This window comes from Emydura macquarii, unplaced genomic scaffold (assembly GCF_026122565.2).
Source record: "Emydura macquarii macquarii isolate MOO-44397 ecotype Brisbane River unplaced genomic scaffold, CSIRO-AGI_Emac_v2 contig_1363, whole genome shotgun sequence".
Taxonomy (NCBI): Eukaryota; Metazoa; Chordata; order Testudines; family Chelidae; genus Emydura; species Emydura macquarii.
The window spans coordinates 8,523,819-8,595,907 of NW_027131500.1; the positions used below are offsets into that span (position 1 = coordinate 8,523,819).

General features: G+C 39.5%; 1 protein-coding gene and 1 long non-coding RNA gene across 3 annotated transcripts; both read left to right on the top strand.

Moving 5' to 3' along the window:
• Nucleotides 1–18,008: 18,008 nt before the first annotated feature.
• LOC137155587 (uncharacterized) lies at nt 18,009–53,870 on the top strand. 2 transcript variants are annotated; one of them, XR_010920556.1, is made up of 4 exons: nt 18,009–18,215; nt 41,615–41,719; nt 52,916–52,970; nt 53,695–53,870. It is a non-coding gene; the product is annotated as an uncharacterized lncRNA (long non-coding RNA). The 2 variants fall into 2 exon arrangements; XR_010920557.1 differs by lacking the exon at nt 52,916–52,970.
• A 15,037-nt stretch (nt 53,871–68,907) lies between these two features.
• On the top strand, nt 68,908–71,994 carry HAND2 (heart and neural crest derivatives expressed 2). Its single transcript, XM_067551974.1, has 2 exons — nt 68,908–69,459; nt 71,198–71,994. Exons 1-2 carry the CDS (start codon nt 68,908–68,910, stop codon nt 71,294–71,296), a joined length of 651 nt encoding a protein of 216 aa, XP_067408075.1. The 3' UTR covers nt 71,297–71,994.
• The last annotated feature ends 95 nt before the right edge of the window (nt 71,995–72,089 follow it).

A 72,089-nucleotide genomic window follows, 5' to 3' on the forward strand; every position in this document is an offset into this window, starting at 1 on the left:
GAGATGTGATTTAGAGAGACAAACCAGAGGTTCAAGCAATATTGTTGTTGCTACAACATGTCTTTCAGATACAGCATCAGGCAAAAAGTTTGCATTCTGATTTTCTGTCTGGGAAAGCAGCCTCCGCTAGCCAAGGCCATGCTTCAGCCTTGTGGGGGAGAATATGTAATGGGGTCTACACACCCCATACTAAACATAGATAGGGTGGGGGAGGAGAGTCTCTGCTGTTTATAAGCAAGCAGCTTGATCACAACCCCATGCAGCTGCCAGAGTTGCCAATCATAGAGGCAGGCACCCACAGCTGCAACCAATAGAGGAAATGAGGCCAGCTACAGAAAGGAGAGGGCAGAAGAGGAAAGGGAGGCAGAAAGGGCTGGGATAGCAAAGAGGAAACAGCCCCTCCCCAGGCTGATGCCAATAAAAGAGCCAGATGACTGAAGCAAGCCCAAAAGTAAAGGTCTGACAGCCTTAATTGGAGGTGAGGCTCCAGGAACTGACTGGACAGAAAGCAAGCTAAGGAAGGTCAGTCAAAAGAAGCTAAGACCTCCTCAAGAGACCACACTAAAAGATGGTGACAGGCAGGTAATAAATTAAACTTATTGGTGGAAAATAGAAAATAAATTGGGTGTGATAATGTTTTCTCAGAGGCCACTGCAAAGGTGGACAAAAAGCATCTTGGAAAGTAGGTGAGGTGATGGTTTCTGGTGGCATATTTGTTCTCATTACATATTCATGACTGGTAAATGAAGTTGGCACAGGAAGTTGCACTCTAAATGCAATTATAGTAAGTGGAAAGAGATCATTTAATTACAACTAAAGTCAAGATTAGGACCTGGAGGAGAGGTAGGCAGATGATCAATCCAGACAAGATATAGGAGATACTGGTGACCATATCTAGAAGAAATGGCAAGGACCAATCTCATCTCACGCACATGCCCCAGCATTAGCACAAACTCTGTTTTGTTTGGACTGATCATGAGCCATCTAGCTTTCTTCCAGACCCCATTCTTGACTAGACAGACATTAGTTATAAATTGATAATCTTATGAAGTGCACAATCTAAGGGTACTGCTGCATTTTAGATCATGCTGAGGGGAGCACAACTATCCATTCAGCTGTACTGCCTACATATTCATGACTGTAATCCTGTGTCCAGTTCTGGTGTCCACAAATTGAGTGACAGACTCAAGGAGCTCAAACTAGTCATTTTAACAAAAAGAAGGTTGAGGAGTGACTTGATCACAGTCTACAAGTATCTACGCAGGAAAAAAAATATTTGATAATGGGCTCTTCAACCTAGGAGATAAGGGTATGACAAAAACCAATGGCTTTAAGTTGAAGCTAGATTAATTCAGACTGGCAATGAGGCATAAGATTTAACAGTGAGAATTACTAACCATTGAAACAACATACCAAAGGTCATCGTGGATTCTCCATCACTGACTACTTTTAAATAGCAATTGGATTTAAAAAAAAAAAAAGGCTCTAGTTCAAACAGGAATCAGTTAGGGCTGTTATGTGGCCTGTGTTATACAGGAGGTCAAACTAGATGGTCACAATGGTCCCTTCTGGCTTTGGAATCTATGAATTTTCACCAATAATCTCTACACAACCTCCTTTTCCTTAACCGTGGAGTGTCTGACTACAGAAAAAACTTTATGCTGTGTATGGTCACAAAAGGATTTTCTTTTCTCTTCCCTGTTTTAGGCTTTGATCTTGCAGTGAACTCTGCATGGGATTAAATTTGCACCTATGTAGATCAATCAAAATCAGCGGAGGTCCACATAGGCACAAGGACCCACACATCTGGAGCTCATTACAGGATCAGAGCCTTAGATTGTAAACTCTTCAGAACAAGAATCAGGACCTAATCCTGCTCTAATGAGAGCAGAATTTGGTTTTGGGCCCAGTCTAAAGCCCACCAAAGTCTATGAATATGCTTTCATTGGCTCCACTGGGCTTTGAATCAGGCCTTAGGGTTCCTCTAGGAAAAACAGTATGCAATTGTATGATTAAAGACTGTATTGTTATACATGTGCCGCAAGGTGACCACGTTCAAGTACCAGAAGAATCTGGCATTTCCTAGCTTTTGAGTGCTTGACTTTGCAACCTTGCCATTTCACACAATTTGGGGGGGGTGCTATTGGCAGTGCCACATTTCAGGGCAAGACAAATCGGCAGATATCAGACTTTTAACCTTTGTCTAGTTTTAACTGGCAACAGCCAGTTTGATGCAATTTAGTGTCTGTATAGTTTCTCTATGGGCAATAAAAGTATTACAGACACATGGAGCAAAGCTCTTCAAAGTCAGATATAATTATACTTTTTCTATTTGGTAGTTCATGGAATATTTATTTCTTCTAATACTGGAGTCTAAGTGTTTTGTTTATTGACTTAATGAAAGCTATGTCAAATATAGTACTGTACAAGGGAATTTACTGGAATTCTGGACATGTTCAATCTAATTAAACATTTTTGCTGTACATGTATTAAGAACAATCCCATGAGTAAAAACTAATGTCTCTGATGTAATACCCTCTTCCAAAAGTTTGAAAGTCTGTCATCTTTCTCAATATACTCACCTCATTAAACAGTTTACAGCTTGCAAGGGGATCACAATGTTTGAGTAACAAAATGACTGTCCTGACAGATTCAGACAATAAAACAACCAGATTGTTGTGTGAATGTTTTCTCAGAGACTGTTGCTGCAACACATAATAAATACAAATATTGAAACACCTGCTTGATAAACATTATGCTTTTAACAGATGTTAATCTTCTCCTGCATGTAACCAGTGGATTTAGATCACATAAATGTAATTACCCCATTCTTGTCTTCCTGGAGACTACCAATCATCTGACTGCTTTCTGTCCAGAGAAACTGCTGCTCACTAAATGTACACTTTTACTTTTCATCTTTGATGCTATAACTACTTTAAAAACAATCCCTCAAATATAACAGTATGTGTGTATGTATGAAACTAAAGCTGTTACAGAATGTTATGTCCTTTGCCTGCTATCAGCTTGGGTGAATTATAAAGTTTTCATAGAAGAAAGAGCTTTGAAAAACAATATTTTTCCTAGAAGCCTGGCTCTCTTTGAGAATTGTAGGCTGAAGAGAGTGGCTCTCTAGTCAGTTTCTCATCAGAAGGACTTAGTTGTCCTGTTTTTTGTTGTTGTTGCCCATAGGTTTTAAGGGTTTAGTTTTTTTCAGAGATGCTCAGCTCCTATGGAAAACAAGGAGTGGAGATTTTTTTAACTCTTAACTGGATTAAAGAAAACCTCCTGAGGCATCCAGCAAATGGGGAGGATTTATTTAATAAATCTGACTCATTTCTGAAATGAATAATCAATGAAAGTTGACAGAAATAGCTAAGATGGACTTGGAGGGAAATATTTTAACTGTTATGCATCTTACAAGAGTCTAAATTAACCATATCAACTCAGAAAAGAGACTTGGATATCCCTGTAGACAGTTCAATGAAGACCTCTCTTCACTGCCACTATGGTTAAAAAACAACAACGGACGAGCTGTTAGCATTGATGGCAGCCTTCATCTGGAATGTTATGTTCAGGGTGCAGGTCACCCCATTTCATAAAGGATATTGCACAATTAGAGGGGGTTCATAGGAGGGTGATAAGAATGACCAAAGGCCCAGAAATACTCTCCTACAGCGACACTGAAAAGAACGAGATGGTGTGCCTTTGATAGGTGTCAAATAAGAGAAGACATGATAGATGTATATAAAATAATGTTGAGCAGGAGCTTCTGTTTTCCCATCTTGTAACGTAGGAACAAGAGGACATTCAATGAAATCAAAAAGTGGCAAATTCAAAACTGCGAAAAGGAAATACTTTTTCATTCAGTCTGTGATTAGACTGAAGTTTATTGCTACAAAATGTCAGTGAGTCCAAGAGTTTAGCAAGATTCAAAAAGTAACTGGATGCTTATACGTTATATGGATAGAAAGAAAATGCTAACAGAAGATTTTGAAAGGGATTTAAAACCTCCTGCTTTGAGTTTAAGACAACTTAATAGAGTTTATGATGAGAACCTTCAGGGGGTGGATTATCCCATATCTGCCCACTGTGGAGTTTCTTGCACCTTCTTCTGAAGCATCTGGTACTGGCCACTGTTGAAGATAAAATACTGGATTAAATGGGTGATGGGGATGATCCAGCTACTATGTTCCTCTGACTTTAAGAAGGCTTCTCAAAATGTAATGCACTCAAATTTTGTTCTGTGTTTGTACATAGTGTTGTACATAGGCAATGAGGTCTTGGCCTGCGACTGGTTCCTAGAAGTTACCATAACATAAATAATAATAAAGTCTGATATTGATAGCCATACATCCTAGTCTTACAAAGACAGTCTCAATTTTTCATATGATGTCCTGTTGTCCCAAGAACAACTCTGGGATGCCTTAAATATCGTATTTCATCAGATAAGGCATTCAAGTTTTATAACCATAAACAAAACATATTGCTGCACCGACGTTGAATATTCACCATACCTTTGTCTCACTCTCATCCCATTATGAGGCCATGTTTCACCCCGATCATTGTTCACAGCCAGAGTTTGTCATAATTTCCCAGGTAACAAAATTGTGATATGAGTTCAATGAGAGAATAACCCAATCTAGTCAGTGCATAACTTCTGCTTGGCAGGAGAGGCCTGGGAACAGAGGAGGGGGTATCTGGGACAAATCTGCAGTAGACAGAGGAAGATCTCAGATTTTGTGAAATGTTTGCTGCTCTGCTCCAGGTGGAGCAAATCAAAGAAAGGAGCCAGAATGCAGATCACTTCAGTATTTCACAACCCTAAAAAATGTTGCCACAAAAGTGTCCTGGTTTTTTATTTTGAAATTATGCTGTCCTTAACATACACACAACCTTTTTGCAGCTATAATTTCCTACATTCTGTCATTAGTAGGTTCTTGTTGTGAATTTATGAACTAATGTGTTCCTGTGCTTGATCAGTCACAAATGTATTCAGCTGTACATTCACATGTTTTCATCTCTCCTTTTTTCATAGAGGAATTAGATACCTGCTTGAGGGGAATTTAAAATATTGACATAAAAGCAAAACAAAAATCAAGTGCATGTTGCCATCAGCGGTGGAACATAGGCTTCCTCATGAAAGGAATCATTTAGGCTTCATCATAAAAATGTATGTGGGCAATATACGCTTACTTAGAATGTGCAATTACCATTACTGCACATGCCATTTTGGGTATTTGTATGCCTGCATCATCCACATGTTTAAATTTCAAATAAGAACCTTTGGACTGTCTCTCATGCCCTCGTGCTTGAGAGGAGCTCTCCATAAACATCCCCAAAGCCACGTCACAGTCCTCATTTAAATCCCCGTTTAAAACTCTTCTTTGCCAGATGCCTACAAAAAACAACTGGCAAGGGTTAGACTGCTGATGTGCTGAGACGACTGCCTGTCATGCTGACCAACATTGTCTCACTGTTTCCTTGTACTCCCTGTCTGTATCCATCTATTGTCTCTTGTCCTATACTTGCATTGTAAACTCTGTGGGATAGGGATCATGTTCTGTGTTTGTACAGCCTCTAGCACAATAGGGTCCTTGTCCATGATTAGGGCTCCTAGGCATGATAGCAATACAAATACATTTTTTTTTTTATGTGCAAATAGCCATTTGGATGGATAACTAGCCAATTTGGGTAACATTTTCAAAATCACCTAAATCCCATTTTCTAAAATGACTTAGACACTAAAGAGTAAATGGAATTTAGGCTCCTAAGTGACTTAGGTGCTTTAGAAAAGTATATTCTTTTATATGATTAAAGCTTGGTCTGAACACATACTCTTGGTAATTTGGTGCTCATAAGAGGATTTTGATTGAGGAGGTATTATTGTATGGTGGGTGTGTTTTTTTTTTTTTTTAAATCAAGCCCCAAGTGTATTATAACTTGTTGGATAAAATAAATAGAATTATGTCATCTAGTTGCACTGGGAATAAGAAGTTGAACTATTGGTCATATTTATACGGCCCTAAAATATGCTGATTAATTACATTTATTATTTAAAAATATGTCTTCACAAACTAGATGATAAGGCATTACAAAAAACTGCATTTCAGAGGAATCTTTTGGACAGCATACGTACAGCACTATAAATCTGGCTAAATATTTGTTTCAGAAATTGTCCAGAAGGATGAACAGATTTATTTTCCAGACCTAAATCATTTCAACACACAGCAGCCCCCTAGAGAAAACTGTTTCTCTCCTTGTAGTTTTCAAGCACTTTAATATCATGCATTAGCTTACAGCAAACTGAGCTGTGTGTGTCTCTTTTGCTATCTTGAAAAGACTTTGGTTGGAGAGACTACTTTCATATAACCTTCAAAAAACTAATGAGAAATTAAGGGATTAATTCTAATCTAGATGCTTTGGATAATTTTGTTGTTGTTTAAATAGTTCCTCTTTATCTATGTCTCTGTCATTATGGCTATTTTCCCCAAAACATTTGCCGAGTCATTCCAGATCCAATGTTTTAATTTATATTATATATAATATAAACCACTGTTCCAAAGGGGAATGAATATCATGTACTTTCCTTTCAGGACAGTACATTTCCTAGTTTAAGCACTCGACACAGTCCCTTTAAATTGTTGGTGAGCAGTCGATGCCAGATTTTTCATTTTTCATGTTGCAGACTCTCTCCCTAAGCAGCATGCTTGCCAAAAATGATATTCACAAATCTTGAAGATCAGAAAAAATAACTACATTACATCAGACCTTGTTAAAAAAATTGAAAATGAAGGAGTGGCTTTTCTCACTGCCGTCATTCATAACATGTATCAAACACAATCACATGTGGATGCTGATCAGCAACACTTTTCAATTGCTGCTACTGAATTTATAAGCCCCATAATGATATATGCAGTCCGGGCTATTTTTACCCTGGGCAATTGTTTTACTGTCATTTTAACAAATTAACTTGAAATATATTGAGGCATGAGTCTGCTCTCACAATGGGAAAAATAAGGCGTTAACTACAGTGATGTTAGTAGAGTTATTCTGTCGTACAGACCGTGTGAGATCAGAATTAGACCTATTATCATGTCTGCTGGATGAAACTGCGTCTCTGAAACTGAATGAATCAGCTGTTTATTAATTTAAGAGTCAGTACACATTTCCTAGAGATTTATAGCTCTCTAATACAGTAGAGTCAGCCATGTAATGGACATATTTGTTTCTAAATAATGCATTTAAAACATCCCTTTCTTTGTAAAGGGAAAAAAAATCTCTTCTTCAGGTTGCAACTCATTTCTCTATCTTCTGATTTTTCTGCTCCTGGCTGATTGCAGATTGAAACTAGTGCCTAGCACAATGTGTTCCTGGTCCATAATTAGGGCTCTTAGATGCTATGGAAGTACAAATAATAAATAATAAGTGCTGGATGGAAGGGTTTGAATTAGATTTCAAGATGAATGCATAGTGGTGAGTAAGAATTGTGAACGAAGGGAGGAAAGATTTTTTTTTTCCTTTTAAATCACGATCACAAACTATGTAATTTCCTTTCTAAACCCCTTTTGATAAAAAAAAATCCTTCTGCTCTAGCGCCCCCCCTCCCCAAGAAAGTTCTAACAGCCATGTGGAAAGGCAGGTTTTACACATCTAAACAAAATAAATAATCAAGTCTCAACACCTATTTGCCAAAACTCTCATTTCCTATGACATATATGAAACAGAGTTGTTGGTACAGTGATGGTGTAGTGGAATTTCTTCTTTTTTAAATGAACACAATCTCCTGGGTTCTGCAAAATCATTAAAGAGGTGATTTTACAGGGCAAGGAGCTTTAGGAACTGTATGAATCCATCAGATTTTATGAGTTTTCAGACTAGCTCAAGTCTCAGGGTGAGAGTGAATATCTCCCAGCTCCCAGAGAGTGTTTGCTTACAAATAAAAAGAGCAATGATGGACATGAAGAGTAAATGTTAAATGTAATTAAAATATACGTGTTCTTATTGTATTGTAATGGTCTTTTTACTTAGCAGTTGATCAGTCTATTAATCTTACTGTTGATCAATTGTTCTTGTTTATTCACAGTGGGCCTAATTCCAATATCCTACCACTCTTTTTAATTCTATGAATTTCTGTTGCTGTTCATAATTTATGCAGGTGTTAAAGCAGAATCAGAGCCATGAAGGACCCTTTTCTGAGGAAATTAAGAAAATCAAAGTGTGCTACGCGATGCAGATATCAGATGAAGAAAAATTGTAAGAAACTATATGACCTGAAAGTGAAAATTTAAAAAACAGGTAATTTTTATGTTACTTTACTAATCCTTGACCAATAAATTCCACTTATAGCCCAATTCATCTAAATGTTAACGATCATATTTTCTGATGTCTTATGAACTTTTCTCATAACAATTACAAAGGTACTAAAACCAAGTCTATTGTTTCGCTGTTCATTAAACTGCATTTCTTTTGTATGATTTTTTGCATTATATGCCTAAAATACATATGCCAGGGACAAAATAATAGGGCCTAAGACGACTAGAAAACGGGTATCTGTTTGAATGTTCAAATGAACATAGGCCAAACTTCTAACACAAGCTGTTTTCAAATGCACTTGTACCCTTCCCCCAACAAAGTACTCCACCTTGCCATGTCATTGCTTTCCATGGGAGACAGTATGCCAGCTGTTCTTCTGAAAGTTGTAATGCAGCAACTACTTGAGAAACCAACTTTTGATGCTGCCAGTCTTGTTGACTACTGACCTGTTACCTTTTCCCCCGAAAGGGGGATTGGAAACTGAGAAATGTGATGCAGTAGAGTTCTGGTATTTTATTGGATCCTTTTGTTTCATTTGATCCAGGTCCGTCAGGTTACAGGTCTATGTATAAGGCAGAAGTTGCTCTGCCAGCATTTGTCTATGATCACATTCCATCACGCACATCCACAGTGAAATTGTATTTATTCTCTTATACCTGACAGCAAATCTTTATTACCCTCGCAGCAAGGAGCAGCATTACTCTAGAAGAGTAACTGTGGGAAATTGCCCCCCTGTTCTATGGCCCTGATTTCCACCACTGTCCATAAGATCACGTACATTATTGCTCTAGAAAGGGACCTTCTAAATCAGGACTGAGGCATGTGAGGCAAGTGTGAAAGCAGCTTGCTCCCAGGAAAGGACTTCACTTCCCTGTACTGTTAACTGGGCATTTTGCAAAAGTACTAAATTCACCTTTTTTTAGAAGCAGTCCCAGCCCCCCTCCTGTCCCCACCCCCCCACTGGGGAGAAAGAGAAATTTAAGTCTGGGTTAATTTGTTTCACTGTGGAAAAGCATGGACAATCCTGTCTGTGAAAAAGTTGACATTAACAAAATAATAAAATCAAAGAATGAGCCGGAAGTATAGCTGGCTTTTTCACTATTCCAACATATTCATTTGAGACCAGCTACACTTTATAAATTCTTATTTTGCAAATACTGTGGATATGGCTCTTTTGAAGAGAGAGATTTTAGGATTAAGCATAATTTGATTTGAGTTGTAACAGCTCTACCACTGAACTATGGGTAGCAGAGTTGTCTTAAAGAAACACATCATTACATCCCTCCCTCTTCCTCAAATGCTTTTCACGGGCCAATAAACATTCTTCTTTAGTTCTGTTTGCATCATGTTTATACAAGTAGTAACATTATTGCAATCCTGGAGAGTGTACAGTTATTTTGGTTGTATTGTATTCAGTTCAAAAAGCTCTCTGGTACTTCTGTTTCCAACAACATTAAGGAGGTCTGCTTTTTAGAGAACTTCTAGAATTTAGAAGCATTTTAATATCAACAATATTCCTGGATTTTTTTATGTCTTCATCCATCATTATTTCAATTAGTGACACATGAGCAAGCTACATATTCATTTCTTCCCATTTTTTAAAATATATTTTAGGGAAAAACAATACTGACACAATAGCACCGTTCACTTGTGCTACATTTAAAAAAAAAAGATAAATTAGGCACAAGTGATCATGACTTGAGCACATTTATAATGTGCAAATAAAATAAAGTCCAGACCAGTGATATACATTCTTGCTGCTTTAAAAGGGCTGATTTCACAAAACTGAAAACAATTATGAGCTAAATCAACTAGGAGGAAGAATTAAATCAGAAAAATGTGAATAAATTTGGGTATTTCGTAAAGAACAGAATTATCAGACACACAGATGAATCCAATATATTGGGGAAGAGTCAACATGGTTTTTGTAAAAGGAAATCATGCCTCACCAATCTAGTATAATTCTTTCAGGGTGTCAACGAACATGTGGACAAGGGTGATCCAGTTGATATAGTGTACTTGGACTTTCAGAAAGCTTTTGGCAACGTCCTTCACAAAGGCTCTTAAGCAAAATAAGCAGTCAAGGGATATGATGGAGGAACCTCTCATGGATCAATAACTGGTTAAAAGATAGGAAACAAAGAATAGGAGTAAACTGACAATTTTCTAATTAGTGGAGTCCCCCAAGGATCTGTACTGGGACCAGTGCGGTACAACATATTCATAAATTATCTGGACAAAAGGGGTAAACAGTGAAGTGGCAACGTTTGCTAATGATAGAAAATGACTAAAGATAGTTAAGTCGAAAACTGACTGTGAAGAGTTACAACAGGTATCTCAAAAACTGAGCAACCCAATGACAAATTAAATTCAATGTTGATGAGAGCAAAGTAATAAACATTAGAAAACATATTCCCATCTACACACATAAAATGATGGGGATCTAAATTAGCTGTTACTACTCAAGAAAGAGATCTTGGAATCATAATGGATAGTTCTCTGAAAATATCTGCTCAATGTGCAACTGCAGTCATAAAAGCTAACAGAATATTAGGAATCATTAGGAAAAAGATAAGACAGAAAATATAATGCCCACACCTTGAATGCTACATACAGATCTGGTCACCCCATCTCAAAAAAGATATATTAGAATTGGAAAAAGTACAGAGAAGGGCAATAAAAATGATTAGCGGTATGGAACAGCTTCCATATGAGGAAAACTTAAAAAGACTGGGACTGGTCAGATTAAAAAAGGGACAACTAAGGGCAGATATACTAGAGGTCTATAAAATCATGAACAATGTGGAAAAAGTGAATAAGGAAGTGGTAGTTACCCTTTCACATTACACAAGAACCAGGGTTCACCCAATGAAGCTAATAAGCAGCAGATTTAAAACAAACATAAGGAAGTACTTCTTCACACAACGCACAGTAGACCTATGGAACTCAATGCCATGGGGATGTTGTGAAGTCCAAAAGTATAACTAGGTTCAAAAAAGTTTTTGATAAGTTCATGGAGGATAGGTCATCAATGGTCCAAGATGGTCAGGGATGCAACCCCATGCTTTGGCTGTCCCCAAGCCTCTGAGGGTCAAAAGCTGGGAGTGGATGATGGGATGGATCACATGATCATTGCTCTGTTCTATACATTCCTCTGAGGCTTCTGGCACCTGCTACTGTCAGAAGACAGGATACTAGGCTATATAAACAATTGGCCTCACCCAGTATGGCCATTCTTATGTTCTAATGGGCATAGTTTAGGAACACTTTACTAGAATCCCAAAAAGCCACAATCAAGGAACAGGGTGTATTTGCTTTAAAAACAAAAACAAAAAACAAAACAAAAAAAACCCTAGTTTAGAGGGAAAGTGAAGGCAGCTATATAATTTTTTATTAAATATATAATAAATAGAAGAAAGGGGAATGTGATAGTAATGAATATAAAGCAGAGGCTAGGAATTGTAGATAATTGATAAGGGAAGCAAAGGGACACAAGGAGAGCTCTGTGACCAGCAGCATTAAGGACAATGAGAAGGAGTTTTTTAAGTAGGATTCATTTTTTCCTAATATAACAATGATATTGGTCCATTACTAGATGGAATGGTAGAATTATCAATAATAATGAAGAAAAGACAAAGGTGTTCAATAAATATTTCTGTTTTGTACTTGGGAGAAAAACAGATGATGTAGTCCTATCATATGGTGACATTCTTTCCATTCCACTAGTATCTCAGGAGGATGTTAAACAGCGACTACTAAAATTAGACATTTTAAAATCAGGAGGTCTGGCTAATTTGCATCCAAGAGTTTTGAAAGAGGTGACTGAGAAACTTATTGGACAACTATTATTGATTTTTAGTAAGCTTTGGAGCACTGGGGAAGTTGTAGAAGACTAGAAGAAGCTAAAATTGTGCCAATATTTAGAAAATGTAAAGGGGATGACCCAGGTAATTATAGGTCTTCCAGTCTGACTTATCCCAAGCAAGATAATGGTGAGACTGATTCAGGACTCGATTACTAAATAATTAAAGTAGGGTTATATAATAATGCAAATCAAGCTGGATTTATGGAAAATAGATTCCCTCAAACTAACTTGTTTTTTTGTGAGATTACAAGTTTTATTGATAAAGGTAATAGCATTGATGTAATTAATATACTTAGACTTCTATAAGCCATTTGACTTGGTACCACATGCCATTTTAATTAAAAAATCAGAGTGATATAAACTTAGTATTGCACACATCAAACAGATTAAAAGAAGGCTAACTGATATATCTCAAATTATAAATAGGGAATCATAATTGAATGAGTGTGTTTCTAGTGGGGTCCCACAGGGATCAGTTTTGGCCTTATGCTATTTAACATTTTTATCATGGGCGGCACGTGACACCTGTCTATGGAGAGGCTGTGCGGGGGGGGTGGTACCAGCCCTCATCCCCCATAATCTCCTTTGTGCCCCCCCCCGAGGCACGGCCCACACTCCATCACCACCCTCCAATGCTGCTGCGGGAGGAGTCAGCCCAGTCCAGCCCACTTCCAGCGATCATTTCTGCACATGACAGACCCAGTCTGAGACAGGCCCAGCACCGTGGCTACCACCCTCCAGCTCCACAGGGAACGTAGCATGGGGCCTGGTGTCGGTAGGGTCCGGAGTGAAACCTGGGAAAGCAAAGGCCACCCACCCTCCCTGCCTGGTGGCACGGTGCCCAGCCAGAGTGGGACTCCAGGAGGTCCCCACTCCTGCTCAGCCCCCTCCCCAAGGCTCCCCCGCCCACCACTTGCAACTCTTCACCCTCTTCCCTAAGAGGCATGTGCAGCGGGCAGGGGAGGAGGCAAAGAGATGTGAGCAGGAGGCGGGGGAACAGGCCATGTCCTGTCTGGACCCCACCTCTCCTGGCTGGGCTCTGTACCACCAGGCAGGGAGGATGGGCACCCTTTGCTTTCCAGGGACGCAAGCTGTGCCCCGCCCACAATGGGCCCCACATTGCATTCCTTGTGGAGCTGGAGGGCAGTAGCTGCGATGCTGTGCTGGCCTTTCTTGGGCTGGGTCTGCCACATGCAGAAGCGGCTACTGGGGGTGGGCCGGTGAACTCCTCCCATGGCAGCATGTGGAGTCCAGAGGGATGGAGTGGGGGTGGAGTTTGGCCAGGGTGGAGAGGCAGAGGAGCTTCCAGTGGCAGCCTATTTTACCCACCACCTGTGATTTTTACTAATGGCCTGGAAGAAAATATAAAATAAAAAATGATAACGTTTGTAGATGACACACAAGTTGGGGGAGCAGTAAATAATAAAGAGCACAGGTCACTGGTACAGAGTGATCTGGATCTCTTCATAAGATGGGTACAAGCAAACAATATGCTTTTTAATATGACTAAATGTAAATTTATACATCTAGGTATAAAGAATGTAGGTTGTGGGCTATATTTGTGAAGTAGTGACTCTGAAAAAGATTTTGGAGTCCAGGGGAATAATCAGCTGAACATGAGCTTCCAGTGTGAAGCTAGGGACAAAAGAGCTAATGTAATCTTTAGATGCATAACCAAGGAATAGCAAAGTTATTTTACCTCTGTTTTTGCCAGTAGTGTGACTGTTGCTGGAATACTGTGTCCAGTTCTGGTACCCACAAATCAAGAAGGATGTTGATAAATTGGAGATGGTTCAGAGTAGAGCCACATGAATGATTAAAGGATTAGAAAATATGCCTTATAGTGATAGACTCAAGGAGCTCAATATATATGGCTTAACAAAGAGAAGATTAAGGAGTGACTCCGTTACAGTCTATAAGTACCTACATGAGAAAAAAATATTTGATAATGGGTTCTTTACTCTGGCAAAGAAAGATATAACACAATCCAATGGCTGGAAGTTCACAAACTCAGACTGGAAATAAGGCATACATTTTTAACAGGGAAAGTCATTAACTAGTGGAACAATTTACCAAAGGTTGTGGTGAATTCTCCACCACTGATAATTTTTAAATCAAGATTGGATGTTTTTTCTAAAAGATCTGCTCTAGGAATTGTTTTGGAGAAGGTCGATAGCCTATGTTACACAGGCAATCAAAGAAGATGATCACTATGGTCCCTTCTAGCCTTGGAATCTATGAATCTACACGGTGCACATTTATTTCCATGCAATTCAACAGTTCTCCCACATGAAGTTATGACCACTTCTCTAGCTGGTTGCCATGCACTTCAGCTGCTTCCCAACCACAATTCTACTTCAGATAGTTCTGTATTTCAGCATCTCTGCCATGGAGGGTAAAGCTTCTCAATTCACTGCCAGAAACTACCTCCTGTCTTTCCACACCCTTCTCCCTCACATTCCTGGGTGGTTCAATCACATTACAAACTCATCTTGGGGAAGAGAGTGGTGATGGGCAAAACTTAAAATCTTAGGAGGCTCAATTGGATAAGCATCCAATAGGTTTTTTTGCTTATCTGAACCTCCAAATGATAGTGGCCTAAGGTACTACTATGTACATATGAGGAAGCAGCCAAGTGAATTCTGGTCATATATCAGGCACTAAATATACTGCTACCAGAGAGTAAATTGGGGGATGGAAGGTAGAACAGCAGGTCAAGGCACTGATCGCTAGTTAGGACTACTATGAGAGTAAAATTTTTCATGAAGAATCCCAAGCAGAGCCCTTCTTCTAAAATGCTGCTTCTAGAATGAGTGTGCTCTATCTTTCGACAAGAAGAAAACCACTGGGAGAAATGGAACTGATACTGCCCAATCCTGAAGACTCCAACTATCAGCCAGACCAAGAGAGGCCCACAGAGGTAACTGGACTCAATAAACAGAATCTATTTTTTAAAAAGTTAAATATATATATAATTGGGCAAAACCCAAAAATAGAGCAAAACCAAGGAGTGGAGACAGTAGTGTATGTACTATCAAAGCACAGTAACACGATGGGGGGAAGAGGAAATTCATAATATGTTGTTGTTTGTAAAACCTAGGCATTTTTGTATTTTGGACACTGAGTTAAGATTAAAAAGCTGACCCATCCTCTGTCCAAAACAGGAAAGTGTGAGGTCAGAGGCTACACGGGTAAGAAAAATTGAAGACATCTGGTGTTGTGTAAAGGGATAGCAGAAACTTTCTTTTAATATGTCAGATTGTTTGTTTGGATGAATAATTCCAGGCTATTGGTTTTTCATATGTTTGTTACTCATGTTGTGTGGCTGGTGACTTAAATCACATGGAATATTTTCTGCTATCTGATTGGTTGAGTTAAACTTTTCAAACAGAGGAATAATGATTGGTGAATATCATATGCCTGCTAAGAATTTTTTGATGGATAAACATTTGTACTAAAATGTGTTAATGTTTGTGAATCTCACTAGTTTTTCACAAATACCTAGTAGCTGTCGGAATATTAATGATCAATAAATACTTCAACCCCCAAATCATAGCAAATTGAAGCTGGCACATACATTCATGGAATTATTTACCCATTAGCATTGTTACTATTCAACCAGCTCTAGTTTTAACCCATTCATTGTATGAGGCAAAGAGGGTGATCAGAGGGCTTCCAACCTGCAAAGATCCAATGAACATTACCAATGTACAATGTGTTCACTTTTAAAATTGCCCTGCAGCACTGGTGACACCAGGCTTCAAGAGATGTCCTGTCTCAGACCCAGAAAAAAGATGACTGGACAGAAGTCTGGGTAAATGGACATTTTCCCTGTATTAGGACTTCAGGATATGACCCATGCTGCTTTCCTATTCGCTGTTTAAAAGATGTAGGTACATTGCAAAGTTGATTGTTCTGGTTCAGTACTCTGCCTCCCTAGTTGTGGTGCAATTGTCCCTATCCTATCAAACCCAGCCATCTGAATGTGTTATTCTAGTCAAGTTTTCATTTTCCTTCCATCTGTGGGAGAAAGCATGGCTCCTGGTCTGTTTTCTGACCTGACGGTTCAAGCACCTCTTTAAAAATGACACTCTGGAATCATTGCTTTGATTGGAGAGGGACCACTGTATAGCACAATGGCAAAATGACCAAGATTTGGAATCCATAGTTTTGCGGAATCTCATCCCAAGGTTTTTTCAGGCTTTACAGGTGTTTGAGGTTTCAATAATATTTCAGTAGCTTTAGCAAATGAAAACACTTGATTAGAGAATACCCATAGCCATTGGTCAAGTTAAATAAATACATTGGTGTAGTTCCATTAATTTGAATGGAGGTGCACCAGGGATTAATATGGCCCATTCGAGTAGCACACAGAGCTCAGAGAAAATCTTTGAGTAATGCCAGGCTCCACCGCCCCTCCCCCCATTGTCATTTTCAGTTCATCGTTAGCCACACGTTCAAACATAAGTAGCTATGCTAACTCTGCAAAATGTACACGTGCGGGTGTACACCTGCATTTATGCTTGCAAGAGGTGTATTTGTGTTTTTTTATGCACCCGCAAATGAATGTTTTGTGTCCACAGCTGTGAAAAATTATGCCCAGCTACCTATTTGTATGTGTATGTGCATGATTTTAGGTAGCTGTATTTGAAAGTTGGCCGCTTGATATCAAAAACAAAAGTCATCTTTTATCTTCATCCGAAATTCCTTGGGTTGAAACAGGCTCATGACTTTTATTTATTTTTTTAAACTTGTATATAAATGATTGTATAGCTACAGCAAATGTTTCCAATCATTTTTAAAACACAAAACCACTAGGCAATCTGTGTATTTACTATGGTTTGCTTTAATACATAAATCAAAGGCCAATAACAAGCCTAATGTCAAAGAAACTTTTTGACACTTCATACATTAAATAAGCACAACCGATAAACAGTTTAGATGAAGTTATGGTTTGAAATGTGGTTCCCAAGAGGACTGTGGTTCATAAATTGTTTTTATACTACCTCTGTCATTGTTGATTTGAGATATGCACAAGACACCCACAATCATTACCAATGCTAGCATTACTTAACCTGTCTTTACTACAAGTGATATTTAGACAAGTACAGATTATCAACCATCCATTTCTGTGAGAAATGTGTAGTTTGGTTGTCATCACGTATGTAGTATGTTGCCTTCCATTTTAAAGTTTGACATATAATAAAAAATTTGAAAAAAGCAGCCTTTAAATTTTGAATATGCTTACATCCCTTGAGCTTCTTTAGCTATGTGCGATTGTTGGACTACTAATTGTTTCCAAAGCAAAGTGGGAATAAGGATTGATGTCAGATGAGTATTTGATCTAGTCATGCTGACTCATGAAGCTGAAGCATTTCAAGACCAGACAGTCACGTGTTGCATAACATCTCCCAAATCTCCATGAAAGGTATGGGGTTTTTTACCCTGATTTTTTTTTTCATAAAAAAAAGCTGACCATGTCTGTCACCTTGAATAGTCTGTTATCACATTGTGAACAGTTATTTCATTCCATACCAGGAAATTGGTATACAGATGATACACTTAATGATCAATAATTCCTTGGAAGTATGGAATAGTTTATACTGTAGCCCATAGCTATTGCTAGTTGCATAGTTAGTGAGCAGGATTCAGCACAAGAACCTAGCAACTTCTTACTCAGAGATACAATGTGGGTGAGGTAATATCTTTTATTGGATCAACTTCTGTTGGTGAGATAGAGGAGTTTACAGAGAGCTCATCTTCTGAAAATGAGCTCTGAGTAAGCTCAAAAGCTTGGCTCTCTCAACAGGAGTTGATCCAGTAAAAGATATTATTACCTCACTCACTTTGTCTCTCTAATATCCTGAGATCAACACAACTACAACAACACTGCATACAACTGCTTGCTTAGTTCTTCTGGGGAAAGAGAATTTGTAATCTTCCAGGAAATATCTGTATATTAGATTATTTAAAACTGTATCTTCTGCATTAAGGGCCTCATCCTTCAAATCCTTGGTCACATGAGTTGGCCTTATCCGTAAGTAAATATGTCTCACAGGAGAAAGGGTTTGTACGGTTATGCCCTCTGTTATTGCACCAGTGGATAATTGCTATATGAGAGTTAAGAGTTAAGTCGAGCATGAGAAAGCATGCAATTTATTTTAGATATGTACTAAGAACAATATTTTATAAATAAAATGTCTAGAGTGAATTGATAAATTTATTACGTGTACCAATCTGGCATTTAAAGGTCAAGGTAAGTCTATTCAGTCTAAGGTGGTAGACTTCTCAAAGTGGTCTTAATCATCATGGTAACCATATGACAGAGCATTTGATGAAAGCTATACAAATGTAGCATTGTACCCAAACTGCAACTATATGCCTTCAGCACAAACAGATTTTAAGGGATTTTATGCCTTCATTAACAGGCAGTGCTTTAAAAGTACATCCTTAGCACAAATCCTTCTGATGAAGTATGTGCAAGCAGAGTTCTCAAAAAAGAATTTATTTGAAGGAAAGGCTACATAGCACAGCTGATTTACTATTTGCTGTGGTTTTGATTCATTCTTCCAACACCTCTACACAGAGATTTTACAGCAATATACACAATTATCTGAATCCGAAAGTAAATCTATTTGAAATAAACCATAAGTATACCCCCATGCTTAATATTTGCTTGCATTGTTCTGTGGGGAATGGAGTGGTTGGCAGATAGCAAAGGGTTTTTTCCTCTCGTGATGATTTATATTGGTATGTGTCATTGATGCTGTAGAAACACTTTCACAGCTAGCTTGCAGCTAAAGGGCAAGCTTTTCAAAGTTAAATTCAGGCAACTGTGTGAACAAATCTGCGTATGCCAAACTTATAAATGCAAACACACAATGTGCCTATGCACATGGACTATTTGCACCAAATATGTGGGGTGCACAACTAACTCTGAAAATCTGTTCCCCGATCACCAGTGAATAGTTCCCAAGTTGTCATAGTGAATGTAGATATTGCCAAACAAAATATGCATTTTGTTTGCTTATTTCTTTTAAATGTAATGGAGAAGCCACTGCTGTTCTTCCAGCTTCCAGTAACATTAAAGCATATAATTCATTCTCCCTAAAACCACAGATTTTTTTTTGAAGGGGTGGGTTGTAAAATTAATCATCCTGTGAAGGGTTTATCCTTTTATGGTATGAGGAGCCAAGTTCACCTTTGGGCTGTGTCCAAAGAAAAAAATCTACAGAGAAGAAATGTATTCCTGGAAAGATATTAGACTTACACCAGGCATTAACACGGATAGCATGTTGATCTAGCTTCTGTCTTCTCTACTGCACTCATAACTTACCTTTCCCTCATCAAATCTAAGCAACTCTTCTCTATTCATATTTTCATTTACTTCTCTGCTGCCTTACACACAGTGAACACTCTTCCCCTCAAACCGTCTCTGTTCCTCTTCCCTCTTAGACAACTACTCCACCATAATTGCTTTCATTGCTTCCTCTTCTTCTTTTCTCCTTTGTCTCCCACATTTTGCTTCCAGGAATTGTCACCTGGTTGAAATTCTCTACTCCATTGATTTCAGTTACTACTTTTATGCTGATAACTCAGAATTGTATTTCTATATCTCATCTTCTGTCCAGGCTTGTGTTAATTTAATGCTAATTTAATTTAATGCTAATTTAATCTTTCCTCCTGGGTGTCCTGTTGCTTTCTAAAATTAAATATATCAAAAATTAAAACTTCTCATCTTTCCTCCTAACTTATCTTCCTTCCCCATTTTTCCATTATTGTTGACAACTCCATTATATTCCCAGTTACTAAAGATCACAACCATGGAGTGACTCATCCTTTAATTCTTCGTTGTCTTTTACTTTTTATTTCCAGGTTCTCAGCAAATCCTCTTGTTTTGCGCTCTACATCTCAAATATCTGCCATGCTGCTTCACAGCTCCATTCCTAAAATAAAACTTAGGTCCATTCCCTCACCATCTTTCACTTAGATTACTTTTAAACAGCCTCCCCCATCTTCCTGCCTCTTCTGTCCATACAATAGGCTGGAACTAAAATTATCCTTGTAGATAACAGGCAGTTCTTTTCTGTGGTCAGGACTTCTCTAGTCTATTCTGTTTAGGTTCTTATACCATGATCATCACTATGGTATGTGAGCGCCTTCCAGGTCTCTCTAAGACCAGACAAAGCATGGAGAGCACCAATTAGCTGGATCTGACAGTGTTCCAACGGGGATTGGCAGGTAGTCTTGTGACAACAGAAAAAAACCTGCTAACAACCAACCCTAGGTCATGACCCAAAGGTTAAGAATCACTAACTTAGAACATTGAAATTCTCTACTGTCATGCTTGTGAGTTTAGTTTGTACTTTCCAAGGGGTTAAAAACAAACTATTGGCTACAATAGAAGGTATTTTAATTCATTTTCTCTTTATGTCAATTAATCATCCATTTTTGTGCTATAGCTTATAGGAAATACCTTCTTTTTATTCTTTAATTATTATGTAAAATAGCTTTGCTCTATATATGAGCTGCACTTCAGAATAATACACAAAGTGCCTTCTTTTTACACCTTATAACTGCAAAAAATGACTAACTTCACTTTTGTTGCTTGTTCTTTCTGTGTTCGCCTTGGTGTGTCATTACCTAATTTTATTTTTAGAAATTTTTTAGAAAAACAATTAAGAGAAAATGTAGAAGAATTTTCATCTAAAACAACTCCTTTCAATCCTGATTGCTTTTATTACCATCCTCAGAAAGCAGACTCCCATGAGTCAAGGTTTATAGTCAATCCAAAAAAAAAAATGGGGGGTACTTTACTTTGCCATTTTAATTGTAGGATAGGGGCCTTTAACTTTCCATAAGGCTTTACTAAGAGAATTTCTGCTGAGCCAAACTTCCTTGAACCTAGTAATCAAACCCACAGGATATGTGTTAATTGCCCTGATGTGCAGAATTATCTGCAGTTACCCAAACTAATAGCACCACTGCAGACATATTATTTTTCAAAAACAACGTTTAAAATTATGTACAAATTAAATTACCCAACACTGACTCTCATTCAAATAATGACATAGGGCTGACGTAAACCCTGAAAAAAGCAAGAAGAATCAGAGATAGAGATGAAGCTCTGTCCTTAACTCACCCTTTTGTAACTCTACCCCTGTGTATTGCAGTACAAACTGTGTTGCAAGTGAGATCACCCCTTGTTTATAGATTCCTGTTGTACCAAGCCACAACTGGGTTGGTTAAACATGAAGTTTCCATCTTAATTCTGAATTTCCTGGCTTCTATGGCTGAAGCTAATAATTTCAATGTTATGTACAACTTCGGGGTTCTCTCCTCAATACCAGGAAGAAAGAAAGAAAGAAAGAAAGGACAATTTTGTTGAGTCTTAAGGAAATGTATGAGTCGAATTGACTAGATACAGTGGTTTCAAATCAACGTGTATATGTCTCTACATGTACGGTGTTTTAACAATTTTAAAGGAGCTTATACAACATTTTCCTTGGAATCATTTGTTATAGTTGACAAATGTTGGATAATTAATAAATCTTCAATGTTTATTTTCTGATTGTAACTTATCCCCAAACTTATCCCCAAATCTATTCATTATTCAAAATTATTTACTTGATAGTGTCTGCAAATAATTCTTTTTCTGTAGCTTGTTTCAAGCAGATTGTTGGAAGTAGTCAGGATTCAAAAGACAAATTTTGACCTGTTTTGATTGGACACAAATCACGTGCTGTCAATGAATATAATATTGGCGAGTTGTAACTACTTCTCCTAATTGGCTAAAAATTGTGTACATCTGATTTTCTTCATTTATAGATGCTACTACTGTATAAATATTAAATAAGAAAGTTCTCTTGTTGGACGAGCATAGCTCTCAGAGTCAGTTAATCCCGTGCTAATTTTGACATTCAAATTTGAAGTATGCTTTCAATTCATATTTATTACGCTTACTTAAAATTTTCCAATTAGTAAATTCTTTATTAGAATATTCACTGACAGAGTGAAATTCAACCCTGTACAGCAAGTGTTTCCAATGTCTGTGAACCACTAAAGTCCTTTGTACTGGCACTACTTTCACACAAAATTAACAGAAACAGAGTTAAAATAGTTTAAATGAATTTATTTAAAAATCTGTATGAATAGTCATGGAATCTTTTGTAAGTAGTAGTGTATGTCTAATGTTAGTTTTGGTGATTCTTCTGCTTTCTGCTATACTAAGTTTGTTCTTTCATGCTTTACATCTATTATTAGCGATCATTGATTTTTATGGCAATTTCTTTTCCTGCCAGGCCATAATGTGGAACTGACTATGAATGGAGGACAGCTGAAAGTCAAACAAGTAGACACCAAATACTGCAATGAAAATAGTGGTGTTTTGGGGAAATAAGTTTAAAAACAACACTAACATCTGTGGTGGATTTGTATCACTAAATATTGGTTTAAACCTAAAATACAGGTGTCCTTGTAATTTACAACATGTATGGTTTTTAGAGATAAAATAGCAATTTAACTTATTTATATCAACAGCTAGCAGCAGACAGTGCACTAGACATAAGATGACTTATTTCTGACCCTTTTTATACTACTTTTAGTTAAAAATAACCTCAAGAAACTTTTCAGGTAGTTAAATCCTTAATGCAGACTAGGTTCTTTAAGAAGGAAAAAAAAATACATATAAAAATTTGCTGCTGCTCCAAACACAGTTACTTCCTTCTAGAAGAGGAGGCTTTATTGACTAAGCAGCACAATTGAAATAAATAGACTCACTGGAACCACCAGTTTAAATCCCAGTAGGGTTCACTCAGACTTTCATCCTGCCAGGGTAGACATATATACTTCCATGCAGCTAACTATCTGTATGTCTTCCAGATGAGACATTACAAATGTAGGTTCTGTCCGCTATGCTTAGACATTAAATACCCTATTCCACCTTCTGTAAATGTAGAGGTTTGCCAAGGAGTTCTTAGCCAAAATTCTTCCTCTCCTTCCCTTCCCATGGTCTTGCACAATGTTAGTTACCACCTTCAATTCCAGAGATGGCTGCATTTCACTGGTGCCGTATGTAAGTGACTGGCTATTTCATCTCCTTCAATGAAAAAAAAAAAACTGCAAGGGGGCAAAGTTACAAATGAAACTCAGTGGAGCTGACACTTGCAGAGCCCCCATCATGGTATCCCATTAGGTGAGAGGAGTTTTTGTGGAAGGGATACATGGCATGGCCTTTAAATGTAAAAAAGATCACAAGATCCATCAAGTGTGGATCCTGTGTGTCTTGGGTCATCCAAAGAAGACGAGTTCCTCCCCTATTAGTCTCTAAGCATCGCTTTCACCCAGCAGCATGGCTTCCTTAGGAGTTGTGCTGCAATCATCTCTTCACCTATGCCTGGATGAAAGGGGAGCAATGGCCTGGTCTCTGTGGGTTAAACCACAGGAAATTTCCCCATGGGGTACTAGAGGTTGACTGCTGTAAGATGTTTGCACAATTCCTAACACATTGGGGTCTTGGGCAATAGTGGGAATGTGGTGTTTAGGCATTACTGCAATACTATTACTACTAATAAATACTAGTAAGAGGAGATATTTCCCAGTCATGCTCCCCTCCAACCAGGACAACCAATCAATGTGTTCATGTGGAGAAATTTCCATCAGCTCAATGGGGAGAAGTGGGAATTATGGTGTGTAGGCCATCTTCCTTCTGTTGGAAGTCTTGGGATCTCTGGTATGGGATTTTTTACTCCTTTGATCCCTTCTCAGCTGCTAACCACTATTTATTCTATTCATGCCAGTGGCCAACCATCATAATGGGACACAAAGTAAATTGCACAAAGGGCAATTGCACTTTAATGACCAAACTATGGCTGATCCAGCAAAGATCATCCAAAGTGGAGAGAGGGCAAAGGGAAGCACCATTTCCACGACACAATGCCAGCTTCTGCCTGATGCAGGCACAGAAACTCCAGCCACCACCACTCAACCATTACAGTTGCTTACCCCACATCCCAGAAGACCTGTTCCTCTGAAAGCCATAATTTAACCCAAAGTATTCATGCATCAGAATCTAACAATTCAAATGAAGTTTTAGAGTCTGATATACTTTTTCATTGCCCATCTTTTAGGTCTCGGTTCTGCAAGGTGATGAGCACCTTCAATGCCCATTGCTTTCAGTGAGGGGGTTTGTGCTCAGCACCGCACAGGATAAGACCTTAGCATAAAATAAATTAAACTCCAAAAAGACATCCAAGGGAAATGAAAATCAAAAATACTATGGCTAGGTCTACACTATAAACGTACATTGGTATAACTACATTACTCAGGGGTGCAAAAAATCCACATCCTTGAGCAACACAGTTATACCAGCCTAACTCCTGACTCAGACAGTGCCATGTCGACAGGAGAGCGTCTCCCATCGACACAGTTACCGCCTCTCACAGAGGTGGATTATCTATGCTGATGGGAGAAGATGTCCTGTCAGCATAGTAGTGTCTTCACTTTGGTGGCACAGTTGCAGCTTTGTAAGGGTACACCTGCCGTATGTTGATGCGTTGTCAAATGTCCATTGTTAACCCACAAAAACAAAGACATTCAGGCATATGGTTGAAACAGCTGCCTTAGTTTGTTCCATTGCTCTTAACTATCCCAACAAATATGCTGGGTTGCACAAATGCAAACTACTATTAGTTTTGCACTATCTAGCCATATAATATACATTCCCACAAGCTCAGGGAGAGAGGGAAGACTAGATCCCATATTGTAGCTATCATATGTCTGAATTTCCTGTTATTGCCGTTGTGTGGGCTTCAGTCTTCAGACTTTACTTCAACATGTTTTGTGATTTAGCAGGATGATTGTCTGAATATGAAATGAAACCGGAGTGTTGGAGCATGAACCTTCCATCACATGTTGGAGCATGAAGCTTTTGTCATTGTTAACATTGTCATAGTTACCCCAGTTGAGGATGTGGCACACACTCTGTGCCTGAGTGCTATGGCTTGCCTTTGATTTAACTGACCGATGTAAGAGAAGAGGAGAACATTCAGCCAAATAACTGTCTAGTGATGGCACAGCTGTGGATGCTGGACAGACTACCGTTCTTTAAACAAAATGCAGAAGAGATGAGGGTCGGGGTATCTCGTCTTTTCTGAAGGCAAGGAGATCCTGGCTTAAATGAAGATCCTCAGTTAAACTAGGAAACTGCTACCAGGCCTTTAACAGCAAAAACAAAGACCAGTTTCTGAGATGCATGCTGTCAGGGCTTGATGGTATTATTTGGCCAAACACCCAAAACATTTATTACAACCCAAGCCTCAAATTTGCTTCACCAAGATTCACGAATGTTTTGAATCAACTGGGGCTGATTTATGGGCTGGGCTGGAAACTATGAGAAACACAACTGTTTCACTTAGTTTCCAACTCAGACCTGGCATAACCGATCAGTGTCAGCTGAGTTTTAGTTATGAGATTTGGGAATTCATGCAGACTCAAAATTCAAAGTGAACCAACGGGTGCATAGTCATGCAAATCAAAAAGGCTTACATACAACTTCTATGAAGCAAACCCAGGTAATTTCATTGGGATATATCCTGTATCTGTGCAAGTAATCAGCAGGAAAAACCCATCATATACCCTCTCTCTCTTGCCGTCCCACATCCTGTTTCTTTTTATCCTCCTAGCCTTTCTATCTCTCCTTCATCTTCTCCTCTTCCTGGATTATCTTTCATCTTTTTCTTCTTCTTTCGCTCATCTCTTCCCTACACTGTTGTTCTTGCTACTCCCTCACAATTTCTTCCCTCTCCACATTTCTCTCTTCCTTATCCTTTCTGATCTCACCACTCCCTCCTGATGTCTCTAGTCTTTCCTGTGAAAAACTATGCAGAGCATGGCACAAACCAGAGTAGAAAGTAGATGCCCTTGAAACAGCACAGTAAGGAGTCAAACAACTGGTTCAGCACAATAAAACAGTGCCTTGCAGAATAGAAGTGGGTTACCATTTTCAACCAGTTGGACACATTGGAACAACTCTTTAAAAATACAATAGGTGTGTGTCTGAGTATCACTTTTTGTTGCTTTGTTAATCATTTGCCTGTACTACTCAGACCCTAGGCCTAAACCTCAAAGGCCTAAAGATCAATCAGGTCTCAGTGGTAGCAAATGACACGTTCCTCAGTCTCCACTCATGTCCCAAAAATTAGCAGCTATTATCACTTTTGTCTGAATTTATACCAATTCAGTCAGGTCCTTAGTTTTTTATCTTCTATAGATCTGAAAAATACAAATTAGCAGGTAATCAAAAATGAAACCAGTTCAGTCTACAACCTGTGACTATTGTCTTCATGTCCTTTGCAGTCAAATGCACAGGCCTATGACTAGCTTTGCTTCTTTATTTCGATTTATGTTACCGTACATGACTTTAGGATTATACTGAAGCTATTTAATAAGTCCAGAACTGAATACCTTGCCGAAGACAGCTGAATGGGTAAGAAGCAAGGTAAATGGCATTGGAAGGCACAAGCAATCACTGAAAAGGTTTCCAGACTTAAAGCAAAGTTATAGGACCTTGCTTCAGACTATAACTTCCATTATCAATAAGTTGTGTTCATTTGTGTCATCAAAACTCAGGCATAAAGCAACTGGAACAAAAATGATGTTTACATTTTACCAGTGTTTTATATTCAATTAAACATCTTTGCTGCTATTTACATAGTTGAATGGCACTACATTTACACCATGCAATCTCATGTTATTTCTATGTAAATATTTATTTAAAGCCAGACGTAAGTTCAAATTAGTTGTGAAACAGCCACTAATATAAAATAAACTTAAATTTAGTGTTGATCACAAATTATACTAAAACTTAAGCAGCAAACTTGTTAAAATACAAAGTGAAAAGCAAACAATATGAAATCAAGCTGAGCAAACTTAGGGAAACTAGCATGCAAGCTGGCTTCTTTTAAAAAAAAAAAGTTTTTCCTATTTCGCTAGATTTTAACAGATGAGGGGTAAACTTAATTTAAATTCAATGGTGATCTTAACTCAAACATGCCTAAATGGAACAGTGGGGTAGAGCACACATGGATACCTGAATTTCTGCTTTCAGTAGAAAAACAGGGAGCAGAATTTGGCCCCCACATTTCAATTCTAGTACAATGCATAAAGGACACAGTTTTATTCTTCCATCCTGCTTCCTATCACAAAACTTCTGGCAAAGCACATACTCCTTCACCAGCTTGCCAAATTCTACATGAATTAAAAGTAAACCGAAAAAGAGAAAATAGAAAGGCACAAAATTAGCTCATAAGTCTCCTTCACTCCTGTTTGCCTGACATCCTGTTTTTCTGTGTGGTTCAAAGTTGTACATAATCTAAATTAGACTGCAAACTCCTCAGAGTAGTGATTATCTTTGTATTCCATCTGCAATTTTCTCCATGTCCTCCTAAGATGTCATGTATAAATATGAAATAACAGGCCAAATCTTTAAATGTATTGGGCATTTGTAAATTCCCCTGAAGTCAATGGTAGTTGCAGTGCTCAGCAACAAAAACTAAAAGCTTGGAAGTCTCACCTGGTTTTGTACTTCCTTACAAACTTAGAACCCAGATGGTATTCATCTAAAGACTTGAAGAGTCACAAGTGTTTTGAGCAAATCAGAGACCCAATTTCAATGCAACATGGCTCTGATTTTCAAATTTCCAGATTAAAACTGTCAATGTGGAGTTAAAGTTGAGAGTATGCTAATTTAGGTTATAGGTATTACAGGAGTGTTGCAATTATACAAAAACAAACCTAAGAAAGTCAGTTAAGCATTAAAAGAAATCCAGATATGTTTAGGATATGGAAGGGTACCATTAAAGCACCCAGACAGCGTTAACTCTGCTCTGTACAGACACTGTGAGGAGAAAAAAAATGAAACAAAAATCTAATGTGTCATTAAAAATCCATTTAATCTAATCTGGGACCATGAACATTTTTACACACTGCTCATATTCCTCTGGCTATTTTATGGATCACTGCAGGGTGGAGTGAAAGTGGTTTGGGTGCATTAACTGTGCATTTCCATACTTTAACATGCCTGGAGTTCTTGTAAGATTCACTTTCCCTCTGACACCATATGGAGCCACCATTATCCCTGGGGGCAGCTTGGCTTCCCTCCCTTTGGGAGCTTTGGGAGGCAGTGGGCATTTTGTCCTTTCTATACTAAGCCCAATAGTATATTCATGCTGGAAAAGAAAATAAACCACAAGGGAAATTCACCCTAGCACAGAGAGTCTGAATCAGTCCTATACATCCCTTAAGCGACCCTTAAAGCCTTATTTTTAGAGATGAAGTGGTATTAAAGTGGTGCATAGGCCTTATGCTAGGCCTCGGTACAGGGCAAATTCCACCTCAGGAGAACAGCAGGAAGGTTATGTGATTTCAGTTTGCCACCAAGGTGCTCACTGACCCTGGTGACTCTGATATAGAAGTGCTAAGGAGTAACTTACTGAGTTAGAAGATATATGGAAATTATCATTAAGGAAAGAGAAAAAGAGGAAGAGGCCTATCACAGAGCCACAGCTACAGAAGAAGGATAATGACTGATCTTCTCACCACTCAGCAGCACCAGTGAAGCTACAAACATCTATTGTTTTTACTCCTCTAGGAGTTATTTATTGGACAGAGGGAGGGTAGATAGCACTTCCTTTGAAGTCTAACATCTTGCTTAGATAAGCAGATATGTCGCATGAAATGAAAGTAATAAAAGGACAAAATGCTTTATTAAATCTTCTTTATCACAATAGTGTTCCAATATCATGAACTAATTAAAGATGTATATGAACTCCTTTTCATCTGAGGATTAGTTCAGAGGCCTTCATTTATTCTGAAACAAATACACTGCTGAATAGTTTCCAAGATTTCCAGTGATGTATTCTTCCCATTTTTTCTATTAGGTATTTAGCTACCTCTCCAGGGTCTGTTTTTATGGGAATAAAATATGACTATGGTTTAGAAGGAAAGGGACAAGTCGTCTTTTTTTATTATTTCTATGGGAAATACTCTGATGATTCATTAAATACAATAAAACATCATTTGTCTGAACCCCCTGTGCTATGGAAAGACGTGGGGAGGGTGGTACAGCACTATATCACTCCCAGTGAAGAAAGGGTTAACTTCAACTCCGCTTTCCCCTCTGGTTGTATAGGTGCTCAGGGGAGGAGCTATAAGAGCAGCTGCTTGGAAGACACACGAGGGTGAATGTCTGAGGAAGGCTGGTTGTCTTTAGGAAGCACGGGGTTCAGAAAGACCAGACAGAACCCCAAGCAAGAGAGTATTTTCTCCTTGTGTTAACTATTTTACTTTTTTTTCTTCTAAACACTAACCCTTAAGGCAAAGATTTTGCTGCCTGCCTAAGCAGAAAAATGTTTCATTCTACTGCCTACATGCTCTTATCCCTCTATTATGCACATTTGGCTTAGGTCTCTTGACAAGCACCGTTTGCATTGAAAAGATCTCACCCTATCCATATTTACGTTTCTACTCCAGCAAATGGCGTATTATTGTATTAGGAACAAACGAATTAAAAGATGGGCTAATCCTCAATAAGAACTGTAAAACTGGTAATTTTCTGTTGGTTTCAGGTTTCTAATAGGTAGAATCTGTTAACTTGAAAAATAGTTCCAGCCATTGCTGCGTCCTTCAGAATCTTACTGAAGTTATTTGAGCAGTACATGGGAAATTTGTAGGTCACCAACAGGCTGATCCTGCAAGGTGAACTGACCATTTCCTTTGAGGTTCTTAGCAGTTTGCAAGATCAGGGTCCAAATAAAGTAACATGGACTTTATAGTGCAGGACCTGATGTACTTTTGAAAACTCATCCAGGTACTGGCCAATTTTTCATTGAGCTAGAGTGTTTAGCTTTGACCATTCCCTGTCAGGAAACAAATCTATTGAACTGGTGGAGTGCCGTGCATTCATTTACTTCATTCAATTTTGCCATTGGAGTACTTTTTTTTCAGTATTGCTAATACAGTACTTTCCTATTAATTCACAATTCACTTTTGTTTTGGGTTGTTGCGTATCTGTATTTATGTAGTCCAACTGTTTAAACCCATGCAGATTAGTCTTTCAGGGGAACAATAAGGGTTCTTAAAATTCTTTTGAGCCAAAGTTTAGTTACCATGCTTATGCTCACAACTGTCTAAATTCTTGTTGTAGTCATTACCAGCAAGCTTCAAACGTCCTATAAGTCTTCAGTCTTTGTAATCATATGCAAATGTATTGTAGTAAAAAGAAAACTTCCCATCCACAAACACTTTTGTACCTATTGATCTTAAACATTCATGTTCTCTATTCGTGTGAAACTCTCTTAGTGGATTCTTTATGACTCAAGATTATACGCTGTCTGAAGGTCCATCGGAGTACAATTTTGGCAAACTTCAGGGCCTCATGTAAGACCAGCTGTATTATCAGGCCTTTATTGACCCTTGACTTTATTTTAAAACAGGGAATGGGGCTATATTATTATGTTCTTTAGCTTGAAGATTTTTTTTCTTTGTTAATGGCTGTTTGTAGTGACATAAAATGCCCAGATGCTGATGCAATTGGGGCTGTTACAAATTTTTAAATAAATACTGTTGATTAAAGATTATATAGAAAATATGTAAAGTGGTAGTAACTTTTCCTGAAGAAAAGAAAAGAGAAAAAAAAAAGAGAAATGGGAATACTGAAGACAAAAAGAAGGGATAAATTTCAGGGAGAAAACCATCTGTACTTGTATCACAAAATGGGCTTTTCAGCTTGTAATAAAATTCCAATTCAAGCTACAAATTAACCTTTGCTTGATTCACTAATGACCCAAAAATAATGCCTATATTAAGCTAGGAAGCAAAATCATTCTAATAAAGAATAAAAAAATCAGTATGAGCTGAAGTGGACTTTTTTATGGTAACCACTATATAATAATTCTTTTGATCATTTGAAAAAATAAACTCAGGAAATATCTTGATAGATTAATACTCACTCCTGTGAATAGCAAGTTAAATTTCACTGGGGAGTGCTACACAATAGTGGTAATGGATTTTTCTGACCACTGCTCAGAAGATTGCAATAGTACCAATTGGTTAACAATACTCACACTTTTAGTTTGGCACAGGTGGAATTCCAGCTTGTCAAATCCTTAAAACTAAAAAACTGTTGCTCCAACAACTGCAAGCCTCTCTCCATTTCTGTTGACTGATTGAAAGTGTCAGTAAACTTTTCTTTAAATATGAGATGGTAGCTTGTATCACTGGGTTTTTTTTTTCTTTTAACATAATCAGTGCTCTACCTGTGTTCTTAATTTTAACACGCACTATTATTTTTATTTGCAGTGTTGTTGTAGCTGTGTTGGTCCCAAGATATTAGAGATACAAGGTGGGCGAGGTAATCTCTCTTACTGGACCAACTTCTGTTCATCAAAGAGACAGGCTTTTGAGCTTAAACAGAGCTCTTCTCGAAACCTGAAGACAAGCTCTGTGTAAGCTCAAAAGCTTGTTACTTTCACAAACAAAAGTTGGTCCAATAAGAGATATTACCTCATCCACTTTGTCTATATTATTTTTATGACTGTTTATTATTATTAAAAATTACTTTGGGCTCAAACTTGTGAGGTGCTAAACATCTGAGACATGAAAAGAGCACCCAGTTCCCAGAGGAGTTGAAGGCACCTAACATGATAAGCCCAGAAGCAACACATTGCAGTGGGACCATGAAGATGACTGATGCCAGTAAACAAAGCCCACTCTCTTACCAGCCCTCTTGTGTGTCACACATTCATTATACTCAGCAACTTGCAGATGGAGTCAAGACACCGCACAGCAAATTTATGTTGCATTGTACGCACACATGTAGAAAGACATGGGTCATATCCCAATAAAATTACCATCCAAGAAAGACAAAGTAGACATGGTACAATAGTTCAGGAAATGGAGAGCACTGCAAGATTAATGATGAGGAAAAGAAATTAGCAAGTATTCCTGGGTAACCTGAAGTGGTTTTAAGGAAAAAACTGAAGAACAGAAAAGGCACTTGGTGGGGAAGAAAAAGGGAGCCTGGTCCAGATATAGGAGACAGCACAATGGAAGGAAGGCAAGAGGCAGCAGATAGGCCCGGAGCTAAAATTAGTATTAGAAAGTTCATCAATAAAGGGATGAATTTTGAGGAAGGATTTGAAGAAGACAGAGTCTGCTAGGTACATAGGGAAAAGGAGGCGGATCAAGCAACAGGAGCCCAAATTCTGAGGTCCTTATTCAGTCTGAGGTCAGTGGAAGTTTTCCTGAACGAAAACTGAGCAAGAATCTGATGATCTGTCTGAAGTAAACGTACATCCTAAAATAATAAAAGCAATGCAGTTGGGGTATGGCTATGGATAGTAGGTTATGACCAAAAGTCCTTCACTAGATATAGTTTACATTTTCAGAGCAAATCCATTCAGTCAATGGTTAAGGGCTTGTCTACACATGAAAATTAATCCAGAATAAGGTACAGTGTGAATTTAAAGTGGATTAACTAGTCCTGATTAATTCCATGTTTGGATGCTCTTATTTCAGAATAAGAATGCCTGATTATGAATTAGCTAAATCCCATTTTGGATTAATCAAGAATAGTTGATCAGGAATAGCTATTTCAGAATAATTCCCCTTGTAGACAAACCCTAAAATATATCAAAATAGGAGAGAGAGCTCGCCAGTTTTGCTGGCTGTCATCACAGGTCTAGTCATCTTATAATATCGCATTGCATTTTCTTCTTTATTTTTATTTTTTGTCATTTGTGATCATGGGATGCAGCAAGAGGAGAAGAATGGGGACACAAGAAGAAATGTAGATGAAAGGATCTCATGTCTCCCTTCCCCACCTATGTGGCCCAAATCTAGCCAAACGGAAGTAAACGTGTGGGTGGGTGTGCAGGTATGTGTGCGTATGCGCTCACATACATGTAGTGTGTGGACCTTCCCTGGTACACCACACCCTATTCCAAAAAATACCAGCATTTAGACTTGGCCAGGGTGGAGAATCTGTACTGGTATAAATACAAATTTAAAAAATGGGAGAACAAGAGGCTTTTCCCCAGAATAATTTGGAAAATCCATTAAAATTTCCTGCATTTTATAAGATTTTAAAGACATTTTGAAAAAGTTTTTTCTTCTAAAATGTATTATGCAAAGTGCATCTGTCTTCCCCCCCCTTCCCAGAGGAAGCTGGTGAAGGGGACAGATTTTCTTGCTGAGGAGAGGATTTGTTTAGAGGACTGCAGGCTAGGATACTTCTTTTTCCTTCCTTGGATGCTGATGCTGCCCTGCCTATTGGTGGAAAGGCTGAGATCCCCCAAAATTTAGTCCAATGACAGGCATCAGTTTCTGCTGCTCTCACTTCAGATTGCCCTGCCTGGTAACATTTCACCTCACCAGCCAAGGAGAGGAAGCTCTGTGATAGGAAGTCTTCTGCAAGCCAGGTAGAGGGAGAAGAGAGGGAACCCTTCCTCTTCTTTTAGCAAAGGCAGGGGAGTCTTGCTCACCTTTACTTTCACCCTGGCATTCAGACAGGGCTCAGTCAAAAGCCCAAAGAAGTCAATGGGAGTCTTTCCTTTGACTTAAATAGCCTTTGGATCAGGCCCACATTACATACTAAAATTAGGAGGATAGCTATGATCTTTCTCATCTGTGCAAATATTTTATTTTTGTTTGTACAAATTTTATTTTATTTTTGCAAAAATACAGGTACAATTTAGGCCATCATTTTTAGAAGAAAAAAAAAACCCTAAGGCCTATTACAAATGATGCTCTTACTCAGTATTTAAAAAAAAAAATCTTGAAATTAAAAAATGAGTTTTTGAGCCACAGAGGTTTTCTTTTAAATTGTTATTTCCTGCATCCTTTATTGCATTCTTTGATCTTGGGCTGTACATTCAAATCTGTGTCATCTTTCTTTGGCCTTTTAGATAAATGGAGCCCAATAACTACACAGTTATAACTTCAGTAACATAGATAACTATCACGAAGTGTACAGCATGCAATTTGTTATTCAGTTGTGAATAACCACAAGGATACTATTTTTAAAACTTTATAAAAGACCATTTGGTAGTTCACAGGATTACAGGATAACACTTGTGGTGCTGCTGTGACTGTAAAGAAAACATTAAAAAATGCAAGATTTAGGTTTTTGTAATTGTTTATTTCAATAATATAAGACAAAGAACATATAGTCTTCCAGAACAATTAAGTAACTTTGTTCTGCCATTCTTTATGCATACAAAACTCCAGCTGATTTCAATGGGAGTTTTGTCCCTACAGAGATAGGATAGGGCCCTCAAATAATTATATTTACCACTTCTGGGAAACTTTTTAATTTTCAAATTCCTTCACAGACAGTAACAAATTAATACTTATAAAATTCATGTCATATAGATAAGTATATATCACTATCCTGTAAAGTAATTTAAAGTAACAAAATATGTAATACTAGCCTGTATTACTTTACAGACATGGAAACCAATTTACAGAGGTTAAGACACAATGAGTGAAATCCTAACCCCTCTGAAATAATTAGAAGTTTTGCTATTGACTTCAATGGGGCCAGGATTTCACACAGAGAGTCAGTGTTGGATGTTTTAATGTATCAAGTTTTACTAGATAAATGCACTTATGCAATTAATGTTGTCTTAAGAAATCAAGACTAAAAGTGAATTACAGTTTGGAAGTTTTTCTAGTGCTGATTACACTTTGTAAGTATGAATGACTAGAACTAAAAATTCATTTTAAAATTTTCTTTTATATTAAAAAATACCCCTCAAAATATTTGTTTGGAGCACAAAGAATCACCCAGATTGCTCATCATGTCATCCATTACAGTCCTTTCTTTTTGGCTTTGCTTAATTAATCAAGGAGGCTGTTTCAATTAGCTTCAATTAAACATAATTAAGGTCTTTCATCCCCTGCATCATTAATCATTCCTATCACTGTAAGTAATCTCTCTCAAAAGTATGGTGTATATAATTAGAGATTATTTCTCTCCAATAAATGCTTCCTTAAAGCAGCCTAACATGAGCAACTCAAATATCTGAAGCTGTTCATTTGACATAGTGCGATTGACTACACTCCTCAAAAAGTATATTGTAAGATCCTGTGGTTGCTGTGCCTAGAGTCTCTTGGCAATTACATAATTAAATTGTCACCTAGATCCCTGTCCTGCCACAGGATATGCACTCCATATTCTCACTGAACTGATTGACTGATTGGGGAGCATGTTCTATTTTAGCATTTGTCCCAGCAGTGGTAACTGCTAAACTCCCTTAAATCAGAGCATTTGGTTCTCAAAAGTCTTAGGCCACTACACATAAAGACAAATAATCCACTAACTATTGGCGTTTGGGATTTTGAGTACAATGTATAACCCTATTAACCACCTAATCAGAAGTGAATGCAAATATAAAAAATAATTATAATCGGGGATGGGCAAAATTCAACAGGCCTAAAGTTCAGGGTGAGTTCAGATAGTTCTCCAGAGCTTCCAGAGCTTACTTCACTTGTTGGAACTTCTTGGTATTGGGGTGGAAATTTTACAAGAAACAGGCTTTTTCTCATAAGATTTCTGATTCTTGTGCTTCTAGTGCCAGTTGCAAATGCCATGAGATCAATTTTTCTTGGGTTTTCTTGGGTTTACTTTAGCCCTTTTCAGTCCAGAATCCAAAAGTGCAAAAAACACAAAAAATGAGATTGTGTTAAAGTATTTCAGAACTTCTTATTTAGGTGTGGTTCTGAACACTGGCACCGGTTCAAGGGTGATATCTTTTTTGCTGGAGCAATTCACGTCGCCTAATTATAAAGATTTCACCTTGCATTGGAAGTGTCTGTTTCTTTATTCATGCCATTAAGTTTAAGCATAATTATTTAATTTAAAAATAATATTTAGACATGGTGACAGTTTTTCAAAGTTATTACGGAGTAGGCAGTTACAGCTATACAGAACTGTTATCGATACAGCTCTGCCGCTGTAAGTTTTACATGTAGACTAGCCTTTAGTATGTGATAAGTCTTGTCTACACTAGTACTTAGGCCAGCAAAGCTTTTGTCGCTCAAGGGTGCGGAAAAAAAAACACCCCCCTCAGCTCTCCTGCCAACATAGCTACCGCCGCCTGATTAGGTGGTTTTATTATGTCAGCAGGACAGCTCTCTCCCATCAACAAAATGGGGCTACACAAGCACTTTTACAGAGACACAGCTGTACCAATACAGCTGTGCTGCTGTAAGTTGTAAGTGTAGACTAGCCCGTATTTTCACAGAAGTTTTGAATGATGCTCACAATTTTCTCAGGGATTCCATAGTGGTGTAGCAATTTGCATAAACCTGTTGTATGCATTGTATTAAGTCTATTTGGAAATCTATAAAATTCATATAAAGCTGTGACTACCATTCAGTGGACAGTTCTTTGATAGGTAGGGTTACTATTTGATCTATACATGATTTCTCCTGCCTCAATCCTTGTTGCAACCTTAAATCTATCACTTTCTTTGCTGTATCGGGAGTAATACGTGTAAATACCTTACTTGGGATAGACAGCAATTGAATGCCCCTCCGTGAGGTCTCCTTTTTTTTGGCAATTTCACTATATGACACTTTTTGCACTTGGTACTTTTTACACTTTGGTATTTTTCTTTTTCCCATATGCTTTGTAAAAGACTTATCAAAATATCTATTATGTTTTTCTAATCTGCCTTAAGAACCTGTGTTGGAATGTTATCCAGAACTGGTGCTTTTACACTTTTTAACTGATTGACTGTCCTCTCTACTTCTACTCCAGTGACAGGCTAGGATGTCTTTTCCTTCCTGTATATCTGGGGATTAGCCACTAGCTCCCCATTCAGTAGTTGACTGAAGTACTGCTTCCATATATTTAATAGTTCTGTTGTTTTTGTTGTTAAGTTGCCCTCATTGGCTTGAACTAGTAGGCTTTGTTTTAGTTTCTGACAACTGTGTAATAATATTGTAACATGTCTTAATGTCATTTTGTGCTGCAGTGGTCTGTGCATCTGTTGCCATTTTGTCTATGAAGTCTTGTTTGTCTTTCCTAGCAATTTTTTTTGAACTCTTATTCTTTACAGCATATTTCCTCTAGAATCACGGTGTCTGTGTTCTTGTTCTTGATTGATTTAATTTCAGTTTAGCTTTGCAATTTTCTTCTATTTTCTGCCATGTGTCCTCAGATAACCATTCACTGTGATGTTTCTTCCTGAATCCCAGCACTTCTTCACATTTTAGTAAAAGTTTCCTTTATCCTGTCCATTTGCCTTCTACTGTTCCATCATCTTCAAGAACCTCACATCTATTTATTAGCACAGTTCTAATATCTTGTTGTGTTGTCATGTGTTTTAGCTTGCTGATATCATAACATGGGTATCTCTGTTGTTCAGATCTCTTCTTTGTTCTTATTTTTATTCTCAGTTTAGCTACCACTAGTACATGGCCTCTTCCCACATCTGCCCCATTCCTGCTATGTACATCTTCTAAAGTTCTTTTCCCTTTGAGCCGAATTGTAATGTGATCAGTTTGGTTCCTGTTCTGTTATCTGGTGGCCTCCAAGTTATTTCATGAATAGTACAGTGAGGGAAGATCATTCTTCTAATGACCAGGTGATTCATGCCACAAAAATCAGCAAACATTTAATAATTTTTATTCATTTCACTGATGCCTTGTTTCCCCATAATTACTTCCCTGCCTGTGTTGTTGCTCCCTACTTTTGCATTCATATCCCCTGTTACTAGTAGGACATCTCATTCTGTAACTGCTCATAGAAGTTTTATTTTTCTTCTTGATTAACTTGATTTGCTGGAGCATAACACTGAATAATGGATGCTTTCTGGAACTTCGATGTAAATCATACTGTTATAATCCTTTCCAAAACTGTTGCCCAATCTATCAGGCTTTTGGCTGCCCTCTTTAATGGTACTACTCCCATGCCATCTCTGTGCATATCACTGGCATTCAGTAGCCCAGAATATAATAAGACATCTCCAGTGGATAAAGTTAACATCTGTTGTCCTGATGTTACCCATCTCATTTCACTTAGGCCTAATATATGTAATTTAACCGTTAGTTACTTTTGTTATTTGGATCATTTTACTAGTCTCAGATATACAAACTCTCCCCAACCCTTTTTATATTGCTCATCTTTTAAGGCTATCAGGTGTGAAAAGCAGAGGCAGAGTCAACTTCTTTTTTACAGCTCATGGAGCCCCCATCATTTATTGGGGCTTCTGGACACCCCCATAACACAAACATTAAATAATAATCACATCAACGATGACAAAAACTCTATTTGAATGATATAGCTTTTTGAAAGATTTCAAATATTATGCATCTTGAAATCAATAGGCACTTGATCATTTATAGCTGTCCATTTATTAAGTGGCAACGTTACTAAATCCAAAAATTTTCAAATTCTATAAAGAGTATTCAATTCCATTATACATTTACATCAAATGCAGCTATCATTGAATCGGAAGCAGAGTATAACACCTTGTGTGAGAAAACAGGAAGCAGAGAGAACAAATGGCTCAGTCTCAAAAGGTTGTGCTCCATGCATTGATAGGATTTGCTGGAGGGAATTAGAAGCATATAAAACCCAGGTATTCCTCTCTTTGACATAAATGCTGCCTTGGTTAGACATTTCATTATCTATCTGTCCAAGTTAGGAATGACCGTAACAACAGCATAAATGTCAGTCTACTTGGATAAAGAAGGATTGGCAGAACTAGAGTGATTGTTTCCTGGTACCATTTGAGCTGAGCTGAGTTGTTACCCCAGTGGTTTTGAATGAAATCCAACTACTCCAATTGCATCAGCAGATCCAGATTAATAGGAAGATGAGACAAGTGGAACAGCTGATCAGATGCCATATCCTGGCATAATGGGGTATCCCTTAAATTGTCATGGTTTGCTCTAACATATTCAAGCCCAACCCACAAGGCTCCTTAAAGATGATTCTAACATCCCAGCAGATAGAGGAAGCAATCAAGCAAAGGGTTGGTTGCTCCATGAAAGTATAGTATAGTCTTTGGGGAGGAAAGATTGCAAGTAAAAGTAAGGTGGATGTGATCAACAAGAAATTTCAAGTCATTTCAGGTCAAAATTTTAGGGCTCAGACAAATTAATCAACTGACCTATCTCAGAGCTGGATGGAGATGCCCCTATGTGATTGCCCATTTCTCACATTAGAAAGTGCTACTCTGATAGCCCTAAGGCCCATGTACGTGTCATTATGGCCCTATAATTGAAGGCCTATTTGCTCTATCCTGTTACTTATCAGTATCCAGAGGCATCAATTACAGTGTAGCAATGTTCTGAGGGTCCCAATAGGTATAGCAAAGACTAGAAATGTCATGAAGAGCCTCTGTTTTAGGGATAATTAATGATCGTAACAAGGAAAAGGCAAGATAAACATTTCTATCTATCTATCTATCTCAAGGTTTTATATTGCCATCCATCTCTGTAGCATCTGAGCACCTTCCACATACAATCAACAGCAATAGTGAAGTCCCTCGTGGACTTCATGTAGTCTCTGGCACATCTCTGTGTTTGGGGTCAAAATTCTGCTTGAGATAGGGATTTGTGTGTTTGTTTGATAGACTGTATTAATTTCCTCCTTTTTATTGTTTTTATTGGTAGGGAACTAGGGACAGAATGAGGAATCTGTGTTTTGTCATTCTTATGGTGGAAAGGTTTTTTCAAAGAGGAAGTTTCTGTAACACTTCCTAAAGATAGTCAGAATCATGATTCACCTGATCTCTTCTGGAAGTGTGTTCCATAGCCAGATCCCCTCGAGCAAGGATGCCTTGTCCCCAGCTCTCACATACTTTGTCCTGGATTTTGTGATGTGCCTTGTATTATAATCTTGCATAGCACTGCAGCAAAAATCATGGGAGTACTTTTCAATATCAACAGAGAGGCCAAAAGCAATGAAGAGTAAAGAGACAGAAATATTCCACTGTAGGTGTGTGAGTCATGCCCACCCACAGAAATGAAAGTTAATGAATGCTGGTTGGCCAACTTTTGAGGAGGGTCTTGTGGAAACAAAAACATGTGATTATATAATTAAAGACTGTATCATAATTTACACAATGGCCGAATTAAGGTTGCAGGAGAAACATTAACTCTGGCATTTCTTAATTTCCAACTGCTTGACTTTGCAACCTAAATAACATTATTTTAATGGCTTTGGTATAAAACTATTAATAGAACATATTAAAAAAAAACCACAATCTTAATTTCAAATGACAAAAATGTGGGAAATTACATTAATTTAACTCTTCTGTTATTCTGAAGGAGATCAACACCTTTCAGAAATTCACAGGTATGTATAGTTCTGAAATTTATACAGAGAGGTGGTTTTGCACACAGTGTATCTGAAAATATCCTAACGTTATCTGGGCGTGCTCAGAAAAGAAAAGGCTGCAGGATCAGACCTTTTGATTTGAAGAACATTTATTACAATGCTTCCAGTTCTGAATGTTCTTAGCATAAATTAAACGAAAGCTATTTGTGTTAATTTGACAAGCAGTTGTACTATAAGAATGAGTTTCTCCAAAAGGTTTGATGCATTCAAATTAGCTGAACTATTGTATCTTGCCTCTCAGACACCATTCTCCTTTCCACCTCATTTGACAGTGAATAGTCTGTATTATAGACCCATTATATAAGGACTTTTTAAGAGTAAGTCAGTGTTTCTATCATTAAACCCCTAATGAACTGGTAGTAAAAATGCATTCCAGGCTGAAATTTGACCTGCTAGGTCTCAGCCCAGGGGTGAATATTTTCATCAGTTTTCACATAATATCTGGTTGGCCAATTTAAAATATTATAAATAGTATATGAGAGTACATTTCAAACCAGGCATTAATGATATTTGATCATGATTTTATAATTGTATAATGCATAATAGTTTTGATGTATGTAATAAAAAGAAACTACTGATAGGCCCGACTTTACATTGTAATGCTACTGAACTCTTACATTAATTAAAACTCAGAATGCCCATGTACCAGCTACTTTTAAAATAAGTATTTTGAGGGAATCATCAGTACACTTTGTGAACCATTTTAAGAAAAAAATTATTTTAAATGCACTGATTCTTCAGGAGAGGATTGCTTAGAATAAAGGACATATCATTTATATATTAAAAATGCCAAGAGGATTTTAAGAATGTGGTTCTAGTTAATATAGCCTAACCTTTCCTACTAAACTTTTTATTTTCCCTCCTGTCTATAACCACACTGAGGATTTAAATAACCAGATAGTACTGAGGTGTTAAACAAATGTTCTCTTTTATTTTCCCCTTAGGGAGAACACAAACATAATATTATTCTCATATTTGTATTTATGAACAAAATGTATAATATACTTCAAACCACTTTTCTGCAGGTTTCATAACCATCCAAAACATTCCGGAAAACAGAACAGTAAATGATTGGGAGAAGCAAGCGATGTGACTGACCTTCATTCCGCTGGGAGTTTCTGTTACCAGAGGTTGTATAAATGGTCTCTGAATCCTGTTGTGTTCTGGTTATTGCTAACCAGTTGTTTTGTTTTGTCCAACACATCTATTAAAAACATTATTAAGGAAGTGCACCCATAGGACTTGTGAACAGGGTTTCTCACAGCTGTAAATCAGCACATTGTGTTCACAGATTTCTGATCTCCTAAATCAGGGTTTCTCAGTTAATGGGGTTCAACTCTCAGATGGTTCACAGGAGGCAAGAAGGCCCAGTGATATGCACCCTCTAGGGTGGGAACTAAATTGACAGAATACTATGGGTGCTTGGACCCAGCGAGAGGCAGGTGGAGGGCAAAGAAGGATTCATTCACTCACTTCCCCACCCTAACTGCTGCTTCTGCTGTTATCCAGCGCTGTGGCCAAATCAGAGTGGAGCTCTCCACCCCCTTGCATAGCTTCCTACTCTGGGCCACAGGAGGCAGCACTCTTGGAGTCTGTGGAGAACAGTAGCTTGAAGCAGCAAAGCCCTGGAGCTGAGTGCTGTACAAGAAATATAGGGTATCGGGGGAGAGGAAAGGAAGATGAGAGAAAGGAATCCTCAGCTCCACCCCCCAACAGAGCCCTCACTGGCGCAAAATTCCCATTGACTTCAGTGGGAGCATGTTAAGGAAAATTGTAATTATACAAAATATGAATACAAGGATAATGCATTCCACTTAGGGCTCTTTTACACAGTTAAAGCCTGATTTTTCTCTCTCTTATATGAGTGTAAACCCAGTTAAATTAGTTTCTTACTCCCTGAACTAACATATTAATAATTAATATTAAATATTTGGGAAGAACTAATATATATTTTATGTGATCTTGCTGTAAATATTCAACATGCCAAATTACTGTGTGAAACGTATCAGTCAACAAATATTTTTAACAAACTAAATTCTAATATTTATTGCTTGATTAGAGAATAAAGGAATTATTTACATTTTGGCAAGACTATTGGGGGAGTGTTAAAAGACTTTGGGTGAGATTTTCCAAAGTTCACAGCCCAAACCTAGCCTTCATCCCAGTAAACTAAGGAGAAACACCCATTGATGTCAATGGAAGCAGAGTTAGGCCATTGCTGAACACTTCTGAAAACTTCACCCTTCAACCACCTTTTTTTTTTTTTTTTTTTTTTTTTTTTTTGAAAGAATAAAAACAATTCTAAAAAACTTTCAAAAATGGATTTAATTCCAACATGCATTGACAACTGTTCTACTGATTAAATGAACTTCTCCAAAAGAAGACCATGCTTGCTAGTGTTCTGATTTCCAGCCACTTTGTCCCTGATTCTGATCTCACTTACACCAGAGTAACCTTACTGAGATCAATGGCATTGCATTGGTGTTTGATGTAAATTAGGTCCTTTAGATGTGATTTTCAAAAGCACCTAAGGATGGCATTTTCAAAAGTGCCCTAGTAAGTAAAGCACCTAATTCCCATTGACTTCTGCTCCTAAGTCACCTACACATTTCTTAAATTCCCACCCTTCATGCCCAAATCTAGGTCTAAATTATTTCTTTATGAAAGAATTAAAGATAAACAAAATGTGTATTTGTGTAGGAGCATTTGCTTGATTCACACTGAATACTCTTATGGTTATTTGACAGGAATCAGGAAAAGTCACATATCTGGCATCCGGGTTCCAATTAATTAATATATTTGCCTTTCCTCCCAGTGTTGCTGATTGTTTTTTGGGCTTAACCTTAGACAGTGACTTAGTTAAACGCTATATTGAATTTCACCATTTCCATTTGAACTACCTTTCTGGTAGTTCACTGAAGGGTTTATAGTTATCATGAGTGACCAAAGTACTTGGGTGTGTATACTTAGGTCAGTGTATAGAACCATACATGTGGGGTGAGGGTTGAAATCTTTTAAAATAAAACAGCTGCACAAGAAATGGTCAAGGCATTGAAGGCAATATGATAGCTGCTATTAAATCCCACTCTGAGAAGCTTCCTTTAGCTTTGATGATTTTTTCATCTCCAAAATTGCTATCAATTTTCAACTGACCTCAAGTCAACCTCACAAAATCAGTCTGACTTCTAATCTGTTCATATTTTTCCTGTGTGGGGAAAAAAAATAGAAAATATAAATGTTGAGTTGCACTGCAACTAGAGATGGACAAAATTGGGATGGTTTTGGTTTAGGAAAACCTTGCGGGTGGAGGTTTGATTTTGCAAAACCAAAACCCTGGACTAGCTCAGGTCTGGGTCTCATTTTATCTGAACCACCAAAGTTCAAGGAGGTTTGGATAAGCAGTGATGCTTTGACCCATCATCTCTAATTGTAACCAAATGTATTTGCAAGTACGGGGTGAGGCTGAGCATAAAGGTGTTCTCAAGCTTCACGGGGTTTTTTGTTTTGCTTTTTAAAGAGTATAAAATGGTCCTAATATGGCCCCCACCACTGTAGACTTTGAATGCCTCATAATACTCTTGTAGGTATGAGTACCAATACCTTCATTTTATAGATGGGGAACTGAGGTAAAGAGAGACTAAGGCCCAGACCCTCAAAGGTATTTAGGTGCTTAAGTGACTTGCTCAAGGTCAAACAGGAAGTCTGTAGCAGAGCTGGGAACTGAACATGGGTATCCCAAGTCTCAGCTATCATCCTCACCACTGGAACATCCTTGTTCTTATACTATTGATAGATACATCATTTACTAGTGAAACTTATTAACACAAATATGGAGATGAAAAGGGCTTATACTGTCATGAATTCAACATGAATGCACTGATTTCTATTCTGCTCTGTCCTTATGGGTTCTTATACCACCCTCATCACCATAGAATCTGAGCATCTTCCAGTGGTGCATTAAGCGGCCTGACTAAAATCAGTCACATATGATTTATCCTCTCTCTCGTGCTCTCTCCAGAAAGAGAATTGTGCGTGTAGCAGTGTTTTGTTGGTATGACATTTTGGGGCATTGTTTTCTGTTTTTAAATGTGCGCACGGTTATAGGTTTATGCTAGAGAAGACAAAATCAAGGAAGTGTGCCTTGCACGTGGAGTGAAAAGTGGTGCCATTTGTGATTGTCCTTCACTCCTGTGGGTGTTCACTCCTGTCCCCAAGACAGCGCTGTCTCCTTTGCAGATGAGGTTCACCCTTATAGTAGAAATTTCCATTGTGCCTGAGGAGCAGAGTTGTTGACCCTGGTATTCATCCTAGAGCTTTATGCAGTCTTTTAGATATCCTGGACCCAGGCTATTGAGCACCTTGAAGATTAGAACACAGACCCTGAACTTTGACTCAATGGTTCATGGGAAGCCAGTGTAGAGAGTGGAAGACAGGTGTGGTGTGCTCGTGGTAGCCCAAGTGGCTTAGGATACATTCTCCAGCATTCTGTACCAGTTGAAGTCAGTTATGTAGCCCTGAAGGAGCTATCAAGTACCAGAATGCCCCCCCCTCCTGTGTGACCTTACACAGATAGGTGAGGTCACACTGTGCAGAGAGCACCATTCTAAGAACAAAATGTCACTTGCATGCAGCTAAAGTGCCGGGATGCTGATCCAGCTCCACTACATCTCTGGTTTGAGTTTCCTAAGTACAGAAGCCTTCATTTCTAGGTAGGAGAAGCCCTAAGCATTTTGCCAGCCATGGGAGGGGGAAATATTTTTGGCATTTCCCAAAGCAGCCAAGCAAAAAAAAAAAAAAAACCAACCCAAGCAGTACAGCATTCCCTGGAAGCTGGCACCCATAATTCACCCTGTGCCCAGATATATTGCCTTGCTGTAGCCCAGATGGCAGGTGAAAAAAGTGTGTATAGCTGAGGTCAGCTCCACATCTGCCAGACTGTGACAGCATCTCCCTGCCCACTGGTGATGGTAGAAAGCATTACTCGTGGATGTGGCTGCTAGGTGAGAGCTCAGTGTCAATGAGGAATCCAGGAGCCCTCCTAAACTACAGACTAACTGTGGATGTATATCATCAACCAAAGGAAACGGCATCATGGCAGCAAAGTCTTCCAAGTGCTTTTCTCTACCCACCAATATAACTTCTCTCTTGTTCGGATTCAGCTTCACCCAGCTGTTTTTCCTCCAAGAGCTGATCTCATTCAAGTACTGAGCCATCTCAGTGGTGTTGATGAAGGATAAGTGTGTGTTATTGTTGCTGGGCTTTTATTTTTTTTAAAGGAGCTGCTTCTAGAGATGATTTGTTTCCTATTATATTGCACCACTATGAATATTGTGGAGTATGTGTGCCTTTGACAGACATTACAATGAACATATTGCAATCCAACAAACTCCACCTTTTTAATAACACCACCAGCTGAGAACAGAAAGGGTAAATTTACATGGGATCAGTCTGTCCTCCGATATGTTCAGCCATCAACTTTAATGGGTATTTAACACATGAAGAGAGGGCAGAATTTGAGCCACAGGAATATTTTCCATTGATTGGAGAAACTTTATAGGACACTCACTGGCAAGCTTCCAGTAAGCCCTGATTAAACATTTGTATAACTGATTTTTATTAGAAATCTCAGAAAGGAAAAAAAAAACCTCGCAGATGGGCCTGATTCTCCATTGCTCTTTGGTCCCTCTGTGCCACCATACTGGCTGACCCAGCTACCGAGGAATACCCTTGGTGTTGGGGATTCCCCAGGTGACATAGAACAGATGTGATAGCTGTATCCCCATCACAGCCAGAGGCATGGCCAGACTGTTGCTGTACTCTGGTTATTCTCAGGTGCTGAAATAGTCCCTGGTAACCGTGGACAACCAGCACAAGTTAGAGGAGCTTTAAGGTTGCTTTGATTTACAGCAAGAGTCAGGCATACCCCAGGCCAGCTCGGGAATAGAGAAAGCACAAAGGTAAAGCAAAGTTCAGATGGACCTTCAAGCAAAACTTCAAAGTAGCTACCCAATCCACTAATACAGTCCTCTTTCCCATCCATCACTTCCAAAATATCCATCCGTTCAATATTCCTCCCTCTCCCAATAAATAATTTGTTCAATATTCCACCCACCCAATCTGTCATTTACCATAAGGTACTGATTCTCTTATCCCTCAATCTATTTATTGCTCACAGCTTCTGTGGGCCAGGTTACAACTTTATGGGGCATAAACAAACCAGACTGGAAGTATTATGATAACCCAGGAAGTTAACCTTCATAACAGCTGATTCCTGATTGCATTTTAACAAGAACACACTGTAAAAGAAATAAGAAACATTTATCTTATGTTTTTTCTCAAAATCATTTTTAAAGTGTATTTTAAAATTGCCTGTATGTGGCAAGTGAGGTGAGGTCTTCTATTTAAACACAGACTCTGCAACAATTCAAGCTTTACCATGCTACCCTGCCAGTCTCTTTCTGTCGTGATATGAAGCAGTCATCAGAAGGGAGAGAAGTTACTTAAGTTTCTAAACCTCTCCTCTTAATCTGCCAACAATGGCGCAAATGTATCACCCAATCCTACACTTTTGGAAAACTTATAGGAAACTCCTAGGTATGACAGTAAGCGTGAGGGAGATTAAAATAAGTGTGAGTATATGCATGCGCCTGCCTGTGAGAGCTTTCCAGCCAAACACAGCTGCACACTAATGCTTCCCCAAATCAAGGTCTGGTTGTCAGAGGATTAGAATCCAAAGGGTTCTTTCAGTAGAGACTTACTGCCCACTCTGCAGATTTGGGATGCTTGTTGGAAATATAGAAAGAAGACTGAAGCAGTGGGTCTGTTTCTAAAGGTATCATGAATCTGATGATTGCACATGGAACCCTGAAACTGGTTTGGGAGCGCTAGATTTGCAGATCTGATGGTTTGCCTAATTCACGCTAGGAGGCCACAACATAATTGGATGGGAACCCCATAAACCTAACTGGGTGATCTAAGAGATGTAATATACTTATATATAATCTTTGAGCTGCAGACCCACATCAGGCATAACTGTAGAAGAATAATTATTTCTGGTGTAAGGTTAAGCTAAATACTAGGCTCCTACAGTCAATTTGCAATTTCAGTGTTTGTAGTATTTCTGCTTGGTGCCTGAAAGAATCATTTTCCACTCCCAGTATGCTCCCTTCATTCCATTCCATATAGTAGCAAGCAGAGGATGCATAAGGGGTAAGCGGGCCCTATGAAATCTAGTGCAATATAAGAAGTGACTAGCACTAATCTGGACTGTATACTTGGCCTTCAGAATTGGTTTCCAGATAGGTTGCTAGAAGCAGAGCCAGATTAATGTTTTGTGGATCTGGTGCCAAACACATTTGTGGGCCCCCGTGGGGGCAATGAGGCATGGGGCGGGGTGGAGCAGTCCCCAGAGTGAGAGGCCAGCTGAGAGCATTGGGGCACGGTGCAGGGTTCAGGCAATGGGACACAGTGCGAGAGGGGTTGTAGCAGATGTCCTTGCACATGGGCACTGTGACCTGGCAAACGGACTCTTTGGAGGCACAAGCAGGGGGAGCTGTAGCAGGACCAGCAGACTCAGACTCAGGAACTCTCTGTCAGGACCGACCATCCTGGGGACAGTGTGCCCAGCCCTGCCAGGCAGAGATGGCACCAACCGCAGCTGGCTCAGGGCAGCAGGCACAGCCAGCAGCTGTGAGTGGGGCACCACCTAGCACCTGCCACCTGCAGGAACCCCAGGTCCGGAGGGCTGGAGATCTCCCTCTACTCCAGCCTCTCCCTAGGCTGCACACTGGACATGGGCAGCGCTTGACTCCTGGTACTGGAAGAAGTTTGGTAGCTGTCCCTGCATCATGCCCAGCCCCTAGAGCATGGCCCGCCCCCGGGGGGTGGCTTGGCGTCCAGCCCTGGCCCACCCACTGTCCCCATATGCCAGGCTTCAGGACCGCAGGCAACCACCTGCAGTGAAGAGGGAAGGGGAGCACTGTCCCGGCCGCTGAGATCCAGAAGGGTGGGCGAGGCATCGAGCTGTTGCCCCCGCCGCTCCCTGGCTGTGCTCTGCCGCCTGTGGCCTCCAGCCCCGGAGCTCGCTGCAGCCCATGACAACCCATGACAATAGGCAAAGTGGAGCCCCAGCTACTTGGGCCCCTTCTGAGTGTGGGTCCAGCATGACAGCAGTATTGGCACCACAGTAAACCTAGTACTGGCTAGAAGGGATCCCTGGTGCAAGATTAGAAACTTATCCACAAAGGAGTATGCTCAGCCCACCAAACAGATGATAATAACTTGGTGTGGATTTGAACTGGCAACCTACAAATGAAAGCACCCATTCCCTATTAACCTACTCATGAGCTATTCACGCCTACTCAAACCATGTCATCATTTGATTCTCACTCAAAAGTCTTAAACATTTTTAGAATCATAGGACTGGAAGGGACCTCAAGAGGTCTTCTAGTCCAGTCCCCTGCACTCAAGCACCAAGCACTATCTAAACCATTCCTGACAATTGTCTGTCCAACCTGTTCTTAAAAATCTCCAATGACAGAGATTCCACAATCTCCCTAGGCAATTTATTCCAGTGCTTAACCACCCTGACAGTTAGGACATTTTTCCTAATATCCAACCTAGCCTGCCTTTGCTGCAGTTTAAGCCCATTGCCTCTTGTCCTATCCTCAGAGGTTAACAAGAACAATTTTCCCCCTGCTCCTTGTAACAAGCTTTTATGCACTTGAAAACTGTTAACATGTGCCCTCCTCAGTCTTCTCTTCTGCAAACTCAACAAACCCAATTTTTTCAATCCTCCCTCATAGGTCATGTTTTGCAGACATTTAATCATTTTTGTTGCACTTCTCTGAACTTTCTCCAATTTGTCCAAAACTTTCCTGAAATGTGGCACCCAGAACTGGACACAATACATTAGTTGAGGCCTAATCAGCACAGAGTAGAGTGGAAGAATTACTTCTCATATCTTGCTTACAACACTCCTGCTTATACATCCAGAATGATGTTTGGGATTTTTGCAGTGTAACACTGTTGACTCATATTTAGCTTGTGATCCACTATGACCCCCAGATCCCTTTCCACAGTTCTCCTTCCTAGGCAGTCATTTCCCATTTTTTAAGTGTGCAGCTGATTATTCCTTCCAAAGTTGAGTACTTTGCATTTGTCCTTATTAAATTTCATCCTATTTATTTCAGACCATTTCTCTAGTTGTCCAGATCATTTTGAATTTTAATCCTATCCTTCAAAAGCACTTGCAGTCCCTCCCACCTTGGTATTGTCCGCAAACTTCATAAGTGTACTCTCTATGCCATTATCTGAATAACTGATGAAGATATTGAACAGAAGCAGATCCAGAACTGAACTCTGTGGGATCCCACTTGATATGCCCTTCAAGCTTGACTGCTAACTACTGATCACTACTCTCAAAGGACCGGTTTTCCAGCCACTTTATAGTATAGTAACTCCATCTAGGTTGTATTTCCCTAGTTTGTTTATGAGAAGGTCATGTAAGAAAGTATCAAAAGCCTTACTAAAGTCAAGATATACCACATCTACCACTTCCCCCCATCCACAAGGCTTGTTACCCTGTCAAAGTGTTGTGCAAAATTAAGCACGCGGGACTTTTTCAAGGGGAAAAGGCAGTATGCCGCATTTATTGACAAAAACTAAAGTAATAACTAACTTAAACCTACACACACACACACACATACACGCGCCCAAACACACCAGAAAGCATTCTATAGTTATATATAGCTACCAGTCCTGGTCGTGGCTTGAGATCGTAGCTAGGGTCCATTGCTGGAGTTCGTGGCTCATGGCAGCTACCTGGCCAGGGAAGCTGGGCACGAGGAGAGCAGGGTCTTTGTCGGGCGTGCACCGACGCTCTTCTTTAGATGATATGTAGAATGCTGTTTTTCCCCAAAGCCTTGAAATCTCACCCAGTCTTTTATAGGTTTTGCAGTTCTGCTTCTCTGTGACCGTTGATTGCTGGTACAATAGCAGACGTGACTTTCAGCTTGTTCTTTGATGTCTTTGATTAAGTTTGATTAAGTTTTTCTGGGGTGGATCCTTCTTTGCTTTTTGGGGCTATGTTCACACTCTTCAGCCTAGGATGGACTTCACACTTCATCAGGACAACTTCATCAGGACAAGCTGGCAGTTTGGGTCTGACTCACACACACATACACCCTCCATTCATACCTTGTTCAGATAACTATCTTATTCATCTAAAGGTTTAGAAAGGGTTTGACACAAGATGGAGTACATAGGTCAAAATGGGGTTTTATATTCACAATATGGAGTATGACTGAGAGAAGTTCAAATGTTACACGATTTCAATAATAACCATATAGAGGTTGACACAAATAAGGGTATGAATTAAAAGCTATGAATTAATCTACAGGGTTACAATTACAATTAAAAGCTATGAATTAAGCTACAGGGTTACAATTACAATTTTATTCCTACAAAAGAAAGCTATTAGGTTGGTTTGACACAATTTGTTCTTGACAAATCCATGCCGACTGTTCTTATCACCTGATTATCTTTTAGTGTTTGCAAATTGATTGCTTAATTATTTGCTCCATTATCTTTCTGGATACTGAAGTTAAGGTGACTGATCTGTAATTCCCTGAGTTGTCCTTATTCCCCTTTTTATAGATTGACACTATATCTGCCCTTTTCCAGTCCTCTGGAATCTCTCCCATCTTCCATGACTTTTCAAAGATAATCGCTAATGACTTTTTCAAAGATAGCTCCTCAGTAAGATCCTTGAGTATTCTAGGATGCATTTCACCAGGCCATGGTGACTTGAATATATCTTACTTGTCTAAGTAATTTTTAATGTGTTCTTTCCCTATTTTAGCCTCTGGTCCTACCTCATTTTCATTAGCATTCATTAAGATAGATGTCCAATTGCTACTAAACTTTTTGATAAAAACTGAAACAAAAAAGTAATTTAGCATTTCTGCCATTTCCACATTTTCTGTTATTGTTTTCCACTCCCCTCATTGAGTAAAGGGCCTACCCTGTCCTTGGTCTTCCTTTTGCTTCTAATGTATTTGTAGAATGTTTTCTTGTTACCCTTTATTTCTCTAGCTAATTTAATCTCATTTCGTGCCTTGGCCCTTATAATTTTGTCTCTACATACTTGTATTATTTGTTTATATTCATCCTTTGTAATTTGACATAGTTTCCACTTTTTGTAGGACTCTTTTTTGAGTTTCAGATCATTGAAGATATCCTGGTTAAGGCAGGGTGGTCTCTTGCCATATTTCTTCTCTTGCCTACTCAGTGGGAAAGTTTGCTATTGTGCCGTTAATAATGTGTCTTTGAAAAACTGTTAACTCTCTTGAACTGTTTTTCCACTTAGACTTGCTTCCCATAAGATCTTACCTACCAACTCCCTGAGTTTGCTAAAATCTGCCTTCTTGAAATCCATTGTCTTTATTGTGGTGTTTTCCTTCCTACCATTCCTTAGAATCATGAACTCTATCATTTCATGATCACTTTCACCCATTTCCACTTTCAAATTCTCAGCCAGTTCCCCCCTATTTGTCCAGATCAAATCTAGAACAGCCTCTCCCCTAGTAGTTTTCTCCACCTTCTGAAATAAAAAATGATCTCCAATACATTCCAAGAACTTGTTGGATAATCTGTGCCCTGCTGTGTTATTTTCCCAACAGATATCTGTTGAAGTCCCCCATCACCACCAAGTAATTTGCTTTGGATGATTTTGTTAGAGGTGGATTAGGCTTTTTATAAAAAACTTTTTCCTGGTTAGGTGATCTGCAGTTGATCCTTATCATGACATCATCCTGGTTTTATCCTATTTATCCTTACCCAAAGACTTTCAACAAGTCCATCTCTGATTTCCATATCAACCTCAGTCCAAGGGTATACATTTTTTATATATAAGGCAACACCTCCTCCCTGTTTCCCGTCTGTCCTTCCTGACCAAGCTGTAACCTTCTATACCAATATTTCCAGCCACATGTATTATCCACCAAGTCTCTGTGATGACAACTATGTCATAGTGGTGTTTATTAACTAGCATTTCTAGTTCTTCCTTCTTATTCCCCATACTTCCTGCATTAGTATACAGATATCTAAGACACTGATTTGATTTCCCCCCTCTGTTTTCTCTTGTCTTTCCCTTATCCTTGCAATAACAGCTCATGCTTCCCCAATATTCCAACCCTTCTTCCAGTTTTCCATGATTTTGACTTACCTGTGGGCTTTTGTATTCTCCCCCCTTCAAACCTAGTTTAAAGCCCTCCTCACTACATTAGCCAGTCTGAATCCAAATATGCTCTTCCCTTCCTTGATAGGTGGACCCCATTTCTGCTCAGCAGTCCTTCCTGGACCAGTATCCCAGGAAGAATTGTAAGCCCATTTCATCATTCATCCTATTGATTGTGTATTATGCCTTTTTAGAGAGTATTTCAGCTTAAAACATTACAAATGTTCCACTGGAAATTAAAAGATATATCAATCTTCACCAAAAACCTCTTAAAGAATGGATATATTACTGTGTGGGGAAGGCATAATTTGCATTTGAATCTGAGCTATAAATGATGATTTGTGTAGAGAACAAGTAACACAAAATATTTAGGAAGAGAGTTCTTTACTTGCTATAAGATTGATTCCTCAGTAGGCAACTTTCTTAGTCTATGAAGTAATTTAGAAAGTACTTTATTGTAAATTACAAAGTACAGTACATAGCACTCAGGCTAAGGGTGGTTTTGTTATTATGTCTGCCTGAGATCTGATAAACTATTATATCTACTTTTATAAACACTTTATTAAATATCACACTATCTCAAATCCAAGAATGTTGTATAAAAGAAACTGAGCAATTCAACATCCACATTTTGTCATAAAAAGAGAAATATTCCCTTGATTAGATTCTATGAAGTATAATAACCATAACATAAACAAGATAATCCTTGGGTAAACATCACAGGGTACATGGAACACAGAAATGCACAAAGGCACAGAAAGAGCTGTTGACTCTAAAATTTGAAGGCATTTTTCATCTAGTTTAATAATAATTTTAATTGCAGTATTTTTAAGTTACTAAAGAACTTTTCTAACTTTCTTTTTACAGAGTATAACTTCCTGGGAAGCATCTTATTGACTGACAGTAACAATTAAACCTGCTTATTTGCTAATTTAATTTTATTACCGTATTTCAGAAGTTTGGTTCCTTCCATCCAACACTGATCATCCTACCCTCCTTATATATTCTGTTATAAAGAAAATAAAAATGGAATTTGTCTTCCCTTGGGGCATAAACCCAAATCTTGTGCTCCAAAACCTAAACTTAGCTTTTTGTTTTCATTATACTATAAGGTCTGATACTGCTACCACAGGACTTGATGGCAAAACTTATGTTGGCAGGGAGCAGGGAGCAGGATCTGGTTCTTATGGATTTTACCAGCATTGCTAGAGTTGTACTCTAAATCTTTTTTAATTTTATTCTTCTTTGTGAATCACAGAAATGTTGGGAATAAGTGAAACAGAGGAAAACAAATTAATCTGTTGGGATCAGATGAGCATATCATACACAATTGATTTCCTATGACTGCAAAAACAGGGTGACTCATTCCTCATTCCTGTCATCTAGAAATTCTAATCATTCCTGAGAAAGACAATTAACCATTACCTGTTAGCCGTAATTATGGGAGATGTATGTTTGCTTTCTACAGAGACATTGTCAAATTAAAAATTATCTTAATGCTTTTTCAAGTCCTTACCTGTGTTACTGCAGGCATCCTACCACAATACAACTGAAATATTTGTAAAAACTTAGCTTACTTTCTGCTATTTATGCTGTTTGTTTACTTATTGCCTTTCCTTCAGCAGGGCCCAAAAAAATGACTTCGCATTTTTGTTTCCAGTCACTTTCATTTCTGGTTTTCATGCAAAGCTACTAAATTATAATACTTAACAATGACATCAATGACTTACATCTTCAATGCCCTGTGCAAATGTTAATTAATTAATTCTCAGGAGACCCATCGAGAGGGAGGCACACATGCTTTGGGCTTTATCCTGGTTTCATTGAAGTCAATGACAAGTGCCCAGTGGGAACAGGATCAGACCCTTACCAATAGCAGAGTGAGGCTAAGATTTCAGAAACAACTGACTGCTAGTCCTGAGCTAATTCTTCCCTACCCCATTGTCTGTCTTGCCTTTGAGCCATGACACAGTGATTAAGATGGAAATACTGCAGGGGAACAGTGATGGTTCTCAGGGTAACCAGGATTGTGAGTCACCTTGTTACCCCTGTCTCCAACTTGATGGAGTCTTTCCTGTGCCTGGCTGTGTGTCAGTTCCCTGACACCGCCAGCCTTTCACTCACTCATGCATTCTGCTCTGGGCTTTGCCAACCCTCTCTTCACCTTGCAGGTTAACAATAGGTGCACTCCAGTCCCTTTAATCCAGTCCCTTTAATCAGTTTCCTGCGCAATCCAGTCCCTGCCACTGTCTACTCACAGAAATTCCAGCTCCTCTGCTCCCAAAGGACCAGTGTGTCCCAATTTGCAATTTTAGCATAAGCAACTGCTCCTAGAAACCACATAGCACTTTTGAGCACTTATAATAAAACAGCATTCACTTTATTGAGACAAAAAAAAGGTTTAAATAGAAATGAGAGAGTGGTGAAAACAAGTGATTAAACACAAAATAAAATGATAAAATGCAAACCTGGGTCTCCACTTAACAATAGTTACCTTTCCTACCTAATAAAGTATGTTCTGCCCCCCCCAATCACCACCACCCAAAGCTCAGTCTGTTGCAGAGCTGCCTGGCTGGTTTCACAGCAACCAGGATCCATTTTTTCATGAGGACACCCTGCACATCAAGATGACAGCCTCAGTGAAAGGATTCAGAGTACCTCTCCCTTTTCTGTGTTATGGTGAAATAGTCTTATGTTTCAGTTCAGAGATAGGGCAACCCCAGGCCTTTTAAAGTTCTTTTTTTTACCTTCAAGAGGTTTCAATTGTTTGCTATTGCCTTTGATAGTTTTGTACTGAAAGATTTAGGCTTGAGCAAGGCTAAACAATTGAGCCTTGCATTGCATCACCAGCTAAATAGGGCTGGGTGATAATTCCCTCCTGCCTGAATGGGTCGTCACTGAGACACATTATCCCCTGGTGACTAATTTTTAGTCAAAGTCTATAAAGGATACTTTCAGTATAAATATGTTATTCCTTAAATATTACCCATACATACATCTCACAATGATTATGAATCTGGACAAGTTACACGCTTGCTGTAGTTACCTGACACATTACTATTTCTGGATAAATATCCTTCAGGACCTGTGTTTGGTGTAGTGAGCTTTTCGAGTCTCAGATTAGAGTTGTTTCCAAAGAACAGGGTAGGTACCCTTTGCCAAGGAGCTTCTGTGTCCCAGGAACAACTAAATCCAATTTAAAAAAAAATCTTTTAGTTTATTTTTAGCTATTGAAACATTTCCTTACATATTAGGCTTTTGGAAGAACCTTTTATTCCACTAAACCTAATCTGAGGTCTAAATTTTCTGAGAATGTTTAATTCATATTTGATCTTGTCTACACTAGTCTTTTTTATTTTATTTTTTTTAATTCCTTAAAACTTTCCACCATTGATGCCACAAATGGCAGCTCCACTGGTAACAACAGTGGAAGCTCCAGTATAGGCAGGCCACTAATGACCACCTGTGTTTTAACCGCCATAGCATCCAGATCTCTGTTCAGGATTAGAAGACATGGGGATTGAAATGCAGGCAGCCAGTCTACACTCATGTTGCAACCATTGTTACCATTAGTGGATCTGCACAAGTGCTATGCTAGTGGGAAAAATTAAGAAAATCTAGTGTAGATGCAGCAGTTCAGGTTTTTTTGCATTGTCTTCTTTATAACATTTTAGATCAAAGGATAAATGTCTGCCCAATGTGCAGTCTTTGATATTCACACAGCACCACGTGATGGGAATCCTATTATCTACAAAGGTATTAGAAAAGTGCTCCCAGCTGAAAGTTTTTATCCAATTGTTGTTTGAACAAGTAAAACATTAAGGGCATCATTGTTTTATTTGCTACTGTTTAAAACAATGCAATGACGGTTTAGAGTCAAAATTGTTTCATAAAAAGCTGAGATTTTGGTGGAGAGAGAAAAATATTTATATCCGGGCAACCTGCATCCCTGAAACCACATATTTTTAATTTTAATAATATCAGCCTATAGAAATGAATATCTAAAATATAAAGATTGCTGTGTGCATGTTGCTGTTTGGGACTAGCACTCCATCTTTGTGAATTTGCAGGGTAATAAAGAGAAATTGTGGAGCTTTTGATAGAAAGTTGCTGTGGTTGACAGCATTACTGAGCATAGCATTATACTGAAAAAAAATCTTTTAAAAGTAATTTAGATATACCCTTAGAAAAAAATAATTTCTCCCTTTTAGGAAAGTTATGCCTATTCCACACTATAGTCTTATAGATCCACATTTTAAAAAGTGCATATGCAAAAATGCCTTATGACCATGTACCCATATTTTTGCACACGTGCAACCCAGCTTTGGTCATGCACATTGGGCACAACATAGGCATGTGCACTTTTCAAAAGTCAATCCATATATTTTTGCATTATAAATAAAAACCTAATTTTGTAACATTGGAGTCAATGGGTTCTGTGTCTTGGATTTCCAGTACAGCAGACTTATATACATGTTTTAACTTTATGCAGTATGAGTAGTTCCAATGAAGTTAAAAGTTTTTTGCAGGGTCAGAGTCTAAATCCTAAATTCATGTGAGTTAATAACTGCTCAGATGAGCAATCCCATTGACTTTAATTAGATTACTTGCAGGAAGAAGAACTACACCTGTGAGTAACACTTTGCAGGATGGACTCAAACAGTAAAATATACATTTTTGTAGGTATGATTATACATAATTAGGATCTACCACTATATACTGTAGCTAACACAGTAGCTAAAACAGTGAGTCAATTTGAATGTGTTTTTAAGAAATGTAGGGCTCGGTAATAATTTGTATATTCTACGCAAATAAACACACTGGGAAGTAATGTTCCATATTTCATGTGAGGATATATGTGGGAATAGTCCTTTGATAAAGAAACATAATTTTAAAAATTACACCTCATTTCATAAACTAATACTGCTGTCTGCTTTCCTAAACTGCCAGTTACAAACCTGAATGGTCAGTGATAGTACTGAAGGGGTCTGGGTGGGTGTTACATACATGGCTGTGTTGAGAAAAGTATTGGATTCAAGAGGAAAGAATCATTTCCCAGATCAGCAGTATTAAACTAGGTGACAAACCATAGGCCCCACCCTGCAGTCCTTGTTTTCCAATTCACTTAAACTGGTGGCCTAGGTGCCCAGGAAATGCGGGATTGTGCATTAGGACAGGAAACAGGAACCAAAATAAGGCACTGAGAAAGCACAATTAACCAAAATCTCCCTAATGAAATAGAAGCTAATATACTAGTAGTGAATTAAACAGCTTTATGAAATATTAAGGTTGTTTTATAGTAGGACAAGATTCTGAGCATGTAAATTCTCTAGAGACACTATGTACCTAATGTCTTATCTTTTATTGTATTAGGTGGTTTAACAATCTCAAACATTCAGGATTCTGGTGAAAAAAGAGAGGAGACAATTCAGTATGTCTATTTTAGATTAGATGATAGAATTATTCCAGAACTATAACTTCATATAGATGTGTAAAATTTGAAAGGATACCTCATATGAGACAAATGACAACTGTGACTAATCTCAGACTGTGTACCCACAGTGATCAAATGTGCACGATCATCGGTCGATAGATAGATCAGTTCTGCTCCCATGGATGTCCTTGAGAATTTTGTCATTGAATTCAGTAGCTTCAGAAGAAGCAGAATCAGGCCTGTATAAATCAAGTAAGAGTGCTGCCTGTCTGTGTGTGTGTTATATTCATACTTCCCTATATAAATAAATTCAAACATACCTGCAAAATTGTTGAACCATAAAATTTTTGAATTATTGTGTTTTTCTGCTAGAGAGAGAATCCATAAAAAGAGATTTATGGTCATATTTCCCTTCTGTGATGTATTATTTGCTTTTATCATAAAAGTGCTCTCAGTTCGCAGCAAAGTAAATATAACAGCTTTGTTAACAGTGCGCAGCCTTTTCTCTGTTAAATGCAAGGCTTAGGACATAATTTGAGTTAACTACTGTTTTTGTTGATATTAGCTAGTTGATTGTTGGCCCTGACTGCAGAAACCAACCTTACTGGAGGGCTGATTTATGCCAAGGGATTGTTAGACAGGAACTAAAGTGGGCCAGGGCTCGCTCACAAATCCGTAGGAATCCATTCAAGCAGCTTTAAGTTTTATTCTCCCGGCTTTGTAAAACAGTCAAAGAAGAAGCAGCAGCTGTGGAAAATACAACAAATCATGAGAGCAGTTTAACAGAGAGATCCCAGTCAAGCAAAGCCTAACCAGGCGCCCGTACCTGCGAGGGCCCAACGTGTGCGTGTGTGTGAACTGCAACACAAAGGCAGCAGGAGCAAGAGAGCGTGACTTAGAACGCTCACGAGCCACGTGGCCCCGACGGGCTGCGTTTGGGAAGGGGTTTTGGTCTGTGAGATCACGCGTTTAGCAGCACAACGGGCTGGCTCCTGCCCTGCTTTACAGGGTGAAAAAGAGCGGGGCTTGGGAGCGATGGCGGGGGGGGTGGGGGAATTTGCCCCAGCAGGGCCAGGTAGCCACAAGCCCTCCTGTAATGGCAAAGCAAACAAGGGTGAAATATTGGATTGGGCTCGCTCGTGACAAGATCTACGCTCTTTGCCGCCAATTTGTTGGTGTAGCGATATTTAAAGGCGCTTGATTGAGGAAACGGTGAAAACAGCGGTTAGGGTTTCCCTAATGAGACCTCTAGAGGAAAGCGGTGGCATTCAGGGGGCTCCAGGAGAGTGACGGAGCAGCTGTTAACCCTTGCCTGGACCCAAAGAAACTGTCCTCGCAGGCAGGCAAGACCGGCTGGCAGGAGAGTGGGGTTCACCCAGGGACGGAGATGGACATTTGCAAGGAAGGGGGTTCCCGCTTCCACAGCAGTCAGCCGAGCACCATGTGGGCTGGTTGCTGCCAGGGAGGAAGTAAAGCCCTTTGCTGCAAGACGCGTATCAGCAGATAGAACCGGCCCCGATCTCGCTATTTAAACTGCCTTCAAAGCTGCTGTGAATGTGCAAGCCGCTCCCTCGGGGTGGGGGCAGCAACGGGGGGGGATCCCCGCGATCCTCGTTTCCAGGGCTCCCTCCCCTCCGCAGGATCGATCCCTTCTCTCCCCCTTTCAGATCTGACCGCGAATGTGGGGATCTGACGCCCTGGCTCCGCGCTGCCGCTTGGCTGAGCTAGTGGAGGACAAAGGCCGGGTTCTCTGTGTGAGATAAAGGGCGGGGGAACACCGGCACCGCAGATGAACGGTGCAGCACCGCAGAGCCCGGGGCACGCAGAGGCGGCTAGCGGGAGTATTTCCAACAACGATCTCGCCCACTCCAACCACGAAGGCTGAGCGAGGGGGTTAAAGGAATCTGTGAACCATCCCCACGCTCCCCATCCCCGCTTCAAATAGCGTTAGACGCCTAGGTCGAACCACCTGAGCTGGCAGGGCCTGCGTCGGTCCGCAGCGTGCGGGTGTCCTCTGGCAAGCCATCCTAGGGGTACAGCAGCAGGCAGCTATTCTGCACACCGGGAATCACCCCGCCAGAGATGGCCTTTTGGTGCCTTCCCTTGCCTGCCTCATTCAAGTGACTTGAGCTGATTTATTATTCAATCATACATCCTTTATTATTCAAACTACAGATCCTTTAATTTCGCATTCAAAACTCAGCCTCCCACTCCAACATTAATCCAGAAGCACAAGATTAACCCAATGACACGCTACAATAACGGTGCTTATTCCTAGCCTCCGATGCCAATATTCTACTCTCCTGAATGCTTGCTCACTGGGTTATCAAGGGCCAAGTTAATTACTGGCTGTGCTTGCCTGGCAGACCACTCCATGTTCATATGGCATTGGGGGGAATTAAGACTCTATGACATTTTTTGGTGAGAAGCATGGACCCTTGAAATGCAATATTTGACAAGAGATTTGGGAAGGAGGACTTGAATCACTAGCCACTTTCCACACTTCAGGAGTTTAAATATACATGTACCCAGAGAGACTGAAAATCAGATTATGTGTACAGTACATTGCCATTTGATTTACACTATCGGATAATAACACAGCTAAGAATTAATGTTTTAGCTGAACTTTTTCACATGTGGATGAAAATGTGTTCTAGAAATGCTGAAAAGCTTGTGAATGTAATGACCACTTAACAAGATTTGCCATGACTGAGGCCTTGTGAGTTTCCTTTCAGTATATTAGTTGCTCAATTTTTCTTGCTGTGTAAAATCTCTCTAAAGGGTGAAAAAGCACTAATTCTCATAATCTCACATGCATTTACATGCTCAATTAATGCCTGTCTGAATCCTATAGCTATTAAATACAAATGAGATGTTTGGGGAAAACTGATGTTGATTATATTTTGACAGTTGCTAATGTTTGAATAGCGGTGTGGAATTCAGTCCTGTTTCAGAATTCTTGTTTAAGTGCAAACACTTGAATTATGCCTCTTTCACTGTTTTTTTAAATAATCTGTTAATTAACTTTAATTTAGTAATATTTAAATCGTTTTCTAAATACACTGCAGTCAGTTTGTAAGGCAATAAAATGTTACTTAAACATATATGTTTCCCTATAGCTATACGTGTATATATATGTATGTATGTAAAGATATGAATTAACGTTGTTTATTATATTCATATAATACATAGAGTTTTTGTTACGGAAAATATTCGCCTGGCCGCAGATCAAAAGAATATTGTTAAAGTATCTAGTAAAATGATTCTTTAGCTCCTACTAGAAAAAGAGGAAAGACAATGTTAAGATCTTTAGTTACGAAAATATGTATGTTTATTATCACCTTAACACTTAATGCTATGACCATGACGTTGTTTCAATTTTTTTTCTATAGATTTTGGCAAGTAAATTAAATTCTGTTCTTTATTTCTCAAGTGCTTCAGTTTCTTTCGCGTTCACAAAATAAGTGTAAAAAAATAAAAACGCTTTTGCTGGTAAGAGTGAGGGAAAGAAACATTTTTCGAATCACATATCGGCTGTACAATCTGTAACAATAAATTACACCACTAGTGCGCATTTCCAGTAACCCTCCTGCCTTCTGTGTTTATGTTATGACATTTGTTTGTAATTATTTTTATTTTAATTTTGTGTCATTTCTAACATAAGCCAGAACTTTTCCTCTTCATGTTTTGTACACAATGCTCTCTTTTTGATAAGATGTTCTTTCCTATCCTCTTTTAGATTTTCTTCTCAAATATTTCTCGTTCTCCATCAAGGGTTTTCCAATATGTCTCCCTTGTCCCTGTCTTACTTTATTTGTTTGTGTAAAATTCAGTTTGAAAGGAGATCAGAGACAGCAGGAGGGGTTTGTAATAAGAGAATGACCAAGTGACCTAAAGGCTGATTATGTGTCATTAACTGGAGACTTGGTGTATCCAAATTACCAAAAAGACGTCACTCAACTAGATCAATTACATTTAGATACATATATAGGAATTGCGAGAGATGCAGCTAAACACACTGATGCGTCTGAACAAGTAGGTTACACAATATTTGCAACAGGCAGCTGCTTTCAACCCCAACTCTGTGTATTTGAATAATTATTGGGCAAGTCACATCACAATATGTTACAGCAGGTAGATGAACAGAGTGACACAAAAAGTACATTCATATTTTGGTTTGTGCAGTTCGGGCAAAATTATAGTTAATTGTCGAAGCTCCAGTGGGATATTTTGAAGTCAAGTAAGGTTGCTTTTTATCTCTGAACACTGCTTAAACCCAAACCTTGCTAAATTGAGGCTTTCCATTAATATTGAAAATAAAAGGCCTTCTTTTGTTAACATACAACCAAAGTAATGTCAGGCTAATCTGTGTTTCCCGCGAGCACGTAAACCTAATGTGCACAGGGAAATATGTATTGATAAAAACAATTCCTTTCGCCAAAGCAATCCCATCAGCCCTGGTTTGAAGCAGCTTCAAAAGACGGTTCCCCCAGGAATGCAAACACTATTAAACGCTGGACAGCTATGTGAACACAACAAACAGTCAAAGAAATAATGTCTGTTCAATACAGTATTTTCTAACGTCTGTATTATTATTCTGGCGATCACTGGGGGTTTTTTAAAACTATTTTATGTGGCACCAACACAACTCTGTTTCCTTGGTCACAAATATAAGCAGTCTTTGAATAATTGCTCACACGTGCAGGAGTAAAATTGGCATGCTCCTGCGTTTGCTGCACATCATTTAAGCTTACGAAGTGGACGCTATCTTGTTGTTGGGATTTATATAAGTGTGTTTATATACGTGTGTATAAAATACACACGTAATGGCAAAGATTAGCATGCCTCGAATATTTGCACCTTCAGTACCGATAATAGTAACGAACACCAGGGTTCCGCTACCTCCATCCGCAGCAATTAAGGCAGACTTGTAGGGCCAAATTCTGTCCTTTGCTATACCCGTTGAAATCAACGATGCGACTGCATGAGTGTGACTGAGAGTACAACACCTGAGTGTAACTAACGTGGCAAGAGTTATTTCCATTAACACGAATTGACAGGTTTGACTTCACATGATATTTCTCCATCGTCCCTTCAAAAATCCATATTATTGCAGGGTTTCTATGTTGAGTTTAATTTATGGACTTCTAACTGGAGGTTTAGTAGTATGTCTATTGCCAGCCATAGGGCACTTGGTATTTAGACCCTTCAAAATACATTTGAGAATTGTCTGTCTTTCTAATACAATCTCAGGTCAATGCCATCATGCACTCTATAAATTTGAACACATCTAAACTTTTAAAGCGATTCAGAGGGAGACAGTGCTGTGAGATAGTCAGGGCACGAACAAGGATAAGGCAAACCCTGGCTCCTCCAATGAGCTGAAGAGTTCAAACGCAGAGCTGGCTTGTAACGGCCTGCAGTTTTTACCACCCACAAAAAAGCCCGTCTTTCTGCTCATCTACTCCCTGCCGGATACTGTAATTAGAACAGCGGGGGGTACCTGATCTAAACATTTCTCACCACACGCCAAATTTTCAATCCTCATTCAAAAAGTCAAGATTCTGTGTTCTTTAATATTTTGGAGGGGTAAGGTGAAGGGGAACTTAAACACTAAGACTGTGTAGTGTGTTTAGAATACTTAGAAACTAATTAGGAATAAAATATATTACTATCTTCCAGGCAAGATCATTCTAAAATCAGAGTAGAATACTTCATAAGCTTACTCATGAAAGATGCTGGAAATACCTCTTGGGCCCGATCCTGCAAAATCCTTATTTACATGAGCTATCTTTACTCAAGATAATTGTCCCACTGCGTAAGGGTAACTACTTCCTTAAGTAAGAATTACTAGTGTGAGTAAGGCTTTTCAGAACAGGATTAGCGAACCAATGTACACCATGGTTTTTATTATTATTATTTTCTTAATTATGAAACCAAAGTCGGAAATTGGGCAGTTCTGGATGAACTGGCTCTTTAGGAAAGACATTCGTACACGAAATTCTTTATGTTTTCATGTATTATGCTATATTTCAGTTTTCAACAATGTAGATTCCATTGATTCTTTGCTTTACATTTGATCTACTTCCCCTCCTCTCCCCCTTGGGAGCTTTTGTGTGTTTGATGGTTTGTTAAATTCGCCTCTCTATTTTTAAAATAATGTAAAATAGGGTTTAGAAAAGGACAAAACGTATTAGGGATGTCACTCTCCTAAAACACAAAACATGCAGTTCCATTCCTTTGGCCTGTTTAATTTCATCAAACCTTAAGGTCCTGCTTACTTTTATTTCTCTTATGTAAACAGAAGAAAATAAATACATGACAAGATCAGCATTTTTCACAAAACCATGACTTATCTTCTCTTTTTAAAATATTTAGTTTCGTTCCGACTGCTTTCAAAAATATCACACGCAACCAAACTGAAGAATGTTTCTCCAACCTCTGTCATGCACTTTGAATCTTTTCCCGGGGAAAGAAAAAAATAAGACAAGTAATACAATGCAAACTAAATGTTTGAGCTGCTCTCTGTCTGTTTGGGAGAGGAAAGGGGGGCGCGTATAGCGTGAGAGCACCTATGATGAGCTGCAATGACAGCCACTGGGACTGAAAACCAACTGTGATGCTTTGCTTCTCGGGGAACAGATCCTGGTGCAGAGGGTCTTGTAAAGCAGATAGCTGTACGCTTCTTGGCACTTCTGGTTGCACTCAGGGAAGGTGAAGAAGCTGCTGCTGAACGGCGCCCTCCGTAGGATTCCTCCTGCTGGCACAGATATCCACTGAGCTTTCCATGGCAAAACAGATCCAGCATATTTATTACTAATCGCTTTTTCTCGTCTCTTGCTCTTCTTGCTCCTCCAGTGCGAAGAGACTTTGTAACCGATGCATGCAGCCATCTAACTTCTTGCATTATTCCTGAAATGCAATAAGAGACAAAAAGCATATTTAAGGTCAAAGCCATACTCCGCTTTGTAGGCACCAGGATATCTTACTTACAGTGAGCTAGTAAATCTCTGTCTGTTCATAATTTAGATAAAGATGCCCGTCTAATTTGCGACTATTTTAGCAATTAAATCAGTGACACAACAGGAAAGCCGAATTTTTAAAACAAAAGATTACTTTTTAAAAATAACAATGCAGTGCGTCACTCATAGTTTTGACAGGAAGCGTACTGAGCTAAGAAATATTTTTAAACCCATTTTAGCTGCAGCGATTTCAGATGCGCAGGTCAGAAAGAGAAATAATATTGCAAATCAGGCTACTGTAGGTGGGTTTGAATCAGTAGTTACATTTGAGAACACACATGCTGCATTTGCTCTTTGTAACTTGTATATACAGAAGTACTGTAAATTTGCATTTAAAATCCAGTTCGGCGCTTAAATCGAGAGAAATACAGAAATAATTTAAGCAACAATGATGTTGGCTTTGTGGACTGATGTTCTGATCAGTATCTCGAGTATCTTTTATTACTTTTTCTCTGCCTTATGTTTTCCGTTTCTTTCATCACTTGAGATGTTATCGGGACAATAGTAGCGGTTCACCAGAGACTTTCACAACTACAACGCAGTCAGAGTTGTATTGAAAAGCTCCGAAGGCATTGCAATTAAGCACAAGTTAACTGGGGGTGGGAGTCGGTGTTGGAGACAAATATACCCATTTGTCATTGCAGGGCTATACCCGCCTCAGAAACCAAAATACTGCATAAAACACAAGTAACAAAACGTTAAAGAAAATCACTGGACTGGATCACTGCAACATTCACGCAGTATTTTTAATCTATATGCTTCAATACTGCCATGTTATACACACAATCATTCTTCATGTGTAAAATGTCAGCATTGTACATACATCGTTTCCTTAAAATATTGAAAATATGAGCCAACCATTTTCAGTTCCCTGCTTTTAAATATAAAAACGTTTTAAACTCTTGAATAGATCTGCAGATGTATATACAGCTTTACACCCAGATACATATAGATGTGTGTACTTATATTTATATTAACTGTGCGTTTGGTTTGTTCTCATTTTCTGTGCATATTTGGTTAAACTTAATATTCCTCGGTTGGCTGACATGCGTATGTATTGGAATTCATTGTTCCGTGGGTTTTCAAACCACACCAATGCTGTTTGTGTCAACCGGCCTTTTCTCCTGCCTGTATCAATGCAAATTTTAACTCGAAAGACAGCACTTCATTTCATTATTGTAGAGCAGAAACAAGCTAAACAAACCAAGCATGGTGCAAACAAATGTAAATATCGCACTCCTCTTCTTGACATTTCTTATCGTTTCTTTGTGTGCAGATATATTGCATTACAGCCAGAGTGGAAACTGGAAAGCAGCCCTTGACTACGCTGTTGTAATGTAACAACTCTTTTTGAACTCCGCTTTTACTCCTAGGAATAACAGTCCACAGGAAGCAGCATTTGGGTTGGTTGGTTGGTTGTTTTCCCCCCAAGTGCATATTCTCTGTTGCTTACCCAAATATATCTGAATCTTCAGGGTATCATACTGAGCAGTTGCAGCAATTGGACTTGAGGTTCTTCCCGGCTCCTCGCAAATGCCTGCATCTCTATCTCGCTTTCTTAATTTACGACCTACCGGCTCCCGTTGACACAGTTTTCCACGCTGACTGTATTGTAGCATTGCATTCTAATATACACTGAAATAGTCTATCCAGTAGCCAAGACATCTAGGCTGAATATTTGATATTTCACAGCTAGGTAGTAATATTCTGTTCCATTTGAAGATGATACCAATTCCCTGGCGCAACTCTCGCCTCCAAGTTTCCAGTTTCCCGGTGAATTACAACCTGAGATCCATTTTCCTGGTAAAATGTGTGCAAGATTACAAAACCAAAATAGCTAAATATCTACTAGATTTCCGCCGGGCCTGACTGTTAAACAAACCTTTAACTATTCCCTTTCGATAACTAAACCTGCTTTCCACAGATGCCAGGGGTTTTTTTTATTGGTGGGGCAGGAATGCAGAGAGATATTTATATATTTGTTAATAAAAACTAGAAAATAAATTCTGAACATGCTGTAAAAAATATTCGGTTACTTACCAGTCAGGCTAGTTAAACAAGCATGCAACTGATCTCAGGCATATAACTGGTTCGGATGAATAGATGTCGTGGTATGTACGTGAGCTCAGCAAGCTGGAAGAGAATCATTTTGATTTGTTTTTATTGTTATTATTTAAAGGCAACTCATTCTTTGAAAACCATCTCCTTAGCCAACCCCTGAACTATGGTTTGCTTATTTTATAAATCAATTTCTGGAAAGTCAGACCCGAGTTTTTGTACTTGCAACTCACGTCCACTGACTATCCATAATAACCGCATTTCTCTGCGCATGAAAACGAATGGCTGGTGAGCTCTTTGTGTGCATTAACTAGGAATAAGCCGAAGTGTTTCTGATGCATGCATATCGCTATTGGTTAATCGGTAAGTGCCTCCTGAAGCTGTTTTTATGTTTTCCTCGGCACACCAAGCACTTTGTAAAGCAATAACTGAGCCGATCAAGCCGTTATTTTTTCCATCACAATTCTTGGCGACATACTGTACCTGCTTTGAGATTATCCAATATTTGGTTTTAATGAGTTTATTTAAAAAGAAGATTTTGCAGTAAAGCATCTGCTAAACACTTGCATTAACCTCTGCCTCCATGATAAAAGTTTTTTCCTCCCTTGTTTTAATTATATTATGGATATGACGGGGCAGCCAATCCTAAAAGAGGAGCCCGGCAATTAGCAACGCGAACTTCAAAAAGTTTTATTGCCCAGCGCCGAAGGCCCCGCCCCTGCGGCGCGGGATTGGCGGAGAAAGCCTCTGACGACATATATTAACCCGAGCTGCCCTAAAGATGTAGCTGTACATGGAGATCGGGCTGGGAAATTGTGCCAGTGCCCTGCGCAGCGCGAAGCCTGGGGGAATCGCCGCCGCCGCCACCTTCCTCATCTTCATCCCCAGCAGCCGCCGCCGCCGCCGGCGGGGCAGCAGAAGAGCCGCTTGTGTCCCAGCGGGCTGCCTGGTGTCTGTGCCCCCGAGCGAGGAGGAAAGGGTTAGGGGGAAATGGATGAGCTCGGCTCTCAGTGATCAGCCTCGGTCCGAGGGGGAGAGGAACGCTTACCAAACCCTTTCATGCCCAAAGCTGGTCCGGGAGCCAAAAAGCCGGGGGCCGCCGGAGGAGAGGCGAGGCGGGTGCCAGTCCCGTCCCCCGCCCCCGCGCCGGCCGAGGCCCGGAGCTCTCGGGCCGGCCGTGAAGAAAGCGCCGGGGGACGCGGCGCGGCGCGGCAGAGGAGGATCGCCCCGGGCGCAGCGCAAGGCTTGCGAGCTAAAGCCATTTTGTGCGGCCGCTGATTCGGGCCGGCTTTTCCCGGGAAGCGCCAGGCCCTGCGCGGAGGAGGCACAACGTATGAGCGGCCGGGGGGACGCTGAGCCGGCCGCCTGGGGAGCGGGGAGCGGGACTCGGCAGCGCCCGATGGCGAGCAAGCGGCCGGAGAGGCGCTAAGAAGAGCGGGGGGACCGGCCGCTGAAAGGGTGGGACGGGGGGGCGGGAGGGCGGGTTGGGGAAAGCCGCAGAGGTAGCGGGGCGGGCGGGGGGAGGCTTTGTCTTGGGGCGGGGGTGGGGTGCGAGAGGGCCCGGGGATGAGTTTAGTGGGAGGCTTCCCCCACCACCCCGTGGTGCACCATGAGGGCTACCCCTTCGCCGCCGCAGCCGCCGCCGCCGCCGCCGCCAGCCGCTGCAGCCACGAAGAGAACCCCTACTTCCACGGCTGGCTCATCAGCAGCCACCCGGAGATGTCGCCCCCCGACTACAGCATGGCCCTGTCCTACAGCCCCGAGTACGCCAGCGGGGCGCCGGGCATCGACCACTCCCACTACGGCGGGGGCCCGCCGGGGACCGGGCCGCCCGGGCTCGGGGGGCCGCGGCCGGTGAAGCGCAGGGGCACGGCCAACCGCAAGGAGAGGCGCAGGACTCAGAGCATCAACAGCGCCTTCGCCGAGCTGCGGGAGTGCATCCCCAACGTGCCCGCCGACACCAAGCTGTCCAAGATCAAGACCCTCCGCCTGGCCACCAGCTACATCGCCTACCTCATGGACCTGCTCGCCAAGGACGATCAGAACGGGGAGGCGGAGGCCTTCAAGGCAGAGATCAAGAAGACAGACGTGAAGGAGGAGAAGCGGAAGAAGGAGCTGGTCAGTACACTCACCCGGGGAGGCTGTTGTTGTTGTTGTTTGCAAGGGATTACTCTCTCTCCTGTCCTTAGTCGCGATGGGCCGGGCGCCTCTGGTTGGGGGAGACTCTGCTAGTTCGGCCAAGATTCACTCCAGAGCTCCCGGGACGTAGTGCAGATTAAAGACAGCATCGCACACGCACAATCTAGTAGTAACGATGGTGTAGGTTGCCTGCGTTAGTTAGCGGAAATTAAATGGGTCTGAATGGATGTTTACGGGGTCTCTGTGCATAATATATGGTGTGTACATGTACGCGTCCCTATAACCTGTATGAATGGGCGTAGCGAAAACAACATGAGTTATCACTGATAAAGAGACGTTGAAGACTCTCTCAGTGCACGAGCTGTTCCAAGTGATGTTAAATTTTAAATGCATTTGGGGTAGGAAACCGGCGTCTGCTGATCCAGATATTTCAGAATTGATATAGCTTGCAGCAAAATCGGGGGTAGGGTCACATGATAACAGTTAAACGCTTCCTTGTAGCTACACACGAATTTCTTGATCATCAAATATGGTCTGTATACTTTATTTTACATTAAAATCCCTTCAGTACCGTAGTCTATTCTATTGCCCCTTCTCCCCCATGGTAGTTCTGTTTTTTACAGAATAAAAGTATTTGAATTAGAATTTCTAATAAATAATTCTTTCATAGCGCAGAAGCACCCTGTAATCCGTTCAAATAAAAGGAACTCTGCTGATAGGGAAGGCATATAGCACTTGAATTCAACTCCACGATTTTAAATCTTTGACGAATGATGCATAGCCATACAGTTTCACTGTAGATTATTCTTGATTCTGATTTATGCTCTTTAAATTCGCATTGCATATTTATTATGAGGGTGGGTTGTTTTTTGTTTTTAATTTAAGGCGAAGTAACTTTTTATGTGGATGTTAACTGCCGCTGTAGGCCTGATGATTTACTCAGGCAAAATTCCCACTGATTTCAACAGGGATTTGACCTCAGTGAACAGAACAGGATCGGGCCTTACAGGAAGGGATGTGCAGTTCTCACAATATAGTCACAATGCTGTTTATTTAGTGGTATGCTGGCATTAGCTAGAATATTTATCATTGACCTACTTGTAATTCAGGTCTTCTTACAGGTTAGTATACCACTAAAACACTAAGTGTGTATATACCATATGATATATAAATGCAATTTATATTTGAAATAAAATAAACACACCTGAGATCTGATCAGCAAGGGCAGTTTAACCCTTAAGAAGCCCCCAGTGAAAAGTAGGTTGTGATTATTCTGACTGATGCTGTATGCGGCTTTTTAACTCGAAGGAGCTTTGTTTACGTTTGGAAACGAAAGGCTCTTGCACTGAGGATTTGCCACGATCGCGATCAGTACAAAATAACAGCACTGTCGCTGTTTTGCAGAGAATTAAACACAGAAACTGATGTTTTAAACAAAAACAAACAAACAAAAAAGGACCGAACTTCCTAGGAAAGGCCCGTAAACAGGCTTTAGTTTGTCGAGCTTTCTAGCTGAAAGCTTGTCCTGTAGTTAGGAGGCCTCTGCAGGAGCCTGCAGAGATCTTTGTAGATTTCTATCGCCTGCTCTAGATTTCCCTCCTCTGAGGGGAAAGGAGAACAGGAGTGGGTGGAGGAGATTACCTAAAAGGTAAAGGAATATAACTTCTAAACTTCTGCTTTGTTTCCCTCTTTTTTTCTTTGCATGCTGTCTTCCCAGAATGAAATCTTGAAAAGCACAGTTAGCAGCAACGATAAGAAAACCAAAGGGAGGACTGGCTGGCCGCAACATGTCTGGGCTTTGGAGCTGAAGCAGTGAGCGCTGCAAGACTGAGGGACTCAAGGAAATCTCCTAGACTCATTAGAGAGATTTGATCTGAGGACTTTTTGTATTTGGAATCATCCAGTTTATTTATGTGCAATTTCCCCCCCACTCCCCCAAATGTGGATATTCGAAGAAAAGCATTCCATATTTTAATATGAAGAGGAAACTCCGGCTTGGTAAGGGGTAATGTCGTCTCAATAGTTTCGTGAATGTTATTTCTCTGTTTGTATAGAACACACGGGGAAAAAATAGAAAGGAAAGGGGGAAAAAAAGACTCCCTGGCATTAGTGTGTATGTGAAGTGTAGCTTTAATACCTTTTGGCCTTTTGGATATAAATATTCATGGGATTATAAAATTATATTTCAACAGAAACAGTTGCACCAATGTTTCAGTTGCCTTGGTATCTAGTATTGTAATTTTGTTGTGGTCGTTCGGTATTTGAAAATGTTTTCAACAGCTATTTGTTATGTGCACTTCCGTCCTTAAGGGAGAAAAAAAGTGGAGTTTAATTAATATTGAAGGTGTAAACGTTGTAAGTATTCAATAAACCACTGTGTGTGTTTTTTTTTTTTACAAAAAAAATCTTTTTATGTTTTATACCTCAAATGTTTTTAAATAACGTTGTTATAGTTTTCATAATATTTAAGATATTCGGAAGTAAACTAAATTAAAAAGATTGCCTCTAAGTTTATTTTTAAGCAAGTCACCGAGGGGGGGAAAAGGATCTCACCAGCAGTGCGTGTGTTAAAGGGGAAAAAATACAGTTAAGCGAAATGTAAATTCCTT

Excerpts from the sequence above, each read along its gene's own strand:
- HAND2 (XM_067551974.1), top strand. The coding sequence starts at position 68,908 with ATGAGTTTAGTGGGAGGCTTCCCCCACCACCCCGTGGTGCACCATGAG. Across the intron at positions 69,460-71,197 it reads AGAAGCGGAAGAAGGAGCTG|AATGAAATCTTGAAAAGCAC; the intron begins GTCAGTACACTC and ends CTGTCTTCCCAG.